General features: G+C 41.1%; 1 protein-coding gene and 1 long non-coding RNA gene across 6 annotated transcripts; one reads left to right on the top strand and one right to left on the bottom strand.

The window, feature by feature from the left end:
• Positions 1 to 31,817: 31,817 nt before the first annotated feature.
• On the bottom strand, positions 31,818 to 48,918 carry LOC124225839 (uncharacterized). 5 transcript variants are annotated; one of them, XR_006885106.1, is made up of 6 exons: positions 48,860 to 48,918; positions 48,529 to 48,599; positions 44,782 to 47,191; positions 33,376 to 33,470; positions 32,742 to 32,879; positions 31,818 to 32,606 (listed from the first exon to the last, which is right to left on the bottom strand). It is a non-coding gene; the product is annotated as an uncharacterized LOC124225839 (long non-coding RNA). The 5 variants fall into 5 exon arrangements; XR_006885107.1 differs by lacking the exon at positions 32,742 to 32,879 and having other exon boundaries at positions 31,819 to 32,606; XR_006885105.1 differs by lacking the exons at positions 31,818 to 32,606; positions 32,742 to 32,879; positions 33,376 to 33,470 and adding an exon at positions 43,363 to 43,586 and having other exon boundaries at positions 44,782 to 45,014; positions 45,299 to 47,191.
• On the top strand, positions 48,638 to 50,738 carry FIBIN (fin bud initiation factor homolog). The gene is made up of 2 exons (XM_046638560.1): positions 48,638 to 49,752; positions 49,883 to 50,738. The coding sequence occupies exons 1-2, from the start codon at positions 49,121 to 49,123 to the stop codon at positions 49,899 to 49,901; spliced, it is 651 nt and encodes a 216-aa protein (XP_046494516.1). The 5' UTR covers positions 48,638 to 49,120; the 3' UTR covers positions 49,902 to 50,738.
• Positions 50,739 to 72,089: the final 21,351 nt, after the last annotated feature.

Raw genomic sequence — 72,089 nt, 5'->3', positions numbered from 1 at the left:
AAGCTCCCCTTCTCCCCACAGTCCTGGGAGCTAGCTTTGATTGCCAGAAAATGTCCCGGTAGAAATATTTATATGAAAACATCACAAAGGCCGTGTTAAGAGCACTGCTGACCTCTTACAGTTTGACCTCATCTCTCCGCAGCACCGTGAATTTGGAAAATCTCCCTCTGTCTATGAATGATGCAAGACTCTTGGTTACACTAGGTGGTTTGAGCACTTCCTCCTGGCTTTGAGCCTTTGCAGACTGAGAGGAGCATGTGGGAAGCACCAGTGGATTATAGGAATCCTTCTATGGAAGAGGCTGTTCCTGCTGAGGAAGGCTGTGGCAAGTTACTGCAAGATTCAGGCTCCAGTCTGCTATCTGAGAAAGGAACCTGGCAGAATTCAGCTTTTCAAGCAACCAATCAGCAAACATTGATTGAGCACATAGAATGTGCAAGGTGATGTGCTAAATACAGGGGATAGTATGTTGATAGGAACTGACAAGAGTCCCTGCCCTTGTAGACCTCACCATCTAGGCAGGGTAAAAGACAGGAAATTAAGGAATCTTGGGCTGCCCATTCTTTTATGAGATGAATCTTAGACTCTGCAGCTTTGGTCCTACCTGTAACTATTTTCTGCATTCCCTTCTTCCAATATCTACTCAGCCTCTAGCCCACTAGCTCCTATTCTATGCCCTTTTCTTCCTATTGATCAAAGTTCTATTTCTCAAATTGGTGCTGCCACTATGAAAAATAGTATGGAGGTTTCTCAAAAACATATTCCACTCCTGGGTATTGATCTGAAGAAAATGAAAACACTAATTCAAAAAGATATATGCACCCCCATATTCTTTGCAGCAATATTTACAATAACCAAGACATGGAAACAACCTATGTCCATCAATGGGTGAAAACATGGTGTATATGCACAATGGAATATTATTTAGCCATTAAAAAGAAGAAACTTTGCCGTTTGTAACAATCATTGGGATGGACCTTGAGGACATTATGGTAAGTGAAATAAGCCAGACAGAGGGGCTGGCCCAGTGGCACTGCAGTTAAGTTTGCACGTTCCGCTTCAGCAGCCTGGGGTTCACCAGTTCACATCCCGGGGGGACCTATGCACCACTTGTAAAGCCATGCTGTGGCAGATGTCCCACATATAAAGTAGAGGAAGATGGGCATGGATGTTAGCTCAGGGCCACTCTTCCTCAGCAAAAAAAAAGGCGGATTTGTGGCAGATGTTAGCTCAAAGCTAATCTTCCTCAAGAAATAACACAAAAAGAAAGAAAGAAGCCAGACAGAAAAAGACAAACACACAATAGGATCTCACGCCTATGTAGAATCTAAAGAAAAAAAACACAGGAGCAGATTGTGGTAGTGACACAAACTATTAATATCAAATATCAGAGTAAGGGTGAGGAAGAGCACTAACAAAACTTCAGTGCCAAAATACGACATGAACAACATTCCTGAGGAGTTTAAAGTCTACATAAAAAACTAATTTGCATTGTTAAATTTAATTGACCGAGAACCAGAAGAAGTATGGACTGAAACCAGAAGTATTATTAAGGAAGAATTCTGAAGTAAAAGGAATAAAGAATAAAAGAGTAAAAAGACAATGACTGAATAAAAAAGAAAAGAAAAATTGAGATGGGTGACAGAAGAAACACTAAAAATTGTTAAGGATAGGCGAGGAGCAAAAGCAAAAGGTGCCAAGAGCTGGGTTAGAATCCTGAACACAGTTTTCAGCAAACGTCAAATAAAGATAAAGAAAACCACTATAATGGCCAATGCAAAGAGACGCAAGAGAACAATGCAAAATGCCAGAGGATTCAAGAAATAAAAAGGAAATTTAAACCTAGATTAGGAATGCTGAACAACCCACAAAGAAACACATTATCTGGTCAGGAGAAAATAAAGAGAAAGTGGAAACAGTGCACTGAAGATCTACACAGAAGGGACAAAAGGACGACAGATGCCTTTGAAGAAGAGTCTCGTGAGGAACAACGCATAATTCTAGAAAGTGAAGTGAAAGCTGCCCTGAAAGTACTTGGAAGAAATAAGTCACCAGGGGTAGATAGGAATTCAATAGAATTATTTCAAGCCACAGAGACTGAACCTGTCAAAATCCGACCGAGAATATGCCAACAAATGTGGAAAACAAAACAATGGCCTATAGACTGGAAACACTCAGTATATATCCGAGCCCCCAAGAAAAGAGATGCCAAGGAGCACAGTAACTACAGGACCATTGCTCTAATTTTCCATGTAAGTAAAGTGATGCTCACGGTGCTGCAGCAAAGGCTTTGACCTTATATGGAGCAAGAAATGCCAGATGTCCAAACTGGATTTCAAAAAGGGAGACGCACACGAGATCTAATTGCGATTATCTGTTGGAATGCTCCAAAGAAGTTCGGAAGGTTAGTCTATGTTTTATAGACTACAGTAAGGCCTTTGACTGTGCAGATCGTGAAAAGCTACAGGCTGCTCTGAAAAAAGTGAGCATGCTTCAGCACATGATTGTCCTGATGAGTAACCTATATTGTGGACAAGAAGCTGTGATCAGGACAGAACATGAAGAGAAACAATAATTTCCTATAGGCAAAGGTGTCAGACAAGGGTGCATTTTATCTTCCTATTTGTTTAATCTGCATGCAGATGTATCATACAAAAAGTTGGGTTAGACTCACATGAAGGAGGAGCAAAAATTGATGGGAGAAATATCAACAGTCTAAGATATGAGATACACAGATGATACCATCTTACTTGCAGAAAGCAGCAATGACTTGAAATAACTTCTGGAGGCTGGTGTCAAGGTGGTGGTGTAGGCAGACTCTAATCTCATCTCATCCCATGGACACAACAAATTTACAACTACTCTTGGACCAATTACCTCTGAGAGAGAACTGAAAACTGGATAAAAAGAACCCCTGCAACAAGGGACCATGCTGACCAAGGTGGAAGAGGCAGAAATTCCTTTCTTGGGAGGAAAAAAGCCACCTTTACAAGCTGCAGTGTTTCATGGCCAGACGGGAACAATCCTAAGGTATCCAGTGTTCCCTGGAGGAGTGGGGGGCCTGAGCTTGGGAGTGTTACTGCTATAAGCAACTTTTGGACTCAGCACAACTGAGATGAGTACCATAATATCTGGCTTTGCTGGCTATTAACTATAATAGGGAATACCCCCAGAAAAGCTATTGGGCATAAGGGAAAAAAGGCTGGCTCTTAAAGGGCCCATGCACAAATTCACCTGTTTTGGAAAGCAAACTAAAGCCACCAGAAAGAAAGGTGCAACGTCCTTTGGTGAGAAGAGACTCACCTGATACCCTCTGGGTGCATCTTGGTGAGAGGTGAGACCTCTCCAGGGACTGGGACATTGGCTGCAGCCATTATTGTGACCTAGTACTGGCATGCTGACACAGACACTGGCAGACACCATTGGAGTTCTTTCCCTGGCTTGTTAGCCCAGGGGTCTACCCTGCCCACTAGTGCACTGATCTAATCCAGCTCAGCCAAGGCAGGTAGTCTGCCCTAGGGACTGGCCCCACCCAACAGCAAGCCCTCAGGCAACTTGTGGGCTGGATAGGCTGGGTGCCTGGATCCTCTGCAGCCTGGTGAGTGGGTCTACCTCTGATGGAGAGGGCATGTGCAAGGAGTGGGTGGAGTGTGTGGGGCATTGGTGGAGTGTGTGGGGCCTCTGCAGTGGGGCGGCTGGGTCTGCTTCAGTGGATCTAGGCACATGCACAGCACAGGACTCTGTTGACAGTGTGTGTGGACCTGTGGGCCATGGGGCTTGTCAGCTGCAGAAGACTAGTGCTTCTCATACAGCAACATAGGGGATTGGCTCCACCTTCCAATGCCTGAATCAATTGGGTGCTCCCATGTCTGGGGCTAACCCCACTCAGCTGCAATCCTGAGAGAGCTGACAACAGTCTTGCAGGCTAGAGGCCTATAGCAATTCTGAGCCCCTGAGCCTAGCAACCATCCATGCTGGGGACCTATTCACTTAACAGAAAAACTGCAGCAGGAATGTGCTATTAGACCTTGCAGCCATGTGCTGGGGCTCCCCACACCCAAGAAAGTGACTGAAGTGTCCATAGCAGCCAAACGCCACTGAGAATTACAACCAGCCTGCCAGGGAGACAGCATAGCCTCCCTGGGCACCTGCAGCAAGAGGAACCCTGCCACAACAAAAGGGCACACATAACCCACACAGGGAACACTCCTGGAACATGTGGAACTGGTGATGAGAGGGAAGCACACTGGTTTACCTCATAAGGAATCTCTTACATAAGGCCAGTTGTCCAAGATCAGAAGATATAGCTGACCTACCTAATACATAGATATAAGTACAGAGAATGAGGCAAAATGAGGAGGCAATGGAACAGATTCCAAGTAAAGGAAAAGGACAAAACCCCAGAAAAAGAACTAAATGAAATAGAAATAAACAATCCATCTGACAGAGAATTCAAACAAAAAATCATACAGATGCTCACTGATTGTGGGAGAAGAATGGATGAACTCACTAAGAACTTCAACAAAGAATCGGAAAATATAAAAGAGAACCAATCAGAAATGAAGAATATAATATTGGAATTGAAAAATTTACTAGAGGGACTCAATAACAGAGTAGATGATATGGAAGAACAGATCAGTGAGCTGGATGAAAGACTAGAGGAAATCACCCAAGCTGAACAGATAAACTAAAAAACAATTAAAAATAATGAGAACACTCCAAGAGACCTCTGGGACAACATCAAGCATGCTCACATTTGTATTAAAGGTGTACCAAAATAAGAATAGAGACAAAGGGGCAGAGAATCTGTTGGAAGAAAGAATAGCTGAAAACTTCCCTAACCTAAAGAAAAAAACAGATATCCAGGTACAGGAAGCACAGAGAGCACCAAATAAGATAAACCCAAAGAAGCCCACACTAAGACACATAATTAAAATGTCCAGAATTAAAGATAAAGAGAGAATCCTAAAAACTGCAAAAGAAAGGTGACAAATTACCTACAAAGGAAACCCCATAAGGCTATCAGCTGACTTCTCAACAGAAACACTACAGGCTAGAAAGCAGTGGCACAATATATTTAAGGAGCTGAAAGGAAAAAACCAGAAGCCAAGAATACTCTACCCAGCAAGGTTATCTTTCAGAATGGAAGGAGAGATAAAGAGTTTCCCAGACATGCGAAAATTAAAGGAGTTTATCACCAAGAAACCAATCTTACAAGAAATGCTAAAGAGACTTATTTAAGTGGGAAAGAGAAGACCACAAAGAGGAATAAGAAAATTATCCCAAAAAACACAATAAAATCACTAGGAAAGGTAAAAATGTAGTAAAGTTTGCAGATCAACTACCTATGAAGATAATATGAAGGTCAAAAGATAAAGGTACTAATATTACCTATTTCTATGATAAGAGGGTAACGGATACATACACACACAAAAAGAAGTTAGATATGATATCAAAAAATAAAATGTAGGAGGAGGGGAGAAAAAGAGCAGAGGTTTTAGAAAGAGGTTAAACTAAACAGACCATCAACTTAATATAGATTGCTATAAACATAGGTTATTATATATGAACCTCACGGTAATCACAAACCAGAAACCTATAATAAATACACAAAAAAATTAAGAGAAAAAATCTAAACAATATTAAAGAAAGCCATCAAACCATAAGGGAAAAAGAAAGAAACAGAGAAGAATTACTAAAACACCCAGAAAAAAAGTAATAAAATGGCAATAAGTACATACTTATCAAGAGCTACTTTAAATGTCAATGGACTAAATACTCCAATCAAAATGCATAGGGTAGCTGATTGGATAAAGAAAAAGACCCATATATATGCTGCATACAAGAGACACACTTCAGACCTAAAGACACTCACAAACTGAAAGGGAAGGGATGGAAAAGATACTCCATGCCAAAGGCAAAGAAAAGAAAGCTAGGGCAGCAATACTTATATGAGACAAAATAGACATTAAAACAAAAACTGTAACAATAGATAAAGAAGGGCACTACATAATGATAAAGGGAACAATTCAACAAGAAGATAGGACTCTTGTAAATATCTATGCACTCAACAAAGGAGCTCCTAAATATACAAAGCAGTTATTAATAGACATAAAAGGAGAAATAGACAGTAACACAATAATAGTAGGGGACTTTAACACTCCACTTACACCAATGGATAGATCATACAAACAGAGGATCAATAAGGAAACATTGGCTTTAAATGATACATTAGACCAGGTGGACTTGGTAAATATATACAGAACATTCCATCCAAAAATCGCAGAATGCACATTCTTTTCAATTGCACATGGAACATTCTCCAGAACTGATCACATATTAGGCCACAAAACAAACCTCAATAAATTTATGAAGATTGAAATAACACCAAGCGGTATGAAACTAGAAATCAACTATAGGAAGAAATTCAGAAAGTCCACAAATATGTGGAGATTAAACAAAATGCTACTGAACAACAATTGGGTCAATGAAGAAATCAAAGGAGAAATCAAAAAATACCTGAAGAGAAATGAAAATGAAAATACCACATACCAAAATTTATGGGATACAGCAAAAGCAGTTCTAAGAGCGATGTTTATAGCAATGCAGGCCTACCTCAGCACAGAAGAAAATTCTCAGACAATCTAACAGTGCACCTAAAGAACTGGAAAAAGAACAAAGTGCCAAATCAGTAGAAGGAAGGATATAATAAAAATCAGAGCAGAAATAAATGAAATAGAGACTGAAAAAAATTAGAAAAAAAAAATCAGTGAAACCAAGAGCTGGTTCTTTGAAAAGACAAACAAAATTGACAAACCTTAACTAGACTCACCAAGAAAAAAAGAGAGAGGGTTCAAATAAGTAAAATCAGAAATGAAAGAGGAGAAATTACAAAGGACACCTCAGAAATGCAAAAGACTATAAGAAAATACTACAAAATGCTATATGCCAACAAATTGGATAATCTAGAAGAAATAGATAAATTCTTAGAATCATACAACCTTACAAAATTGAATCAAGAAGAAATAGAGAATTTGAACAGACCAATTGCCAGTAAGGAGATAGAAACAGTAATTAAAAACTTCCCCCAAAACAAAAGTCCAGGACCAGGCAGCTTCCCTGGTGAATTCTAACAAACATTCAAAGAAGACTGAATACCTATCCTTCTCAAACTTTTCCAAATAATTGAAGGAGAGGAGAAGCTTCCTAACTCGTTCTATGAAGCCAACATTACCCTGATACCAAAACCAGAAAATGGCAATACAAAAAAAAGAAAATTACAGGCCAATATCACTGATGAACATCAAGGCAAAAAGTCTCAACAAAATACTAGCAAATTAAATACAACAATACATTAAAAAGATCATACACTATGATCAAGTGGGATTTATTCCAGGCATACAGAGGTGGTTCAACATCCACAAATCAATCAACGTGATATACCACATTAACAAAATAAAGAATAAAAATCACATAATCATCTCAATAGATGCAGAGAAAGCATTTGACAAGATACAGCATCCATTTATGATAAAAACTCTGAATAAAATGAGTATAGAAGGAAAGTATATCAACATAATAAAGGCCATATATGACAAACCCACAGCTAATATCATTCTCAATGAAGAAAAACTAAAAGCTATCCTTCTAAGAACAGGAACCAGACAAGGATGCCCACTTTCACCACTCTTATTTGACATAGTATTGGAAGTCTTTGCCAGGAAAATCAGACAAGAAAAAGAAATAAAAGTGACCCAAATTGGAAAGGAAGAAATGAGACTGTCCCTATTTGCAGAAGATGTTATTTTCTATATAGAAAATCCTGAATAATCCACCAAAAAACTTTTAGAAATAATAAATGAATACAGCAAAGTTGCAGGATACAAAATCAACATGGAAAAATCAGTTGCATTTCTATACACTAACAACGAAGTAGCAGAAAGAGAAATTAAGAATACAATCCCACTTACAATTGCAGGAAAATGAATAAAATACCTAGGAATAAACTTAACCAAAGAGGTCAAAGATCTGTACACTGAAAACTATAAAACATTGTTGAAAGAAATTGAAGAAGACAGAAAGAAATGAAAAGATATTCTGTGCTCTTGGATTGGAAGAATTAACATAGTTAAAATGTCCAGACTTCCTAAAGCAATCTACAGATTCAATGAAATCCCTATCAAAGTTCCAACAACACTTTTTCACAGAAATAGAACAAAGAATCCTAAAATTCATATGGAAGAACAAAAGACCCTGAATAGCCAACGAATCCTGAGGGAAAAAAAATAAACCTGGAGATATCACACTCTCTGGTTTCAAAATATACTACAAAACTACAGTAACCAAAACAGTGTGGTACTGGCATAAAAACAGACACACAGATCAATGGCACAGAATCGAGAGCCCAGAAATAAGCCCATGTATCTACGGACAGCTAATTTTCAACAAGAGAGCCAAGAACATACAACAGAGAAAGAAAAGTCTCTTCAATAAATGGTGTTGGGAAAACTGGACAGCCACATGCAAAAGAATGAAAGTAGACCATTATCTTACACTCTACACAAAAATTAATTCAAAATGGACTAAAGATTTGAATGTCAGACCTGAAACCATGAAACTTCTAGAAGAAAACATAGGCAATACACTCTTCAACATTAGTCTTAGCAGCATATTCTCAAGCACCATGTCTGACAGGACAAGGGAAACAATAGAAAAAATAAACAAATGAGACTGTCTCAAACTGAAAAGCTTCTGCACAGCCATGGAAACCATCAACAAAACAAAAAGACAATCTAACAATAGGGAGAAGATATTTGTAAACCATATATCACATAAGGGATTAATATCCAAAATATATAAAGAATTCATGCATCTCAACAACAAAAATCTAACAACCCAATTAAAAAATGGGCAAAAGACTGAACAGACATTTCTCTACAAAAGATATACAGATGGCCAACAGGCACACGAAAAGATGTTCAACATAATTAACTATCAGGAAAATGCAAATCCAAACTACAATAAGATATCACCTCACTCCCCTCAGAATGGCTATAATTAACAAGATAGGAAACAAGTGTTGGAGAGGATGTGGTAAGAAGGGTACTCTCATACACTGCTGGTGGGAAGGCAAACTGGTGCAGCCACTATGGAAATTATGGACAATGGAGATACTTCAAAAAATTAAGAATAGAACTACCATATGATCCAGCTATTCCACATCTCAGTATTTATCCAAAGAACATGAAAGCACAAAAGCATAAAGATACACGCACCTCTATGTTCATCGCAGCATTATTCACAATAGCCAAGACTTGGAAGCAGCCTAGGTGCCCATCAAGGGACAAATAAAGAAGATGTGGTATATACACACAGTGGAATACTACTCAGCCATAGAAAGATTGATGAAATCCGGCCATTTGTGACAACATGGATGGACCTTGAGGGTATTATGCTGAGTGAAATAAGTCTGAGGGAGAAAGTCACATACCATATGATCTCACTCATAAGTAGAAGATAAAAACAAGGACAAACAAACACATAGCAACAGAGATTGGATTGGTGGTTACCATAGGGGAAGGGGGTGGGGGGAGGGCAAAAGGGGGGATTAGGCTCACATGTGTGGTGATGGACTATAATTAGTTTTTGGGTGGTGAACATGATGTAATCCACACAGAAATCGAAATATAAGGATTTACATCTGAAATGTATATGTTATAAACCAATGTTACTGCAATTTAAAAAAAAAGACAGAAAGAAACGACTTCTGACGAAAGTGAGAGAAGAAAATGCCAAAGCAGAACTTCATTTGAACATCAAGGAAACAAAAATCATGACTACAGAAGAACTGCACAACTTTAACATAGACAATGAAGACATCGAAACTGTTAGAGATTGTGTTTACCTTGGTTCAGTCATCCATGTAAATGGAGACTGCAGACAAGAAACCAGAGAAGGCTGAGACTTGGAAGAACAGCAATGAAAGAATTAGGAAAGATCACCAAGTGCAAGGTAGTGTCATTAGAGACCAAGGCCAAGGTTACCCACACCCTCGTATTCCCAATTACTATGTACGGGTGAGAAAGTTGCACAGTGAAGAAGGCTGACAGGAAACAAATAGACTCATTTGAGATATGGTGCTGGAGGAGAGCTCTGCGGACACCCTGGGCTGCCAGAAAGGTGAACAAATGAGTCCTGGAGGAAATTAAGCCTGAACTATCACTGGAGGCAAAAATGATACAACTGAGGCTGTCCTACTTTGAGCACATCATGAGAAGACCAGGTTCTCTGGAAAAGACAATGATACCGGGAAAAGTAGAAGGCAGCAGGAAAAGAGGAAGACCAAATATGAGATGGATTGGTTCCATAAAGGCAGCCATAGGCTCTGCAGGAGCTGAGTGGGGCTGCTGAGGACAAGACATTGCAGACATCACTCATTCATAACATCTCCAGGAGTCAGAGCCAACTTTATGGCACATAACAACAAAACAAATGAGCTCATGGATACAGAAAACAAATTGCTGGTTGCCAGAGGTGGAGAGGAGAGTGGGCAAAATGGGTGAAGGGGATCAACAGGTATAAATTTCCAGTTATAAAATGAGTAAGTCATGGGGAAGTAATGTATAGCATGGTGACTAGAGTTAATACTGTATAGCATATTTGAAAGTAGCTAGGAGAGTAGATCATGAAGGGTCTCATGACAAGAAAAAAACTGATGTAACTATATATGGTGACATGATAACTGGACTATTGTAATGATCATTTTGCAATATATACAAATATTGAATCATTATGTCGTACACGTGAAAATAATATAATGTTATATGTCAATTATGCCTCAATAAAAAAAATTCTATTTATTCATCCTAAGTTCTCAGTGAGACACCCTTCCAAGAGAAGATTAGACAAAGTTGACCTCACTTAACTAATGGCCAGGTCCAGGCCAGAGCTAGACTCGGAGGAGACCTTTAAGCAGAGAGAGGGCTGAGCAAAGTGTTTGGCCAAATTATGAAGAAAGCAAGGCTGTTGATGGCCTGCACCTTCTCAGTTGGCATATTTCTACTTGTTCTAGACTTCTCAGCTTTGTTTACTCTTTTCCTCTTCTTGGACCAACACTCTTTCTTATCTCTACCTTTCAAAATCATATTTATTCTTCAAATCTCAACCTATTTGCCACCCTCTCTGCAGGGTTTTCCTGCTCCCCACTTGCATGGTGTGCACTTCCTTTAAACTCCCTTAGTACTTTGGACCTCTTTTGGGACATGAGACTGTCTTATCTTATTTTGCTGATATTTTACTTTGCTTCCAGCTGAAATGGCACCGTCTTATTCATCCTGTATGTTATGCAGCCAGAAGTGCAGAACTTTGCACACAGTAGGTACTTAATTAGAATCCTTTAATCTAGGACTTCAGGGAGCTGGTTATTGAATCTTGACACTGCTTTTTACGAAGAGATGATTCATTCATCTCTGAGTCTCAGTTTACAGATCTCATCCAAAAATAGAACAACAAGAAGAAGATTGCTAAGAACAGTAAATGTTATTGCTGGTTAGCAAATTGGCCCCCATAAACAAAGGGCAAGGAGAGACTGAAGAAAGAGGCAGCCCGTTCCAGATTGGGAAGTGGCAGTCTAACAAGCAAGTGAACTTATGAGGCTCCTCTTGGGCAGCTGCAAGATGAGTAGATCTCCATATCCACCTACCAGGATCTTAAAAGTTTATATAGCAACATTAACTGGGTTCAGTCATGTCTGCCATCCAGATGGTCCCAATAACACCTTATTCTGTTAAGGCTGTGTGACGAAAATAATCCATAACCAATCTATAAATGAAAATTTGGGTGAGTTTATTCTGAGCTGAAATCTGAGGACCACGGCCCAGGGCCTTTCTTCCCGAAGGAAGAAAGGGCATCAAAGAAGTGGGGTGCACAGAGTGGTTATATACCCCCAAACAGGATGTTTCGCATAGGATTGATATGTCCCTTTCACAATAGTCGCGAGACTGCTCTGTCGGCACAGCGATTGGATGGAAACAGCAGGTAGGTCTGCTGTCTCGGTGAACACAGGAGGATGGCAGGTCTGTTGTCTCCAGCTGAGTGGTAACAGGTAAGCACCGCAATCAGTTCCTAACCTAAGGAAAGATGCTTAATCTTTAAGGAAATGCCAACGTTGGGAGTGGGAGGAAAGTTGCACCTTTATCTCAAGGGCCTTTGTCCTTGCCATAGGAAATGTATATACAATGCATGCTCAACGCCCATAGTCAGGCCCTTTCAGAAAAAACAAAGTCAGGCCAAATTAGGTTTATACCAAATGGCTTCCTCATATACTCCAATATATCCTATTGCTTGCCATTTCAATTTGTCAGCTGTGTCCTTGAAAATAGTTCCTACTGTGAGAACAGTGGGTAGAATGCATATTTCAGGAAGAGGGGAAGGGGTAAAGAAGCTCCAATTGCCTAGGTCCAGCTTGTGGGTCGACTGGCAGTCACATCCTCTCAATGACCTCCTCCAACAGTTACATCATATAGAAATCCCTTGCCTAGATCCTGGCTCATTGGAGGCTTTCAGTAAGAGTTTTTCTCTTTCTTTCTCTCAATATGTTTTCACTGAATTAAAATGAGTTGAAATTAAAAACTGAAATTGAGATATATTGAATATCCCACAATTTCCCCAAATTCTGCTTTACTTGTTTTCTTATAATTCCATTGTTTACAGCAAAGGTCTGCAACTACAGCCCATGGGCCAAATCTGGCCCCAAACCTGTTTTTGTAAATAAAGTTTTACTGGAACACAGCTATGCCCCTCATTTACATATTTGCTATGGCATCCTTCTCATTACACCTATAGAGTTTAATAGTTGCAATAGAGACCATATGGCCATGGCTGGCAAAGCCTAAAATACTGACCCTCTGACCCTTTACAGAAAAAGCTTGCTGTCTCCTGGTTTCTGGTGAAGGCTGTGTTTCTTCAGAAAATTCCTCTGAAAACTCAAACACACTACCTCCAGTAAGTGATGTATCAAGCCACTTGCTCTGTTACCATATTATCTTAGATCAAATCGCCACATGAGGTTTCAAGGCAGAGAGTGAGAACTGTGGGAAGAGCTCTCTGGCAGGAGTGAAAAGAGACATGAAAATCTGGGCAAAAATGTTGACTCATAAAGCAAAGAAGAAAGCTTCATTTTGTGAGTAGGAGAGTGGAGAGCTGATAATCAGCCGATAATCACATTAAATCTGAAGAAGAGCAGGAGGAGCAATAAAATAATAATGTTACCCCTTTGCCACGGTTCTCAAGAACACAGCGCCCGAGACAAAAGTTTACACGCTAACTCTCAAAAAAGCACTGAGATCACATTCCCAGAAGACGGGGTGAAAGGAAGAAAGAAACAGGGCAGGGAAGGATGGAGAACAATTTCAAGAGCGTGTTTGTTCCAAGCAGTACTGAGCGCTCAGTCTCCTGGGGCATCTTGAGAGAGCTGCCAGAAAGTACTGCGCTCCAAAACCCTCTGTCCAGGAGTGAAAAGGAAGGAAAGCTCCAAGCTCCGATTAGTTAAAGAGTGCCCATGGGACACTGACTCCACCACATCTCAGGATTGTCCCTTCTGGCCAGAGGGAGCAGTAGTGACATCTACGGTGTCAGCCATGGCACACGGGGCCGGCCTGTCAATGTCTGTGACCCTCATCTGCAGCCTGTATCCAGCATCTTCGATGGCCTCTCCCAGGGCCTCACAGCACTCCTGTGGGTACCAAGTGAGTCCCCAGGTCTACTGAGCCCCAGGGGCACAGGGAGCCCTGGAGCAGAGGTAAGAAGTGAGGCAAGGCACCACCAGGGCACGACTGCCAGTGACGTGCGGGACCAAGAAAAGTCAGCACGGTGGGCCTGGCTGACCCTGTGAGAGAGTGCCAAGAAGACTGGGCCACCACGATGGGGGTAAGGCTGGCGTGTAGCCCACCAAAGACCCAAGCCTCCTGCTCAGTGGCCTGCAGGAGAGCAGGCGATGCCAAGCCGTCTTCCTTGAGAGTCATGAGTCACCTAGACCAGAAACTCAGGGGACCTGGGGAGGCACTTAAGCTGGGTTGGCCCATGACTGCTTATTGAGCACCTACTATATACTAAGCTCTATTCAAACACATAGATTTTTAATCCTCAGGAGAGCCCCATGAGGGTGAAACAATAATCCCCATTTTACATATGAGTAAACCGAGACCCAGAGTATTAAGTAACTTCCGCATGTGTTTTCATACATTCAGGGACCTGTCATATGGAAAAGGGACTAGACCCACCCAAACAGACCAATGGGTAGAAATTACTGGAAAGCAGTACTTAGAACAGGGACCTTCTAAGAGTCTGAGTCAGTTTTCCAACAATGCAATGAGCTCTCCTGCGAGAGTGAGGCGTCCGTCCACGGCAGGAATGAGCCCTTCCTGTGCCTCTGGGAGAATCGAGCAGGGTTCCCCATCTGGTAAGAGGCAGGACTAGATGAAGGCTGAAGGCTTCCGGGGTTCCTTTCAATGAAGAAAGAGGCAATACCAACACACAGATATTTCTACTGTTGTCATTTTAAAGTCAATGCAGGAGCAAAGACACCTATAAAGTAGTAATGGTCTACTAATGATAATATCTACTGGTGTTTGGCTCTTCATATGTACCAAGCACCTTGCAAACAGCTTTACACATATCACTTCATCTTCACAAGAACTATGAGGTAATTATTACCATTATCCCCAATTTACAGATGAGAAAACTGAGGCGGGCAGAGGTCCTCCAACTGGTAGCCATCAGGAGTGGAGGCCGCCCCTCGGCTTGCTGGGCTGGGCTGCCCCCATTCTTCTGCATTTGCCTCACCTCAGCACCTTGGGAGCCTGAGTTTCTGGGAAAGAAGAGTTCTGTGTGAAGACACCAGAACGGTCACTTTGGCAGACAAAGCTGCATTTTCAACAGCTTGAACATTTTTTCTATGAAAACTCCCTTAAAATCCTTTCCTCATGAATCCCTTATTTTTCCACTGCATTTAAACACCTCTCCGACTGTTTGCTGCCATTTAAAATGTTTTGAAAAGCATTTTTGCAGGTTTCTTCCAAAGAAAAATCAACAAAATCATCAAGAGACAGGCTTATTTTTCACCTCGAGATGAAAATAACTTTGGAGAAGAATGAGGCAATTGAAATAAGGAAAAAACAGCCTCCTGCGGAGCAAGGTCTTAGCACAACAAAGGGCACCCGACTGGGGAGAACCAGAGGCGATTCAGAGATGGAGGGGTCTGCAAGAAACGAATACACAAATGAAGATCTTCATATGCCCAAGGCTCTGGCACCAGGAGGTTAGGGACAAGATAACCCAAGACTGCAGCCCTGCGGACAGTCACAGCTGCAGGAAACCACAGAGCGATGGCTAAGAGCTCCCAGCGCTGCTCCCAACGCTCCACGCCACGCACATTTCTCCATCGTCGGGAATGCCTCATAGCAAAAATCTTTAAATACTTAAACCACATTTAATTTTGAAAGAACACATCTTGCTACAATTTGCTTCTCTGATTTTTCCACCAGAGCTGAAATGTTTTGTCTTGAGTTAGAGTCTCCCACTTTCCTCAGTTTGGGAATGAAAGAGCAAGCTCTGGAACAGCCTGCTGAAGGTTTCAGTGATGGCTCAGTCACCTCCCGAGAGACGTGAACCCTGGACAAGTGGCTGAGCCTCGCTGAGTCTCAGTGTTTTCATGGATAAAATGGGAATGAAGAGAGCTCGTTCCTCACACAGTTGTTACTGGGGTTAAATGAAATAATGTGTGCTGGGTGCCTGGAACAGTTCCCGCACACAGCAGACTCTCAAAAAACACAAGCAATTACTATGAGTTTTTATCCGTTTCTATCCACGTGAAAGAAAGAGAAGGTCATTTTCCTAAGGAAGTAAAAATCTGAGGATAGACCACTTATCAAACTTGAGGTCTAACTTTTTAAATGAACTTTCAGACAAAGCTAATTACCCACCTGGCCCCCCTGTGCCCCCGATCCCTTCCAACTAGTCCTTTTGAGACCCTTAGTTTCCTTAGGTTGCTTCAGATTCAAGTCGAAGTAAAGTATCTTCTGGATGGGACATTCCTTAGCTGCTCTCCCCAGGGTGTACTCAATTCCTACCCCTTGCTCTGTCTTCCACAACGGAGCACCTTTGCTGGGTCTGTGACTTTTTTCTTTCCTTTCTCCAGAAAGTTCTCATTCTCAAGATAATACTTAGCTTATAGGATTGTTAGAGGATTAAGTGAGGTGATACACGTCAAGTTCTTAGACTATTTCCTGGCACGTAGTAAGACTAAGTGTTAGATATTAATGCTTAAATATTAATATTCCTCCTTTCCTCTTGACAAAAAAATTGTCCTACCTGTGTGACCTCATGGCACTTTGCTCTGTTATATCAGTAGGGCACCTTGTTGTCTTAGTCAGTTTGGGCTGCTATAACAGAATACTGTATAGACTTGGTGGCTTAAATTATAAATATTTATTTCTTACAATTCTGTATTCTAAGAAGTCTAAGATCAAGAAGCTAGAAAATTCAGTCTGGTGAGGGCACTCTTTCTGGTTCATAGATGGCTATCTTCTTGCTGTGTCCTCATATGGCTGAAAGAGAGCTAGAGAGCTCTGTGGGTCTCTTTTATGAGGCACTAATCCTATCCTGAAGGCTCCACCCTCATGACCTAACCATCTCTCACAGGCCCCATCTCCCAGAACCATCACATTGGAGGGTGGGGTTTCAGCATATGAATTTGGGGGCACAGAAGCATTCAGTTCATAATGCCTGTCCACGCAGTACACTTCATTTTAAGCATCACTAATTCCTGGGTCATAGAAAAATGAATAACTAATGGTGAGCACCTGGAATCTGACTGCCATCTTCTCCCCCTGAAAAGAGCCAGTGACCCTTTCCCAGTCTGTTAGATCTCTTGTCTTTGTACGTCCCCCATCATCTCTCTTCATACATTGAACTGCTTTTGCAAGTTACATGCCTATCTCTCCCACTATATTGTGTGCTCCTTGAGAGCAAAACACTCATCTTATTTATCTATATTTTTTCCAGAACCTCATGCAGAGCCGGGCACAGAGTAGATACTCAGCTGTTTGTTAGATAATACACTGGTTTACATTTTTAGATAGAGGAATCCTTGGGTCCTAGTTCAAGTCATAGCACAAATACAGCTATGTCCTGAGGCTCTATGGGGCCAAGTCACACCCCTCCCCTGGGACAACTTTAGGGGCACCACACGTGTGTGCAAAATTTAAGCAATGGGTCTTCTTTACTTTAAAACTCTGAACTCAGAAGCTTCATGACACCCTTCTAGCTAATGTAACTGGGTCTATTTAACAGAAAATCCAAAAAGATCACAGTGGAAGAAGCCTGTGGCTGCCTGTGGTATGTCCTATCTATCCTTGCCCTGGGGGGCTTCCATCGTTGTGCCCTGTGGTCCAGGATCCACAGGCAGCCCTCAAGCCTGGTTGCTCAGTTTATTAAGCAATATACTAATGTTTATATATGACATTGCTTATACTTTTGTTTCTGGCATCATATCTCTTGCTTTTCGATTTTTAATAGAAACCAGACATCACGTCATTGATGTGTCATCAAAAGCAGTGCCAGACTTCCTGTTCTCCCTGGAAGGATTCAATGGCTGGTGGGAATACGTGGAAGAGGTCACCCTGGGGATTCACTTCAAGCGTATGCAGACCAGAAAAGCACCAGATCCAGGGGACCAAGATGTAAAAATCAGCTTTGCACAGAAGGGACAGGCTAGCTTCCTGACTGAACTGCTAGCAAGCCTCAGATTTCCAGCATTGACTCATTCTCAGAACAGATAGAGATTTGCCAACTATATGCCAATGTTCACGCTATGTGCTAGAATCACAGAGATAAAATATGTGTGTATCTACACACACGTATAGATATGGTACATTTGAGGAACAAATATGAGTGATTCGATCTTTCAAAATAAAATTACATAATAGTAGAAGTAACATGAATTATGGCATACAGTTTGTGTAGATAACAAGTAGAAAACTGTAGGTGTATTAGAGTCACAGAAAAATGTAACCCTATGAAATTCTTCTGGTACAAACCATGTGTATGATTTTTTCTTTTTGTGATATCAGACAATGTTGATATCATTGATCATTGTTGCTCAACAAGTTGTACCAAAGTGAGCTACACATTTTCATGTAGGCTATCTGCGTATTTGCACTGAGAAAAAAGACCTCACATTTACAAGCTGTGTTACCCTGTTGCTAGCCTTGCTTGCACACCTATTGAATGTATATGGAAAGAGGCTTGTTTCTTTGTTAAAGTCTAAATGTCCATTGTGAGCTAGCCTTGAGAGGCCACAAAACCTCATCCTCTCCAAAGGTTAATGAAGAAGCAGGTGCTGGAGAGAAGGCCAGAAGCCTGTAGAATCCCCAGCATAAAGTCCAGAAATTTCTCTGTGATCGTTTACCCCAAGTGCATACTTACTCTGGGGCAACAGGCACTTGGTGAGAGTAGCATCTCCCACCTTCCAAAGGATAAAAGCAGTAAGAGTGAAGCTGGGTATCTGAGGGGGTACTGTAGATATTAAATCAATTTGCTGTTTTCCTGTTTAACTTGAGGGGTGACTCAGAGGTCTCGAGGAGTTGTGAGCTTGCTTTCTAGAAGATTTGCGAGCTCGTTTTGCAGAAGAAAGAGAATACCTTTAGGGAGGTCATGCTCCCAGATGGCTGGCGCTGGCAGCCATTGACACCCAGAAGTCAGATTGCCCAAGGGCTTGTCAGCTTATCGGGAGTGACCCTTTTGTTTCTGGAAGCTCCTCCTGCCAAGCCCCTTAGCTCTATAACCACCCCCACTCCCACTTTCTGTTCTTGAGGAGGTAGATTTGAGTGAACCCAAGCTCCCGCCTTCTCATTTTGGCCAATTTGAATAAACCTGTCTCCATCTCCAGGCACTGCTGTCTCAGGGTTTGGCTTGCTGGGCATCGGGCACACGAACTTGAGAGTAAGGGGTTCAGTAACAAGTGCAGTATCTAATAAAAGAAGCCACCCAGGTTTGGGGCAGCTTTAGCAAAAGAGGGTGGATGAAGAGAATTTCAAGAGAAAGAAAAAACGCATTTGAAAAGGCAGAGTGGAATAATAATCATGATAATAATGTGCACTTCCTCTGTGATTGTGCTAAGGACCACGCTTAAGTTGTATACATTATCTCAAGACATCTCAAACAATCCTTGAATTCGAAATTCTCATCAACATTTTGCAAATGAGGCCAAAGTTCTCACACTCACAGAGGCCAGAGCCAACATTCAAGATTAGTTATTTGTAATTCCAGAACAAAATCTCCTAAATGTGAATCCATGCCAACTCTCAGTGGAACAGTGCGGAAGTTTGAGGAGCTGCAAGTTAGTTCTGGAGAACAAGTGCACCTGAGGAAGTCATGAGAGCAGACTTACGTGATTAACTACATTCAAGTCTAATGTTAAAATACAATTAGCAGTCAACAGTTACGGGGTGAAAAAGCATCTAAACCTTGCCCCCTCCTCCATTTATTACTAAGACGTCTTTCAAGACGAGGTTATTCTGTTGACTGCATGGCTACTCATCAGCTCTCCTTTGTTCATTTTATTTTCTGGACCTTGATCCAGGTTACAGTCCCTCGAAATTAAAGTGTAGGTTGGAAAGATATGAAATGTCTATTTTTTACCATCTTGATATATAAAATTCTGGAATTTTGAAAATTAAAGTTTGGCGTGGGACCCATTTAGAAAACCTCTACTACCAAAGGGCAAAGGTCAAAGCAACAACCTCTCTCTCCTGATTGTTTAAATGCATGTGGTTAGAGTATTGTGTTAAACAAGGGGTAGAATTGATGGACGAGAACTTGGAAAGTTATTACAAAAACCACTTTGTGAAAGTATCACTTGAAGCGAAAGCTTAAGAGATTAAGGGCATTTTTGACTCATTTTAATGGTGTAGGCCATAGGTCAATAAAAGTCTCAAAGACACAGCCAAATGGTTTCTGTCTTAGGATATTACCTCCAGGTCCTAGTGGCTACAGCTATGAGAAAGATGGATTTGGTTAACTCTAATAGTGATCCAGATTGGCAAGTCAAAGAGAGCTCAGTGTGCAATGCTAAGAGACTTGGGTGTTATCTTGTAGCTGATGAGGAGACGTTTACAAAATTGAAGTGATGAATGAGTGTGTCCCAGAGAGCAATCCTGGTTAAGCCTGGACCAATTAGGAGGCACTTACACCAATAATTTGGAGAGAAATGACAAGGAGTTAGTTGCCTAAGAAAGTAGCAAGAGGGATGGGGAAGAGGTGATTAAGTCAAGAGATAGTAAACAAGTAAAATGGATATGAGTGAAAGCAGAAGAGAGAGGAGTTGGGGATGGCCTCCAGGTTCTGACGTTTAATCACACCTTTGGATAAGCACATGACTCCAGAAGGCTCTTGATAAATTGAGAAGTGGGATGTTACACAGGATGGGAAGGGTGAGAGGTGACAGACGTGGAGAAGATATGGACCATGAGTTCACAGAAAGGTGCTAGAAATAAACTTTGCTTAATTTATATCTTCACCTAGAACAGGCTTAATCTGAACAGTCATTCCAAAGATAGTTAGCCAAGAGCAAAAGATTTTGAATAATATTTTCATCACAAGAGGAGATCGATCATTTCCGTATCACTACAGTAAGATCGATGCTTGTCTTCCTTTATGATATGAAGGCAAATAACCCCTACAATAGATTTCTATCCTTTTTCAACTTTATTGAGATATAATTGACGAATAGATATTTTAAATTATACATCTTGATGTCTTGATTATATAAACATTGTGAAATAATCACCACAAGTAAGTTAATTAACATATCCATCACCTCACATGGTTACGATTTTCTTTCTTTTTCTGTGTGTTGAGACCACTTAAAATCTATTCTCTTAGCAAATTTCACATATACAATACAGCATTGTTAACTACAGTCACTATGCTGTACGCTAGATCTCCAGAACTTATTCACCTTGTATAACTGAAACTTTGTCCTTTGACCAGCATGTCCCCGTTTCCCACTCCCCCCAGTCCCTAGTAACCATCATTCTATTCTCTGTTTCTGTGAGTCTGGCTATTTTAGATTCCACATGTAAATGAGATCATGCAGTAATTGTCTTTCTGTGTCTGGCTGATTTTATTTAGCACAGTACTCCTGGTTCATCCATGTTGTCACAAAGGCAGGATTTTCTTCCCTTTTTGATATTTTAATGTGATTCTTTCTTTCTTTTTTGAGGAAGATTAGCCCTGAGCTAACATCCACCACCAATACTCCTCTTTTTGCTGAGGAAGATTGGCCCTGAGCTAACATCTGTGCCCATCGTCCTCTATTTTATATGTGGGATGTCTGCTACAACATGGCTTGATAAGCAGTACATAGGTCCACACCCAGGATTGGAACCAGCAAACCCCAGGCCACTGAAGCAGAGCATGTGAACTTAACTGCTACACCATCAGGCTCGCCCTCTTCCTTTTTAAGGTTGAATAATATTCATGTATGTGTGTGTGTATGTATATACATTTTTTTTACCCATTCATCCATCAATAGACATTTTGGTTGTTTCCATAAATATCTATCCTTTATCAGAACTTTTTTTTGAAACTCAGGTGCACTGGATTAGATTAAACTTGTCCTTGCTTTACAGTACCCTCTCATCATCAGTCTATGTGTGGCCCACTTATTTTTTTGTTTGTTTATGTGATTAGTTAGGTGTTTTAAATAATCCAAACTCAAAAAGCTAAAACTGTTATATAACCTATATCTAACCATTTATTTCCACTCCAAGCCATTCCCTGTCGCCCCCAAATAAAGTAGCCATCACCCTAAATCCTATGTTCACCATTCCATTATTTTCCTTTACCTTAAACTTGTATTGTAAATATGTGTTTTCAGTAAAAGTACATTTTTGGATGCATCTCTACTTATGATGTAGAAAGTTGCAAGAGAATGTTGCCCCCGCGCTAACAATGAAGAAAAAGCTAGATAATCCTCAAAGTTCTAGATCATTCTTAGTCCATCAGATAACTGAAAGTGCAGGGCAACCAAGTGAACTGAATCCCAAAGAGTGGCGAGTCCTTCTAAGAAGAGACGCATGAACTGTTTCACAGTCAACAGAACATAGGAGGGAGAGAGAACCACAAGAAACAAAGGACAAAAAGAAAACAGGTAAAATTTTAATACACTCTGAAGAGTCAAGGACTAGCATGACAATTTAGGATGACTGGGATCCCAGACACAAGGGTGTGTACACTAATCCAAAAGCTCTTTTCCATGGACCCCTGTTAGTAAGTCACGAGAAATATTTGGAGCAGGGCAGTAAGTTGAAGAGAACCCCCTTAGTGGCACACGCACGCAGATGGTGATAGAATGACGCTGGGCACAGGCAAGAAACCTCACTTCCTTCCCTGGACCATTTTCTCATATGAAGCAGATGCCTTAAGCTGAAAAGTCTTCTGACCTCAGAGCTCAGGCAAAATTCACTACTTTGAAAGAGTAATAAAAGAAGAATCACATGAAGGAAGAATAGGAAATCGCTTGAGGTAGAAGTAATAATCCTCTGTGCTTGGAGAGGCCTCTGCACTAATACAAAGTAGAGATCAGCTACCAATGAAAGACAATCGGGAAAATTTCCTCTCCCTTGAGTGGTCCCCTACAGAAACAAGGCAGACTTTGGACTCCATGAGGTGAGGGGCAAAAATACTGAGAAAGTCACACCCCTGAGACCCAAGCTCAAAGATCCCGCCTAGGACTGAGGCTGGACTCATAGAACTGGGGAGATTCCCTTCCACCAAAACAAGTCCAGAACCAAGTAAAAAGCAACAGAAGTATACTGCTGGGGGATGGTTAAGGCCATGGAAGGAGATTCCCAATGTAACACAGCATGCAGGGACTGCTGAAAGCTGAAAGTGGAACAGTAAATTGAGAAAAATCCAGCACTCCAAGACACAAAATAGCAAGAGCGCACTGCTGGAGTAAACTGAAGTATCTTGTGCACTGAAGGTGACTTTAGCAACAACAAAATCCAACGGAGGTCAACTTTTGACCAAACTGACTCAATCCCTCATTCACAGCCTGACAGAAGAAGAGGTATGTCCATTTTCAGGTATAAATATATTACCTTAGGCTGTACTGTTTTTCTATACATGATGTCCAACACTTAATCAAAATAATAACACATAAAACCAGTTGGGTAAGAAAGATAACCCATTGTCAAGAGACACAAGAATTAACATAAACAGACAGAGCTGACCACTGTCGTGGACTGAATTGGGTCCCCCTAAAAGTGATATGTTGAAGCTTAACCCGCAAAGTGACTAAATTTGGAGATAGGGCCACTAAAGAAATAATTAAGGTTAGATATGGTCACAAAGGTGGGGCCCTAATCTAACAGAACTAGTGTCTATAAGAAGAGGAAGAGGCACCAGGAAAGTATGTACAAACAGAAAAGTCCAGGTGAGGACACAGAGAGAAGATGGCCATCGGGAAGACAAGGGCAGAGGACTCAGGAGACATCAAACCTGCCAACACCTTGATCTTGGACTTCCAGCCCTCAGAACTGCGAGAAAATAAATTTCTGTTATTTAATCCAAGCCACCCATTCTATGGTATTTTGTTACGGCAGCCCCAGCAAACTAACACAACTGTGGTATGGAAACTATCAAACAGGAATACTGAAATAACTGTAAACAGTATTTTTAAAGACGTAGTGCAGAAGGTATATAAAATGCACAAACAGGTGGATAATTTCAGAGGAGATAGAGAAACTATAAAAGAGAATCAAATAAAAATGACAATAATATATATCAAAAATTCCTTTGACAGGTATATCATAAAACAGGACATAGCTGAGGAAAGAATCAGTGAATTTGAAATTCATTATAAATTATTGAAGTTGAAACACAGAGAGGAGAGAGAAGAAGCAGAAGAGGAAGAAGGAAGAGGCGGGAGAGACAGGGAGAAGGAAGGAAGGGAATGAAGGAAAAGAGAATAGATGAGAAGAGAGAGAAACAGAACAGAGCATCCAAACTGTAGGATTATATCAGTCTAGTACAAGTGTCATTGGAGTCCCAGAAGAAAGGAAGACACAAGAAATATATAAGGAGATTTATGACTGAGAATTTCCAAAAATTAATGAAAGTCAACAATCCACAGATCCAAGAAGTTCATAGAACTATAAGTACGATAGTTAAACACAGACAGGTGCACACACACACAGGCCTCTAGATACATCAGAGTTAAACTACTGAAAAAGAAATACAGAGAAAATATTGATGGCAGTTAGAAAAAAGAAGAAATATTACATATAGGCAAAAAGAATTATAGCAGACATGCATGCCAGAAGAAAATGAATAACATCTTTCAAGTATTTTCAAAAAGTCGGTCAAACCAGAATTTTATATCAAGCAAAAATGTAGTTCAGACAAACAAAAGCTGAGAGTATTTACTGCCAGCACACCTGCACTATAAGAAATGTTAAAGAAAATTCTTCAGAAAGAGGAATTAAGATACTAGATGAATATTGGATTTGCATACACAAAAAGTGGAGAGTGCCAGAAATGTCAAAAAGAGAGCAAATATTAAAACATACTTTTTTCTTAATTTTAATTGCTGCAGCATATAGTCAATGGCCAAACGAAAAATAATAGCAGTGAATTTGGGGGTAGATAACATATGTATAAGTATAACGCATGTCCACAATAATGCAAACCATAAGAAGAAAGAATTGAAAATATATGTGTTAAGGTTCTTACTCTAAATATGTAGTGATCTAATAGTACTTGAAGGTGGATGATTGCAAGTTAAAGACATATATACTTAAAATTCTAGGGCAAACTCTCAAAACAGAGATATAACAAGAAAAAGTTATGGAAATAAAATAAAATCATAAAATGCTTGCCCAGCTCTGTGGCCTAGTGGTTAAGTTCAGCGCACTCCACTTCAGCTGCCCAGGTTCTCTTCCCAGGTGTGGGCCTCTGCCACTCATAGGCGGCCATACTGTGGCAGCAACCCACATACAAAACATAGAGGAATATTGGCACAGATGTTAGCTCAGGGCAAATCTTCCTCAAGCAAAAAGAGGAGGATTGGCAACGGAAGTTAGTTCAGACTGAATCTTCCTCAGCAAGAAAAAAAAGTCATAAAATGCTCAATTTTTTAAAAAGAGAAGAAAAGAAACAAAAGCAAATAGAATAGAGAACAAATAGCAGGATGGTAGATTTATGTCCAGCTACATCAATGATTTCATAAAATGTCAACCATGTTAATCATTGCAATTAAAAGGCAAAGATTGTCAGATCTAAAAGAAAAAATATACTATTTTCAAGAAATATGCTTTAAATGTAAAATATAAACAGATTAAAGGTAAATGACAAAATTTAGTCAATATTTGTATGTTAAAAAAAAGGAGAAATTAAAGGTTGAAATAAATTTTTGCCTCGAGCAAAACTCTAGTAGTCGTGATGTTTACGAGTAGTGATACTATTCACAGAGGCAGAGAGGACAGGAGAATAACAAAGGTTTGGGAAGCACAAACAATAATTCAGTTACGGACACTATCAGTCAAGACCAGAAGTCTATTCAACGATGGACTTTGGCCAAACCCAGCTGGCCTCTTGTTTTTGTATGGCCTGTGAGCTAAGAGTGGTTTCTACATTTATAAATGGCTAAAAATAATAAAAAGGAGAATGTGAAACATGAAAATTATGTAAAATTCAAATTTCAGTGTTAATACGGCTTATTGGTACACAGCTGCAGTCATTCATTCACACGTTGTCTGTGGTTGCTTTTGCACTACAATGACAGCATTGAGCATTTGTGACAGAAACCATATGTGGTACTAATCTCTTCACATTGCCCTTTGGTGAACTCTAAAGCACAGTGGCATAGTGACTACTCAACGGCTTTTCAAGTGTGACACATACTGTCATGAAGTGATATTTTATGTCATTTTTATTACCAGTGCATACCCATCATGTCCATAAAAGAAAAGAAAACAGTAGACTTTAGATGTCATGCTTTTAAGGGACAGCGGACAGTAGGTTACTTTGTTACCAAATTAGAGCACAAAGCACTGTATTCATTATGCTATAGCTATAGAATACAGTATGTGATGACATTACCAGATTAAGCATTTATCACATATTCCCAGTTCACAGGAAAGCAACAGTCAAAAAAAATAAGAAAGTTTACAGCTGAATATCTCATCACAGCAGAATTTCTTCACACAAATATAAATAAAAGTAAGACTACAACCAAAGTGAATTTCCAAGTGGCTCTTTTTGCTAGCCAGCCAGACAAGAAAAGTTACTGATTGTTAATTAATTAAATTATGCTTGATTGCAGCAGCCAAAGAAATGTGTCCTGAGAGAACCTGCTTAAGACTATTAGCCTCTCAGTTAAAACCATTGTTCAAAGAGTTGAGAACATTGGGAACAACATCGATTGTCAATTAAAAACAAAACATTATTTTAAGCTTTTCACATGGCTCTTAATGAGTCCACGGATGTTACCAACAGCGCTAAGCTGCTATTTATTCAAGGAGTTAATACTGAGTTGAAAGTGACTGAAGAATTAATGATCTGTGTGATCTCTATAATAACTACAGGCAGGAATAGTTTCAAAGTTGAGAAAACATAATTCAATATAACATGAAGTGGAATCTGCTAAGATGTGTTGCAACTAATGGTAAAAATATGAGTGGAGCAGAAAAAGACACAGCTGAACAAATTTACAAAGCTCATAAGAAGTACAGTTTTTATAGCCTATGATTATGCATTGTATTATTCATCAGCAGATCTTTTGCAGAAAATTTTTAGTTGTCATGTAATATTATACCAGTAGAATTAATGACGAGCTTCGTTTGCTCCCGTGGACTCAATCCTTGTCAGTTCTGAACTCTTGAATTGAAGCTGTGAATTGCAGCTGAATGTCCTGACTTTGCCTCCCAAATAGCACTTCAACCACTTAGCACTGGCAAAATTTTGTTGCTATTTTTTGGAGCCCACAGCCAAGATTGGAATTTTTCTGAACAAAATGAACTATCTCCAAACACTACTATCAAACACTAAACAACTTTGAAAATTACCTTTTGCTGTAAACCAGATGTTTATTCATGAGTTCAATGTAAAATTATAAAACAATGCTTATTTGAGATACTTACCTTGCAGCAGCTATTTCAAGGACAACTAATGTTTGAATCATAATGTCAACCTGCTTTACATCCTTCCTGTGCTGTCAAAAGACAAACCAAAAAGAGAGATCTCCATTCCCACACAGATTTGCAACAGATATATTTTCTGAGTTCAAAGGAGAGTTCTAGCAGCTTTTATCAGACTTCAGTGCAAGTGCAAAAGAGATGTTGGAATTTCAAAATCCATTTAACTGTGCTATCAGAGAGAGTCCATCTAACCGTCAATTTAAAGTGATTAATCTACAATGTAATGATGTGCTAGAAACCAACTATAAAGAGAGAAATCTAATAGAATTCTATAAATCCTTCCCAAGCAATGAATATGCTCGCCTTAATCATATACACACGAATTGATATCAGTATTTGGTAGTGTCAATATTTGTGAGAAGATATTTTCAAAGTGAAATATTTTTACGTATAATATTGCAGATCAACATTAACAGAAGAAAATTTGCAATTGATTTTGTTAATAGGGAAGACCACCTTTGAACTTCAATTAGGCAAAATATCATAGTGGTTAAGTTCGCACACTGCTTCGGCAGCCCAGTAGCAGACCTACACACCGCTCATCAAGCCATGCTGTGGCAGCATCCCACATATAAAATAAAAGAAGATTGGCACAGATGTTAGCCCAGAACCAATCTTCCCCACAAAAATAAATAAATAAATAAATAAATAAAAGAGCAAGGAAGTCTATAAAAGAAAAAAGAAAAAATAGAGTAAGAGGAGAAAAATTACAAATTACTCAAAGAACATACCCTAAGGCACCTCAATGTGTAGAGGCTCCATCAACAAGAAGAAAATGAATATGAGAAGGCCATTGAGAGTGACAGCTAAAACAGGAGGAAAACCAGGAGACTTTGATGTCACAAAAGCCAAGCAAAGTATCAAAATGAAGACAGCGTGTTGTGTATGGTCTGTAACATCAGTTACCACCTGTGACTAAGGCAAGTGACAACTTCCCTGAACCAAAGTTCTGACACCTGTATATTAGTATATTGATAACATCTACCTGAAGAGATCCACTATGAAGATGCAATGCAATAGTGTATATGAGAGTACTGTGAGCCCTACGCAAGTTATGACAATAATTGCTGCCATTGTAGGCATGTGCAACAGCTCTTCCATTTTGTGCCAAATCTTCTTGAAGAGTTAGAATTCTCCCATAACCTACCTCAACCATTGCCTCAAACTTACCACACCTAGTTTTACCAAACTGGTTTGGGTGTGGATAACCACGATCTGATTGGAATTCAGTGATTCCTAATCTGAAGCATTTCAAAAGCAAGACCTACCCAGGGATATGAATCTCTCTTTCAGTAAAATGAGACTGGTGTGTTGAATCCTTATGATCTTTCTGGAACAAATATCAGACTCAAGCTGGGAGCTCTTGAGCTACCACAAGGCCATAGGCAGACACAGTAAGCTATAGTCTGAAATTCTGGTAAATGGTGCCCCAAACTTCGGGGAAATCATAAAAGCAGCTGAATGAAAGCTGTGTCTCAAGCTTTCTGGCTGTTAAGCATGATCAACAGTGAAGGTAAAAATAAACAAATATAAATGTAACTTTACTTAACTCTAGACCTTTCACTTCATAGATTTTTATTAAAACACATTTGCAAAAGTACAAAGGTTAGTTTGTGTTTTCTTTTTCCTTCATTTTTTTCACAATGATATATTGGAATTGTTCAATTGAAACCATATGTTGGCTCAATAATTCTCAATTGCAAAATGTGTATCATTTTAAGACTCAATAAAAAAGGGGGAGACTAATGTAGCAGGATAAATACTCTTGGACAGATGGAGACACACTGTTTCCAATCCGTTGGAAGGAGGAAAAGCCACCCCTTTGATTAATTACCCGCAGAGCAGAAATGTAATGCAATTGAGGTAATGACACATTGGTGTATTGGGGAAAAAACCTACAATTTGCAGAGAAAAAAAAAACAGGTTTAAATCCAGCTTTACCACCTGTTGGCTCCAAGTCCTTTAAAGCATTTCTAATCTTACTGAGACTCAGTTTCATTTCCTGTAATATGAAGACAGTAATGTCTACCTTGAGTGATTATGTGAACTAAATAGACCTAAGAAGATAAAGCATACACATGCGTGCACATGGTTGGAGCTTGACACTGAATGAAATGGACAACAACTTAAAGTCCATTCCAGACTCTCCTACTCTTCTTTGTTTTTCTGGAAATTATAGAAAGCTGAAAAGTTGAATGGTATAGCAAATTTGATAATATTCCAAACCTGAAGCATGAATAGGAGTGAAAGGAATCTGATCATTCACAAGCACTTACCGTGAGCTCTTCCACCCAGGTCGAGCTTCTCCAAAGCTAACGTGCATCCCAGTTACCTGGGGAACTTGAGGAAATGCAGATTCTGATTCAGCGAGTCTAGAGAGGGTCCTGAAATTCTGTATCTGTAACAATTCCCGAGTGATGCCAATGCTTAATCATTAGTGAGCAACAATTTTGTTCAAGGGATAATTTATGGAAAATAAAAATGCTTATGAGCCACTTTTTTCCTTCAAATTTCTAGTAGTTCTACTGAATTTCATAGGGGAAAAAATGCTTATTAGAATTTAGACTAATAATAATAGCCAACATTATTGACAGCTTAGCAGGAGTAAATTGCAATACTCAATGCTTCGCATGTATTTTCTTATTTCATCCTTTAGTGGGTCCATATGTACCTACCACTGTATTTGTATCTCCACAATAAGGAACCAGAGGATAAAAAAAGTTAAATAACCTGGCCACAGTCATGTAAATATCAGAGCCAGGTTTTAAAACAAATCTGTTAGATTTCTGAGCCTGTGCAACTTTCTACCTCTGGTTTACTGAAAACTGGGTTCTGAAGTGTGTCTCTTGTATGCAGCATATATATGAGCCTTGATTTTTTTGTCTGATCAGCCACCCTATGCCTTTTGATTGTATCAATGAACCATCAGGCACCATACTTTACAAAAACAATACTACCAACAAAGCAAATTTTAAATTGAGGAATGTGGAAACCACTTTCTAATCTTTATCCCTCTTTGAATAGAGCTTTAGAGCTCACAAAGAGTATTTACATGCATTGTCTTATTTCATCCTTGAAACTCAAATTAGGTATTATTATAATTTCCTGTTTCTATCCAATGCCTGGAACAGTGCCTAGCACATGACAGGTGTTCAACAAATTCTTGCTGAAGTAACAAACTGCAGATGAATGAATGAATTTATCAGCAGCGATTGCCTAGAGCCCTTGTTGAGGAAGATATAAGGATAAGACAGAAAGCATGTTGTGATGGACTTCTGATGTATGCCATGGCAGGCACAGCCTATGTCATATAATTGCCATCTTTGTACTAGGACATAAGTCTTGGAGGAACTTATGATTGATTTAGCCTTAAAGCCCTGGCTTAGTAGTGTAGACAAGATATGGGAGAAAATGAGGTAAAAAATGGAGAAATTAGTGCAAATAGATTGGCCTCTGAGAGTCCAATTTTAAAATAAAGACATCATGGGAGATTGGAGATTGGGATATGCAAGGATTGGCTCACATACAAGTTAGATGTGGCAGTAACTTTACTCATGGTCTCAACCTGAATGTGTCAGTCCGGACAGAGGTAGAGGACGGAGAGTAGGGTCACAAGAATATGGAAAAGAGGAGAGTCAGAGTGGCAGGTCCTGACACTGCCGGCCAAGAACAGCTCAGTGAAGACTGTGCCATGGTTAAGGGTGTGGCCCCTCCAGTCCTCTTGTGGCAAGTAAATCCTTATTCGGAGATGGCTGCCTCAGCTTAGTTTAGCCTCGCAAAGTTAAATGTTCAAAATGTTTATAGCTAACCCATCTTGCGTCTGGAGCATGCTAACTAGAGTACCTGAGTACGTTTCCCAGGATAGACACACTAATAATTTGACATTCTCATATGCAGCACTGGGTATAGAAAAAGACTAAGGCAGAAATTGTCACCTCTCTGTATCCTTCAGGACAGAGCAGGTTATGATGCGGTAAAAAACAAGTACCAGATCTCAGTAGCAAGCAGATCAGAAGTTTATTTCTCATTTATGAGGAGTGTCCGAATGGCTTGGCAGTGGGCGTCTGCTCATTGCAGTCACTCAAAGAAACAGGATGTTGAGGCTCCATCCTAATACCCGCTTCCACGGTCACTTCAGCAAGTAGAAGGGATGGACTTCAAAGGAGAAGTTCCAGGGCCAAAGAGTTCGCCAGGAATTCTCTCCCAGAGACCAAAATATTGCTTCTTAAGGTAACATTCTGTGGGGTTCAGCCACTTGGCCACGGTGAAGCAAGACCTGGGGATGACCCTACTGACAATTCTACTCCAACATTTGTTGCGGCAAATGGACCGCATAAAGGATGTTCTCTATATTCTGCATTATTTGGTGTCCATTAAACCAAGAAATGTATTCTATTTACCTGACTCAAGAAGGGTTCTTTCACCATATATTATATTTTGCTAATACTCAAAGTAGAGTTATACTGAAAGATTTAATGAAAATAAAACAATAGAAAGCAATATTAATTCTACCTGACAAGCCTCTCTTCTCTATGGCAACCAATTCTAGTTTTTGCTCACAATGATTCAAGATACAGTCAGTCTTTCCATTTGGGCTTTGTTTTCTCTATAGTAGGTCCCACTGGCATTCAGAATCTAAATTCTGGGGGAGCCACAGTGAAATGTTTTATGATCACTGAGTCTCAGTGTTCCTTGGTTCAAATTCTCAAGGGGGAATAATTCTTGAGTCAGCTGTTTGCTCCTGACTCATTCACGTGTTGCCAGAGGGTCAACGGGCCGGGCAGTTTAAACTAAAAGGAAAAGTCAAGCGACCTGCCCAGTATGAGTATGTCATAGCCAGCAGACATGATATAATAGAGGGTCGCAGCAGGTAGACAGTACCAGGATGTAAAGCTCAGCTCAGCAATAAACAGTTTCCAATAACGGAATAAACTGCTCTTTTTCTCCATCCCTGGAGAAGTTCTGACAGACATCAGTGGCTACTTGCCAGTAATATGATTGAGAATATTCCTCTCCTGCACTGGGAGTTAGATTAAAAGCTGTCTAAGAAATCTCCTAGGCATAAGATTCTATGTTATGTGACTTCAAAGAAGAACATAAGAAAAATCAAGTTGATTAGTATTATACAACACGTAGGACACAAGTAATTTACTATGTCTTTCACTGTGAAGCAAGTCACTCCAAGCTTCACAGTGTATCCCCAACCCAATCTGTGCTGTGCATACCCCTGTCTACTTGAGCCCTCAGAAAAAGCTGAGAAATGATGGAAGGGGCCTTGGTATCACTATAAGATGTTTATTCGTTTGCAGTTGCATTCCCGGGTTCTATCGATGGTTAATGATTTGGCTGGAAGAAAACAAAGGAGTATTATCATATGTGATTCTCAATGCAAACATTTATTTTGGAAAGCAGTTGACATTTGTTTATTATTGACTCTAAGAAGAAAAAGAAGAAGCACAACGCTTAGTCTTAAGCAAATACCTGTTTCTTGCACCACGTCTGGACCTGGCCTCCCAGAAACAGGAGGTTGGACGGAGGTGACTCTGGCTTCCCTTTCACACAGCCCTTCTCCTTTGCCTAGCTCACTCTGTTTGGAGCATGGGATTCTGTACTCATTGCCTTTGGTATAACAACCAAGCAGAAAAAAAATATTCAAGATAAGAATGAGCACAAAAGCAGTCTATTATTTGTTGACTTTCAAGTGATGGCTTTTAAGTGCTATTTCGTGCATTTTAATATAGCAGTAATGGATAACACTGTTGGACTTGGGGGGTATTGGAACTATCTGGACCTTTGCATGCTACCATATGAAAGTAAATTCCCATTACAAGTCTTCTCCCAAAAAGTCATGTTTTCCTTTAGCATAATTTTGGCATATTTTGGACATTCCATACTCAAAACACATTAAAACAGCTCTTATTCATTCTACAGATGTAAAGTGAACATCTATTCTAAACCATACGATGAAGTGTACTTGGACAGCAAGCAGATAATTTAGAACAAAGATCAAGTCAAAGCGGTTTTGGAGAGCCGCACTGATTTCGAGGCAGCCTTGGACCCCTTCATGCCAGCCCCACAGGAAGGTCGCACAGCGGTAAGGAGCTTGGGTGCTTACCTCAGGCAGATTTGAGCTAAAATCCCAGTTCCACGATTCACTAGTTATCTGACCTTGGGCAAGTTATTTATCTCTGTAAGACTCAATTTCCTCATCTGCAAAATAGAGATGAAAAATGATAATCCTGATTTCCTATGAATGTTGTAAAGATTAAATAAAGTATGCAAAGCAATAGCCAGCGAGAATCGCTCAATGTCATACTTCTTTGGTTCTCAAATACACTTTTTTGTAGAATTTTAACATCTCTGAAATTAGAAAGTATCTTGTAATAGATATGTAGTGTAACTGCCTGACAGGTAGCTTTGTTTTATTATAACATAAGCATCTGACATTAAGCTTTTGATTGCTGAGGCACCAATTTCAAAGATATTCATCTCCAATAAACACATTGCCAGCTGCATGACTAGATGAAGGGCCACACCGGTCCCCCAGGAAGTCCCCTGTAGGAAGCCATGGGCAACCTAGAGGTGGGATTGTTGGAGAGCCTGCGTTCCCTCCCTGCACTTTATTCCTACTCTTTGTGTTTTAAATTCACCAATAAAGAGTGAACTCTGGAAACCATAGTCCCCCTAGCCTCGACCCCAATAAAGGCAGAACCTCAGGTCCGCTCTCTCTTTCTCCCTACTCACGACCTTGCTGTGTGGCCTGGGCATGCCATATACCCTCCAGGACCTGTGAGGAATAACCCTTGTTTTTTCAAAGTTCCCTGATGGTTGTTGCCAAGGTGTGTCTTGTAATCACAAGAACCACAAGGGCTGGTCCACCCACAACACTGGCTACAGTGGGAGAATTATCTGTGACGGCTCTCACAGCAGGATGGCCCAGGGGAGGGGCCGGGGCATTTCTAGCCAACGGCATCGTTATCTATACAGGCCGAGACCAACCCCAAACAAGATGACAATTTATCATCGCTGTTGACCAGGTGGCAATCTTGAGGTAAATGTCATTCTCTGTGCTTGTGTGATTTCAACTAAGGATACTCACATTATTGTCACTTCAATTGATGTATGTGCATGGTATGTCTTTAAATAGATTACACTATGATTCCACATTGAAATAAAAGTTACTATGTATACATGAGGTCACAAAAAAAAAACAGTATTGGGAGATTTGGTATTAGGGACACAAATATGATTATCAAAAATTACCAGAACTTCATATTTTCTGGCAAAGCAACAATCAAGTGTTTAAGAGGACCTAAGAAAGAAAAATATACACAAGTAAATGAAGCTGTTAACATTCTGTTACCTAGATATCTATAAAAAGATTATCTATCACAACACCAAGCAACTGAACTGAAGGCAGGAGAAACTAGTATCTAGAAGAGATAAAAGGAATCTGAAAGAAATGAGAGGTTGATATGACCAATTCATATTTTACAGAGGACAAGTGATAAGGTGTTAAACAAGAATTTGTGAAAAATTTCCTTCTAACTTTGAACTTAAATTCCAGAGATACATGATCAATGAAAACAAAAGAAAAAGAGAGGAAGGAAAGAAGGAAGGGAGGGAGGCAGGGAAGAAGCAAGAAAAAAGTGAATTTCTCTTACATTTTCCTTTTAAAGTGTGCCCAAAAGTAATAAATAACAAAAGCCTATGTTTAAATAAATCTAAAAGGGCTCTTTCAATAAAAATAAAATAAATATTTTGAGTAAGATAGCATTCTGTAACAGTTGAATTGGTAGTATTTTTCTCTTGTGTTTTGATACACAAAATAATGGTGCATCTTAAAGTTGACATCTTAGGATGGATGAAATATAGTAAGGGTTAGCTACAGCAATATAGCTGTATCTCCATAATCTTAGCAAGATTTCTCTCAAAAATGCTTATCAATAGAAAACAGAGACACTTTGCACTTTCAGAGTTGCACTATAGCTGTCAGGGTCCAATTTGCAATATGTGTAGCAATGACCCGACAATCAGAGAAAAATTTAAAATTTAGCCATTTAGCTACTTCCTGCATCTCAAGCACAGTTTGTTAATTTCCTGCAACTTTTCTCCCAGGGAGCTTCTGGTAACCCTTCTGCAGGGCTCAGACACGTGCACTTATCACTTAGGCTAACCATTTTAACTGATTTGTCCATTTAGTCCAAAAATGACTCAATAGATTTTTCCCCAGTGAACTTCTTGCCAGGGCTGTAAGCCCCCAAACTGAATAATCGTCTATAGACCAAGGAAGGCACTTGAGAGGATTCTGAAGGTCATAACCAGGAATAGCCCTTGAGCAATGTTGCCTATCATCAAAATTTGTCTTGGGTCCTTCCCCTTCAGTAACGCATTGGAGGCACGCGCGCGCACACACACACACACACACACACACACACACACACACACTACTTTTCAGACTCTCAGCTGGCTATTAAATAATAGAACAAAGTGAAAAACAAGAGATATCCCAGGAGAAAATATTTACAATTCTAATGAGATGATAACCTGAGTACATATGGTATTTTTTGTCCCCTACAATCTATTTGTTAAAAGATACAATGAGAGAAGTTCAAATAAAAATAAAAGAACATAATTTGTGGCTTTTAAGCTCCCAGCAGTCCAAGCATAAACAACAGATTTGCAGGAATACTTAGCTAGCCAGAGTTTCCTACTACAGAGAGAATACATAGAGCTTCTATGGGCTGGAGGGGACAGGAAGAAAGTTTTCAAAGGAAGTTGAAGAGTTAGAGTATAGTAAGCCTACACTTTTTCCACTCCAGGAATAGAGCCCTGGGGTGAGAGGAGGGGAAAACAATAGAGACCCTAATAGAGACTCAAATCCAAAAGCAGAAAACTCCTGGGCCTTTTTTCTTGGGTAAAATCCAGGGAAAGGATAAGCACTTTCAAGAAATAGCCCACACTTGCAAAGTACAGCAGTAGTAAACACGGTAGTGGGGCCCATCGCATCTGGACATGTTGGAGGACAGCAAGGCCCTCAGAATTTTTCATGCTACCATAGCATATGACAGGAGAGTCAAGATGCCTACATAGATGATCAATCCTATGCTAACTCTAGCTTCTAGTGTCCTTACCGTGTCTTCCCTGTCCCCCTAGCAACACCTTACTGCTGGATCTACCATATGATACATTTGCGAGTCAGGTGACTTACACCATCGTGGCTAGAGTAATCTGACCGAGCGAGTGTTACCACCACCTCACTTGCAGGCCGCCTCTTCCACGGCCTCAGTTTTGAAAGGTATTTGTGCTGGATACAGAATTCCTGGTTGACAGCTTTGGGAGTTTTTTCAGTACTTTAAATTCATTGCCCTACTGTCTTCTGGCTCACGTTGTTCACCATGAGAGAAATCTGTTGCCATCCTCTTCTTTGCTCCTCTGTTCACAATTTGTCCCTTTCTCTCACTGATTTTTAGATTTTTCTCTTTCTCAATAGTTTTATTCATGATTTATTCAGTAGTTTGATTCATGATTCTTTTATTGGATTTCTTGAGCTTTTTGGATCTGTGGGCTTATAGTTTTAATCTAATTTGGAAAAATATTGGCATTATATCTTCAAATATTTTTTTCTTTTTATCCCCCCTCTTGTCCTTCAGGAGCTGCAGTTACAGAAACATAAAGCACTTGAAGTTGTCCCACAGCTCATTGATGCTGCCTTCATATTTTTTCAATCTTTTCTATTTCTGTATTACATTTTACACATATTTTTATATCTTCAAGTTCACTGATATTTTTTCTGCCATGAGTTATCTACCTTTTATATCTCAGACATTCTAGCTTTCATCTCTATGGTTGATTTTGTTCTTTTTTATACTTTCCATGTCTATACTTAACATCATCACTCTTTCCTCTAGCTTCTTGAGTAAATGGAAAGCAGTTACATAACTGTTTTCATGTCCTTTTCTACTAACTCAGTCATCTGTGTCACCTCTGGGTCACTTGTGATTGATTGATTTTTCTCCTCATCATGGATTCTATTTACCTAGATGAGGAATGCCTGGTAAACTTGTATGCCTGGTAATTTTAGTTAAATGTTAGACATTATTAATTTTACCTTGTTGAGTTTTAGATATTTTTATATTCTTAAAGTTTCTTCTGGGATGTGGGTACATTACCTGGAAACAGTTTGATCTTGACAGGTTTTGTTTATAAGCATTTTTGGCCTGGATCAGAGCAGCGTTTAGAATATGGTTAATATTTCCCCACTACTGAGGCAAAATTCTTTTGAGTAACCTGCCCATCATTCAATGAATTGTGAAGTTTTCTACTCTGCCTGGTTGGAACTGGACCTATTTCCAGCCCTGCGTGATCTCTGGAGATTGTTTCCTCTAATCTTTTTGGGTGCTTCTTTTTCCACTTCTGGTAGTTTCCTTACATGCATGTGCTGATCAACACTTGCTGAAAACTCAGAGGAGACCCTCTTCAGATTTCTGGAGGTCCTTCTCTGTGCAGTTCTGCCCTCTTGAGTGAACTCTACTCAACGCAGCCTCCCTGGATTCCAGGCCCATTTTCTCAACTCAAGGAGGCCAGTGAGCTTCACCTGGGCTCCCCATCTCCACACTGTGCCTGCTTTCCCATCTCTCAGAGGTCACTGTCCTCCATTGTCCGATGCCCAGTGTCTTAAAAATTCTTTTTTTTAATTTTTTTAAAGATTGGTACCTGAGCTAACAACTGTTGCCAATGTTCTTTCTTTTTTTTTTTAATTCTTCTCCCCAAAGCCCTCCAGTACATAGTTGTATATTCTAGTTGTGAGTGCCTATGTTGTGCCATGTGGGACGCCACCTCCACATGGCCTGATGAGCAGTGCCATGTCTGCGCCCAGGATCCGAACCGGCGAAACCCTGGGTCGCTGAAGCAGAGCATGCAAACATAACCACTCAGCCACGGAGCCAGCCCCCTAAAAATTCTTGTTTAATATATTGTGTCTGTGTTTTAGTTATTTTCAGGTTGGAGGGTATATTCAATCTCTGTTACTCCACCTTAGCCAGAAGCACAAATCAATGTGATATTTTTTTAGTGTTTTAAGTTTACCTGTAATATTTGAGGTCATATGTTTTGATGATATTCTGTTTTTGGTTATTTGGGATGGCATTTTTCAATTAACAGTCTTTCTCCCTCATATTAAAATACCTACAAACCTCTCCATGTTTAGGATCTTAAGGCCAGGATCTCAATATATGAAAATAACTAGAATAAGAGCAAAACATGAAACATTCGGCCTACAGATTGCCAAGTATCTAAATTCTAGATGCATCCAAATAGCCTCACGTTTGGTTTCATATAGACGTCACATTTGAATGTTTACTTTTCTCTTTCCCGTCAGCTGCTGGAGCTCAGTATCCAAGAGTGCAAACCACAGTGAGTTCGCCAATCCAAAGCTTGTCCCTCTCTCCTCTTTGGAGCGCAGCCATACCTGAGCCAAGGAAGGCCCAGGGGGTTGGAAAGAAGAAATGTCTCCCTCTAATTGGAGATTGTGAAAATCATTCTACAAGTGGAAAGCAAATTTTTAATGATAAATCACTTTTAGTTATTTTTAAACTTGTTTGTTATTCCTGACAGGAATATTTTTCTTCTCTGGGGATCATTTTGACCTTTTCTATTTGGCTCCTGCTTTTGAGATAAAGCCATTATCAATAAACCATTTGGGAGGAGAAAAAAGGAAGATGGCTTATCCCAGGCAGAAAGCTTCTTCTCATCTTATCCAAACATACGCGAACCCCAGCGACATGCCCCACAGTGGAGCTGCTCAGAATCCCTCATACTAATTAAAATCTCTGAGAAAAGACCCAGAGCATTTGTAGTTTGTGTCCTGTCTGTATTAAAAATCTTTAATACTTTTATATTACTGTACTGTCACAGCAGTGTTGTAAGTCATAAGTATTTCCACTATTCATAAACTCTAATTTGCTTTCAGTTTGTACCAAACACTGGTCTACTTTGAGGGGGGAAAAAAAGGATTTTCTATCTTTTTATACTATTAAGAGTCTTTCTAAACATCATTAGTCACTTGGTTCCTTGACAGACCTCCCTGGTGGTACAGGCTCTATTTTTAAACCTTCTTAAAATCCAAAGTTAATTTTCATTTTTTCACAGCTTTGAAAAAAGTATTTCAAAGGATATTTTTCATGATTAGCATTAGGACAAAAGCAAATTTTGTTGTTAAATTTTATTAAAACCTGCCCTCTTTATTTTTCGTCTTTGAAAAGGGGAAATTATACCTTTTGCCCCATTTTTTTTACAGTAACCACATTTTCTGGACAACCACATATGTTTAAACTTGGTTTAAACATCCCTAAAGGAAACCTTCATTTATATTAAAAGAAATGGAAGAGAAAAAAATATAGTAAGTATCTAACGATGTGGATTTTTAAATTTTCTCATGTATGCTGCAGGTTACAAATTAAGCTGTGAAGCTGCCTAGTAGAAATCCCTTCCACTGAGATGATGGTGTGAGGCGAAATCCAGCAAGCAGCAGTCTTAATAAATATACAAGGGACGTGGAAGTGAGAAAGAAAAAAAATGAAAGTCCGGTTGCCTTAGGTTGTTTAGATTGACTATAATGCCTGGATTTTAGGATTTCTCACTGGAAGCTCTCCACCTAGCCTCGTACAGAGAGGCTTTATCACAAAATAACACACTGACACATGGGGATGGCACCTCCCCTCACTTTGCCCTCCAGCCCAACCCCTAATACTGGCAATGAAAATTCCAATCCATGAAAATCTAGGAATTTAACCTCAAAGTGTACAGTAAGGGAACATGCTGATTTTGTTTTGACAGTGGAATGAATCTACCAGAGGCTCCTGATTCCAAAGGGCTTGGATGTCTGTCTCCAGAGCCAAGTGGTTTAGGAGACTAATGCAAATGGGAGTCTGCAGTCTGCAAACCAGGATCAGGATGTCAGAGAAGCATGCCGCCTAAAGAATGTGCAGTCCGGAGCTCCCGGAGGCCAGTGCTTTCAGAACGTGGCCCGAGTTCTTCTCTCTCTCTCTGTACTATTTCTCTTTCTCTGTTTCTTTTTCCCTTCCTAAAATTCATACTATATCCCACTGTGGAAAACGTGAGGAATGCAGACCAAATTAAAGAAGAACATAGCTACTACCTATAATCCCTCCATAGAAGTAGATATGCTCTATTTTGCCATCCTAACTTCTTGGCTTTATATTGTTTTTTTCTTTATTAAACATTTTTCGTATAGGATTACATCATAATCATTATCCATTTTATTAAAAATTTCTTTAAATTTAATATTTTTCTTGGTGAGGAAGATTGTCCCTGAGCTAACATCTGTGCCAATCTTCCTCCACTTCATACGTGGGTTATCACCACAGCATGGCTTGATAAGTGGTGTGTAGGTCCACACCCGGAATCCGAACCCATGAACCCCAGGCTGCCAAAGTGGAATGCACGACCTTAACCACTATGCCACCAGGCCAGCCTCTGAATTAAATTTTTGAAAGATGTAACGTATTTCCAACATAAGGATACACTGTGATATAGCTTCTTTTTCTGTTTGGAGCATCTTGTTTCTAGCTTTCTATTATTATAAACAATTCAGCAATGAACATCTTTGCTCATAGATCTTTATATGCATTTCTGTTTATATCTCTGGTAAATATTCTAGGAACAAAATTACTAGGTCAAAGGATATGAAAAATGTTAACTCTCCTGATACAAATAACCATATTGCTTGGCAGAATGGCCAAACCCATTCATATCCCTACTTTCAATATATAAGAATGCTTGCTTTTCTGTGCCATTATAGCGTTCAGAAGTATAACCATTTCTTTATACTAACACAACAGGAAAAATATCTCGTCATTTTCAGTTTTGAAATGAAATGAGCATAAACTTACTCATTTGTCTTTTGGGGGTTCTAGTGTTTTTCTTATTGAGCTCTATGAATACATTAAGAATAGCAACCATTTCTTCTCAAAATTTGTTGCAAATGTTGTCCCAATGCATTTAATTGTGACTGTAACGTTTGCACATGCTTTTTTACAAACCCAAATCTCCCTACTGCCGTCTTACAGCTCTTTACATCATTTTATCTGCTGTCGGTTCTTTGCAAAGCCGCAATAGCATGCTACAGCTAAGACAGACTCACTCCCAACATATCAAGAGCTGTTGGTCCTGAACAAAAGCTTTGTAGGAAAAGTTCATTAGTAATGAGTGTGTTGCCCCTGTCTAAATAATCCTTAGCTACGTGATCGGCAAACACTGTTGAAGAGTCTTGACCACACTAATGAATTGTGTCTCAATTCTATACCATTAAGTGCTCTCATGTCCATGGTTCAAAACGTATGGTCAGTGTTAAATCGGCAACCTCACTCACCTCATAATCACTTGCTTAATGCTTCTATCAACAAATATCTGCTGACCACCTACTCTGAACTCAGTGGCATTAAAGAGCATCCCAGCTGTAAACAAGAGCATACCCTAAGTTAAGATTCAACACCTAAAGAGCATATATAAGTGAACTGTTATATGGCTAGTGTCCACATGAGCTGGCTCTTCTCCCTCCATCTGTTTGACCTTTGGGCTCATCAGCAATAAGGGCCAAGTAAGGAGTAGGTAAAGGGAGTGAGAAGTCAAGCGTGGGTGTTCATTAGGCAGCATAAACAAAGCTGCAAAATAAGAAGTGGAGGAAATTGTGTCCAGTCTGGAACTAGGATCTGGAAATCAGCTTTCTGAAGTGTATTGAGACTTTTTCTCCCAAAGGCAATACTGTCAAGTCCGTTTTGACTCATCTTCAAAATAGCTCCTATCATCCTCTTCCAACCACATTTCTTTAGGATTAAAAATTGGATTTGGATTTGGATTCAAAACATAATCAAGGACTTGTTCACTGCAGGACAATTTTCAAATATCCAGGATCTTAAAAAAAGACAGCCAAGAACCAAGAAACACAAGCATGGAAAACGTTCCTATTTCTGACAAAGAAGAAAGAGAGATGCTGTTACTAATCCTGCTGCATCTCTCCACTCCCCACCCCAACTGATTTCGGAGGGGCATCTGTTTGGCTGTTTCATGGATTCCTTTTTAAGTTTTATTAAGACCAGAAACAGCAAATGCCTTGAATAAAGGGACTGACTCAGCCCCATTGTTTCTCAGTAACCTCAGTCAGTGGCTCTTGGCCTAAAACTGCATGATACACGTCCTGTTCCCAATCAGATGAGGGCTTCCATGCCCTCAAATCATCACAGTGTTCGTAGGTCGCTCTCCTGTGATGCTCACTGTATACTTCCACTTGCAGACTCTTTGCACCCTATTTCCCCCACAACCCCAACAGATTGAGTAGCTGCATCTGCTCCTCCAGTTTTCCCATTGCGGTTGCTGAATAGTGTTTGCAGACTGAGGTGAAACCAGTAAATTCTCTCTCCCATACTCTGCCTCTCTGCCTTTTCCCATCCCCACTAATTCTATTGGACCTGAGAAGTAAAATGATGAAGAAAAATAAAACACTGCTCAAAGAGGGGAAATCCACAAGGTCAGATTCTTCTACAAACTGCCTGGATCATACCCCAGGACGTGCACTTCCGATTACCAATTACAGAAAAATGAACATCTTTACCAGGCGAATAGCAAGATACTCTGCAGGGTGGCCTGGTGCTTCTGAAGTTTACAGACCAGAACATTCTAGGACCATATGTACAGACTGCACATAGTTTACTTAGGACGGGTCAAAAGTCACCCTTCTGAGTGACGCTCCCGTCTGAATGTTCCGAATATTGGAATTCACAGGGCTCTTTCCCTTCTCTCCTGCCAGGATCATCCAGATTAAGTGTGAGACATCACTGTCCGACTGTTGGCCAGATAAAACATGTGCTTAAGTAGATAGATTATCTGACCATCCTTAAATAATAGAATTCCTTAAATTCTACAGTTTCGCTATCACAACAACTAGCAAATATTTGGCCCTTGCCACATGCTTGGCTCTGTGTTAATCACAGAGAATATAAAGGTAAACAAAACACATCCCTACCCTTGGGAGCTCACAGTAAAGCTTGGGAGACAGACCAGGTTAGCACATAGCCCAGCACAATGCAATACATAGTCCAAAAGAACAAAGAAAAAGTACCATTGAAACACGAACTACAAGAACATCTTGTTGAAACACTAAATAGGAGCGACCAACTTAAGCTAGGATGACCAAAAATATTTATTCAGCACCTTCTATGATCCAGACACTGCTCCAGGCCCCCAGGGACATAGAAGGGAACGCAGCTCCTATCTTCATGTAATGTAAGTCAAGCTGGACAGACAAGCCTAGAATCAATAATTACATAAATTAAAGTACAAATATAAATAGTGGAAAGTGCCACGAGGAAAAGAACAGGATGATATAGAAGGGAATGACAGGGAGAGCTAATTAAAATCAAGAAATCAAGCAGGGCTTTTAGAAGAAATGACATTACAGTTAAGACATGAGAGATGAGTTACTGTGTCACCCTGACTTGCAGCAGACTTGAATTTGGTGTTAGAATTTGAATGGTGTTTGTTACCACAGCGTATTGTAGCCTGTTCTGACTAATAGAGGAAGATTGGGAGAACCGATCAGACTCTCTTCTCGCATTACGCTTCCTTCCATGCAAGCATTCTCAGTATGTTTTCATAGGTGTTTTATCAACTATATTTGGTGGGAACTTTGTTTTGGTAATAATAACCACTTCACTGAGTTAATGCAACAATCAGATCAGATAATCAAAATGTATTCCATTTTCTTCCGTCCTTTCTTCCGTCTTTCCTTCCTTCCCAACTTCTCTCTTTTCTATCTTTCTCATCCATTTCTCTTCCTCTCTCCTTCCCACCTCTGAAAACAATGGTTGCTAAATAAATGCTACTGATTATCCATTAGTCAATAAAATAATCTGAAAGTGCTAAATACTATGTCCTTCTCCTGATCTTTCCCCCTTTCCTTCCTCTCCTCTCTTCTCAGCCCAGACTCCCCCTCTGGTCCACGCAACTCCCTTTGCTCATTTTTCTTTTTTGACGTGGTCCAGGGACTTAGCCTGACAATTTGGGGAGGATGTAAGGAGTGAGGGCTTCCACTTCCCAAGGCTCCTTTTGGGTTTCTAGACTGTAGAGTGGGACCCAGTCTCCTCAGCCCTCTTTACACTTATGCATACGAGCCTCTTTTCTATAAAAGTGCTACTATTACCATAATCAGAAACAGCCAGGGGATCATAAAACCCTTTGGCAAGGGGAAACCCCAGAGCTTAAGAAATCTTACAGGTCTGTAGGCTCATGATGCCAGCCTGAATTCCTGCTTCTCTCTCTAAAGTGGTAACTGGACCAAAGGAACAAGACTTTCAAGTGCACTGAAAAGGATAAAGGGTAAGCAAGTTTTAAGCTAGCCAACCCCGCTGGCACTGCATGGCAAGGATTGCACATAAGCAGCTGGGAGTGGGCAGCAGTGCTCATGACTCTGGCCACTGCTCCTGTGGGCCTCCTTTATTCTTACATTTCTCCAGCTTCTGTCCCTCCACTTTGTCTCTAGTCTTCAGCCCTGGACTTGACTGTTGTCCCTATGCGCAGACGGTGCCTCTTGATTTCACTCTTCAAAGTCCTCTGTCTGGTGAGTCTTTGTTTGGACATTTCCTCTGGCTCCATTTCTTTTAGGCCATTCCTCAGAAGCCCACCTTAACTCTGACTCTCGTAGACAGCCGAAGATGGAATCAGGCACATGCGAAGAACCTACAAATAAATACCTTTTAAAAGTGAACATGATGAAGTGTTCAGTGCAAAAAGCCTGGGCATGCTGGGGCTGGCTGGGGCTGGCCCATGAGAGCCAACTGTGAGGTTTCCAGGAATTTTGCAAGTCAGTTGTTAAACATAGCCATTATTAAATTATTTAAACTTATAACTAAATAAATGATATTGAAATAAAGGGAATGCATATGTAAAACTCATCACTTCTTAATCACATTACTATATGTTACGATTTTCTCTCCTCTTGGGGTTATCTGCATCTAGCGTACCTGGATGATGGGCATGCCATAGACTGGTGTGCCATTACACTTCTTCCTGATTCTGCATTCAGTCAGCCGTGGTGAGAGCATTTACACCATGCAACTGAGAAAATGCTACAAAGGGAGCTTTTTTCTCCTATAGAACCAGCTGTTAAATACTTAGCAGCACACAACTACAAAAGAGTGCCAGTGTTTTGCAGAAGCAGTTAATGAAGACAAAGCATGGGGTAAGGGGGATATTTGTAGTTACTTCCCCAGAATCTAGTCTCATACTGTCCCCTTCTCAAATAGGACCTTAAATTTCCCAGCCACATTGTCTGCATGGGGCCTTGCCTCCAGCTGCAGAACTTACTGTCATGAGCCCATTGGCTTATCCCAAACCTCTCACTACAGTCACCCTGGTTCAAGGATGGATTAGTGATCCAGATCAGACCAACTGTGGCCCCTGGGGCTAATTTGAAGGACCTGCATTTTAGCGACCTGGAGATCTAAGCTGTCGTTCCTGGTAGACATACACAGGGAAGCTTGCAGCTCTGGAAGACACTGGTAGCCATCTTGGACCCACAAATGAAAGAGCCTGCCCAGGAACGCATATAAGTTGAGGAAGTAGAACCAAAAAACAGTGAGAGAAAAATGAGATTCTGGACCAGGCACAGACTGAAAATTCACGTGATTGAGTTAGACTCTTAGTTACTTGCACCAAAAGGATTTCTTCCTGATACATGACATGGAGTTCATACCTTTAGATGAGGTAATTGCAGGAAAAAGCACACACTCTTGATCATTCTAATTAGGCTGTGTATGAATATTTACCTGACTTTCCAACCAGACAGAAAATGCTTTGTAAGCTGAAGCTTTTTATTGCGCATCTTTGTCTCTGCAGAGAACTTAACACTGTGCCCTGCACACAGTAGGGGGCACGCACAGTCACCTGTCGCTTCAGGATGGGGAGATGTTCTGAAAGATGCGTCTTTAGGCAATTTGGTGGTTGTGCAACCATCATAGAGTGTACTGAAGGGGAACAAAATTTGCCACCCCAAAGTGTGTCTCTTTAACGTGAGGATTATTTTAGGCTGATTATTTCTAAAAAACAAAAGACTCAGAAGGTTTTTCTTGTTACTGCCCCACCCCCTCCGAACAGCCTAAAAGAATCCAGATTAAAAAACCGGTTTCAGGAAGCAAGCTATCACCTTGGCATCACATGAACTAGGGGGTAGACAGGGAGGAACCTGTTTGTAGGGGCCCCCTCTGTGTTCTTCTGTTTCTGTGTGGCCAAACACTTGTTTTTCAAATGTTTGCTCCTTTTCACCTACCTGTGAGTTGTCTTCCTTCCCTTGAAGTCTCTGACTCTCCCACTCCCAACATGCCCTTTTGTCTTTAGCTGAGGACGGTATTTAAGGGGAGGGCTCTGGCCATTTTGGCGAGTTACTTAGTTTTCCCAGGTTTCTCCCATGTATACATTTAATTAAACTTTTGATTTTCTCCTGTTAATCTGTCTGACGTCCATTTAATTCTTAGACCAGCCAGAAGAACCTAGAGGGTAGAGGAAAATTTCTTCCTCCCCTGTAGTACTTACACAAACCTAGATGGTATAGCCTCCTACACACCGAGGCTACATGGTACTAATCTTAGGCAATTTATTGTTGACCGAAATGTTCTTATGCAGGGAGTGACGGCAGTAGTAAGTGCTTAATTTAGGCTTAATTGAATTGGTTAGTAAGTCAGAGAGGGATTGTGCAAGAAGCATAGTGAATCAGAGTAAATTCCTCTTCTCTTCTTTGGCCAAGCAGCCAATTTGGATCCATCTGTTGTCATTTGTGAATGTCCCAGGAAAAAGGAATGAAGCAATAAGGTTCTTCAGTCCAGCAGTGAAGTCTCTCGATGGGAGAAGGCCGCCGTTTTCTGCTGGAACACAGTGAAAATAAGCCATGGTCTTTTAGTCAGCGTACATGCTAAGAAAACTCTTTCAGTCTACGCTTTCATGATGCCAAATATCTGGATAAGAATTAAAATGTGCAGTCAACATGGCTCAAAAGATCTGCGCATGTGACACCGCATCAATAAAATATCCTGTTACTTAACCAGACTCCTCATTGTCCATCCAGGGTTCTGGGCTGTTTACGTCAGTGAAAGTGTGACAGTCCCAGAACTGTATGGCACTGTGGCTCTGAATAACACCAGCCACTTATGAATTGGAGAGGGAGATAAGTATAAACACAGGCAAATCACAGAGTGTTTCAGTTACATTTAAAGGTGGAAAGAGGAAATAATCATAGAAATAGGGCCTCTGCCTTCCCTTCCCTCTCCCTTCCTGTCTTTTCTTCACAACCCTATCGCTGTCCAACATACAATATAGCTTATTTATTTATATTAATCTAATTCTCTCTTCACTTCCCAGAGTTTGAGATTCTATTTGCAGTCCCTAAAACAGACTCTGGCCTATAGTAAATGCTCAATAAACAATTGTTGAGATAGCCTGAAGAATGGAGATTTGCTAATCAATTCCTGTATCAGAAATTAAAACAGCCTGGTGAAAAAAAAGTACTTGTTTTTCTAAATTAAACTAAAAGACGCTGTGACTTAATGAGTGCCAGCTCAATCACAATCTAACTTTGTGACTATAAACAATTTGCTTCACATTAGGCCCCTCAGTTGTTCCATCCGGAAAATGGGGATAACAGAACCAGCCCTAGACACTTCAAAAACTCTTAGGTGTCCCCAAAAAAGGCATAGCTGTAACGGTGTTAGATTAAACATGCAATGCAGGAGCTTAGCTGTATTGGACAATTTTTCATAAAATTAAACAGTTACCTCAGTTGTGCATTTACTTACTAACCTGGCAAAATTCCATTTTTCACCTTTTCTTCTTATATCTCCTTGCAACCATGTATTAACCAGTTTTCTATATTCCTATTGCTTCCAAGTATTGGTTATCGTAAATTTTAATTAACTAGCCCTTTCTAAACAAAACTGCCAATTCCTACACTGCAGACTTGCCTTCAAAGTCTCAAACTTTTCAATGATGAAAATAGGCATACTCAACAAATCCAATCCAACTGATACTTACTTAAAAAAGTGAAATGGCATTTCTCCAGGGTACCCACCCATCTCTGCAGTATGTTAATAGCAAACCAGTCTTTCTGTTGTGAGAATTCTATCATCCTTTTCCCATCTTCTCCTTCAAGCTAAATCCTATTTTGCAAGGTCTTCCTTCCAATCTTTAAAAACAGACCCTGTACCTTTAACAACAGAGACCTGGTGAGAGGTTTCTTTCCAAACTTGTTCCCTGGCTTCCAAGTGACGAAACCAGCTGTAATTTGAGAGCAGAGAGATCCTCAGGATATCATTAGCCAAGGGAAAAGCTCGGCATTCCCACCCAGTCCAGGAGTGCAAATAGTATCACAGGGCGAGAGCCTTCTCTCCAGCTGCAGGCTCCATCTCCCAGGACCAAGGGGGACTCTGAGAGTAAGAGCAGGGCAACAGAGCCAGCGGCCTGCCGGAACCCTGGAGGAGGGGATCCCCCTCCGCCCCGCCATCCCGCTGGGAAAAAGCCGGCTGAGTTCCACCTACAGAGCCGCAGCCCGAGCCCGCCCGCAGGAGCGCAGAGCCAGGGTGCATCCTGCGCTGGCTGCCGCCCGGCCGGCTGCGCTACCCCGGCGCCGGTGCCACAGCCACATGAAGCCTGCTGGGGAGGCGGGGCCAGGGTGCAGCAAGCCGGCTGGGGCTGAGGCTGACGCCGTCTCAGGGAGGCACTGACTCCCCAGGGAACCCCCTTCCTCGGGCGTGGGCGAAGTCTTCTCCAAGGGTCCCTGGTCATCCTCAATACCCAGGATGGTGTTCCTGAAGTTCCTCTGGATGGGTTTCTTCTGCTACCTGTGTCAGGGCTATTTCGATGGCCCTCTCTACCCGGAGATGTCCAATGGGACTCTGCACCACTACTTCGTCCCCGACGGGGACTATGAAGAGAATGATGACCCCGAAAAGTGCCAGCTGCTCTTCAGGGTGAGTGACCACCGGCGCTGCTCCCAGGGGGAGGGCAGCCAGGCCAGCAGTCTGCTGAGCCTCACCCTGCGGGAGGAGTTCACCGTGCTGGGCCGCCAGGTGGAGGACGCTGGGCGCGTCCTGGAGGGCATCAGTAAGAGCATCTCCTACGACCTAGACGGGGAAGAGAGCTATGGCAAGTACCTGCGGCGGGAGTCCCACCAGATCGGGGACGCCTACTCCAACTCGGACAAGTCCCTCACTGAGCTGGAAAGCAAGTTCAAGCAGGGCCAGGAACAGGACAGCCGGCAGGAGAGCAGGCTCAACGAGGACTTCTTGGGGATGCTGGTCCACACCAGGTCCCTGCTGAAGGAAACGCTCGACATCTCTGCAGGGCTCAGGGACAAATACGAGCTGCTGGCCCTCACCATCAGGAGCCACGGGACCCGGTTAGGTCGGCTGAAAAACGATTATCTTAAAGTGTAGGTGGAAGGGGGCCCTTCCTGGAGAGGGCGTCACACCAGCCCCGTTGGTGGGGTCGGGGGGAGGCGGGACGGAGAGGGAAAGGAGGGGTTGACATTTCCCTTATACTTATTATTTTTTTATATCCAGATTTGCACTTGGAGAGTGATCTGACATCATCTTTTAAAAGAAATAAGTGAGAGTTGAGTGGGTTTGTTTTTGTACATTATTTATGTGATTGCTATTGACTTGTCACCTGGAAGGAACACTTGAAGGCCATGGCTCCCACCTTTCCTGGAGGGCTTTCTAACTTTGCAGAGACACCTGTTTCAGCCACATCTAAAAGGACACGGTCTATGCAGTAGAGACTGACGAAACTTCCCCATCCTGGAGATTACGTGGAAATACCCAGAAAGCATGGTGCACGGCTCCTCGCCGCCTGCCGGCTTCTCTCCAGGCTCTGAAAGCTGTCACAGTTGCCTGTTTTCAGATGGGGTTCAAGGTGCTGCTCTGCATGTCCGCCCGTGGATGGAAGTTGCCTGTTTCTTCTTCTCCTTTTCTCTCTTATTTATTAACCATGGTCTCCTGGGTTTTGTTTTCAGTTTGGGCGCTTCAGGGTTCTGTTCTGGTAAAGGTATTGGCTAGAAATTATGTGCAAATTTTCCTCTGCAGGAAGATGTCTGAGGTGTCTCTGTGGTGTGTGTAAGTTAAAGCAGCCACGCTGAAGAAGTCTAAGCTTTGTGGTGGTGACGTATTCCTGTTGACATGCTGTCTCTCATTGTATGTGTGTGTCAGCAGGGCTACGGTCCGTCACAGAGCGATAGATGGACTGTCTGAACTCACCCCCAAATGCCTATGACTTAGGTTACCAATGTATTCTTTCTCGTTGCGGGGTTTTGCTTCTGTTTGCTTATTGGAAACCTGTGCTTCAAGTAGGGGGAATTCTAATTCTAATAGCTCCTTAACTAAGTTTTATTATTCAGCCAATAAATATGTTCTCGTACAATACTGGCTTATTTTCTACTTTCTACTCATAACTTTCAAATTGCAAAGAGGAGCCGATGCAAAAGGACAGAGAAGGTGGCGATTTAAGCTCGTTTACTTAGAGTGTATGTTCAACAAGGCAGAGGGACAGCTACGTGCTTGGCAATCCTCCGTTCCCTGCCACCCTTACCATCCTCGAAAGAAAAAAACTCTAGGCCCTGTCAGAACTTAATCTCTGCTCGTCTGCCTAAAAACCTCAGTTTTCTCCAGTTTTTCCCAAAGAACCAACTGGAAAAGTTTATGACAAGGCTTATACCCTATGTGCCATCATAAGGCAGAGGAAGGGTTCCATTCTAAGTTATAGGAACTACAGTGACGTTTAATAATTTTGAAGCCAGGTCTGTGTTATTTAATTAATGATTTAAAATGCTGGAAATGCACTTTATTTCATGTCTTTCTCTGGCCAAACCTCACCCTCACCTTAAATATACTTTCCTTTCACACATGCACACAGACACACACACACACAGGTGAGAAAATAAATAAATGTTCACAATCTACTCTTCGACAGTGAGCCATTTTTCTCTCCCATGCATGAGGAACCCAGTTTTCTATTCCTGTGAAGTGTCCAAAATCCTCCTATTACAGTAGGGGAAACCGAGTTCCGGGGAATGACTGATCCCCGGCTAGTTGTAGCAGCGCCCGGTCTCTTAGATTTAGGTAGAGTAGTGCTGTCTTATCCTCGGTTTCGCTTTCTGTGGTTTCAGTTACCCACAGTGAAACTCCGACTGAAAATATTAAATGGAAAATTCCGGAAAAAAAACAATTCAAAAGTTTTAAATTGTGCACGTTTCAGAGTAGTGTGATGAAATCTCTCCCTGTCCCACTCCATCCCACCCAGAATGGGACTCATCTCTTTGTTCAGTGGATCCCTGCCGTGTCTGCCACCTGCCCATTAGTCACCTAGTAGCTGTCTGGGCTTCCAGATCGATTGTCATGGTATCGCAGGGCTTATGTTCAGGTAACCCTTATTTTCCTTAATAATGGCCCCAAAGCCTACTTTACTATTAGCTTCTGTTGTTAATCTCTTATTGTGCCTAATTTATAAATTAAACTTTATCATGTGTATGACGTATGGGAGAAAACACAGTATATATACAGTTGGGTACTAAACACAATTTCAGGCATCCACAGGGGATCTTGGAACATGCCCCCCCCCAAGATAAAAGGGAAGTACTGTACAGGGCTGCTCTCTTCAAGGATGCTGAGAAATGAGAGGCAGTGGCCTGAAGCCTGAATCTTTGCATAACTATCTCATTGTTTAAAATAAAAAAGAAGAACTTATGGAATAATACTTAGAATAATCATTTGTAAATTCTTCTTGTCATCCAGGGGCCTTGTCATTTCAGCTGCCTCTAGACTGGTGTGTGGGAAGAAGGTAAATGATCGCTTAAAAGGGTTTCTGGGGCCAGCCCGGTAGCATAGTGGTTAAGTGTACGCGCTCCATTTTGGTGGCCCAGCAGGCCGGGATCCTGGGCACAGACTCAGCACTGCTCGTCAAGCCACGCTGTGGCAGCGTTCCACATAAAATAGAGGAAGATTGGCACAGATGTTAGCTCAGGGTCAATCTTCCTCACAAAAAGAAAAAAGGGTTTCCTTCTTTATTCTATGAAAGATGAGGAAAAATAACGGCAGAGGCAAAGGAGATGATATTTGGTTCTTAGACTTTCCCCACTGCAGGACAAGGATATGGACACATGACACAATGGAAATCTGGTTTCCACTGCATGCCAATTTCAGTCAATTGGTAGTAGTTGTGTGCGGTATTATGCTAAGAAGGATTTTAAAGGCACAGATGTAAAGATGTAAACTGCCCCCAATTAGAGATGTCTTCCATGGGCTCAGGAAGAGAATCAGTGACACATCTGCGACAAATTTGAAAATCCTGAAATAGATTCTGCATGAGGTTCTTTCCAGTGCTAACATTCTATGATTCCTCAAAACCAAAACTAAATTGTCTGACGCTGAATCATCCATTCAAGGCTAGATGTGCAGCCAGTAATCCCAAAGTCTTATGTAAATGGCCCCAGAGGGCAACAGGAACTTCCAGGCGGGGAGACGGAGCATCCCGGACTGCCAAACCGGAGGCCAGTGTCACAAGGCTCTTCCCGATGCCCCTATGGCGGAGAGCCAGCCCCACTCGGATCTTCCCCCACACTTCCTCATTATTCTTAGGGTTTCATTACCCACACGGTGACAAATTCTCTTTTAGAATTGTGGTTCTTTATTTCTTAGACCATGAAATACGTTGATAATCTGAAGAAAACTACATACTGTCTTCCCTGAGAAATCTACTTACAAAATCATCCATACAAGTCAGGATATGTGTTATTTTTATGAATATTTGTCAATCAGTTAGTCTACGTCAGGCTCTGAGTTAGGTTGTAGGCAATTCTGGGACATTACAAAGCCTTGTGACTTCCTCTAGCCAAAAGTTTTAAAAGCCTCTTAGAGTTTAATTTGGAGTAGAAGGCTCTTAGTAGTAGCAGCAGTTATAATAACAACAAAATAGCTAACTTTTTTGAGAACTCAGTATTATTGGCAGGGCCTCTGCTAAGAACTGTTGCCTGTTATTTCCCTTAATTCTAACAACAAACTGTGCTAGGAAACTGTTATCTAAAAGGAATTAATACATGCCAAGTGCTTAGAATAGTACCTGACATTGAGTGGATGCTCAGTGAAGGTTAGTCGTTGTCCTGTTGTTGCTAGTGCCCTGGAGTGGATTCTGACTCCCAGCGACCCTGTGCACAGCAGAGCGGGACCCTGCCCGTCTTTCTGCTCCACGCTGTCACCATCCAGCGCTGGATCAGACAGTGACCAACTGCTGTTCACCAGGTTTTCAAGGCCGAGTTTTCAGAAGTGGGTGGCCAGGTCCTTCTTCCTAAGTTGTTGTTATTATTATAACTATTATAATTATTATAACTCTTATAATTATTATTATAATATTTCTATAACTGAGGCCCAGAAAGTCTAGATGATTTTCGCAAGGCTAAAACTCTGTGGTGTCTTATATACCTCACTGTGCTGTCACTTGTTAAACTAATGATTATCTAGTGGGATATATGATTAAACAAAAGAAGAATGTAGAGGGTAGGGGTCCACTGGGGCCACCTGCTGTCCACTCCAAATGTCGTCCCCTAGAGGCCGGTCAGCCTCCATCCTACAGCAGCACAGATGTCGCACTGCCGTCAGTCTGAAGCTGAGTGGCTCCTGGGTCCCGGAAGTCCTCAGGGAATCCCTCGCTGTGTGCTGCATTGTGCAGCGCCACAAACCCCCACCTTCCCATCCTCCTGCTTCAAAGCATTCCAGAGGCAGCTATCTAGAGTCTGCTGATAAAGGGCACCAGGCCCAGCTAGCCTCTGCAACAACCACAGCCCGGCTGGTAGAAGTTGGCAGAGGCAGGTGTGTTAGAGACGGCGGCCCCAAGGTTGGCCCTACCTTTGTTCATACTTTCCATTGCCTCTTAAACTCTGCTAAGGAAATAGGCTCAAAACTTTCTGAGCGAAGCCTTGAAACTTAGATTACAAACTATTTTAACAAGCAACAAAAACGTGCATGAAAACCGCTAAGATATGAAATCACCCTAAAGGGTCACATGGTCAAATTTCCTTGGGACATTTTTCAAAGGATGATTATTTAAATCTTCTTGATAAAGAATAATACTTGAGTGTGAAATATAAACGCTAAATGTGATCTAAATGTTTTAATACTAAAAGAAAAACAACTGGAGACATAAGGAATCTTGTTTAGAAATAGAATACAGAAACAAGTAACAGTAATTCACCGGTAGAGAGAATGAGCGCCTGCGAGTCCTCTTAGCAATTTTGGAGTTGGGATGTTCCTTAGGAACACTATTTCCAGAGTCAGGATCCTGATGGCTATGTCATTTATCAAACATTTTTAAAGTGCCACCATACAAGGTACCCAGGACAGAACTAGTACACAGACACGTGCGGGAGCTGACACCTAAACAAAGAATGAGCGTGCTCAGCACGGGGCACTGGCACGCGTACTAGATTCCAGCTCAGCAAAGAGTTTAAGCTAGAACTGTCTGGAAAATGCAGCACATCGTAAATAAAATAAGGATTTCGTATAATTGCACATTCCAAAGATATATGGGTCTCATTGTTGCTGTTATTGTTATAATTTTGCCTTTTTAAAAACATTTTTTTCTGATTAAATAGCCATACCTGCTGAATCCTAATAACATGGCGAACAGTAAAACACGCAAAAAAAGAAATTGTTCCTGTTCTCGAATTCCACCCGCCATACGCCCACTGTGTGCATTCTGTTGTACCTTCTCTCAGTACTTTTCATAACATCTAGGTATATATTTTTTCTTTAGAAAAAAATGATATTATAATAATACATGATTTTGTAGCCACTGTCTATTTTAGATGTTAAATATGCTTACTTGCATAAATGTTTTTAAAATACTTAAATCTACCTACAGTGCTTCAGGAGGCAGAAGTTCTGGGTTCTAGATCTTACCCCAACATGGATCAGCTGTGCAACTTTGCAACTTTGAAAAAGTCCCTTAAATGTTCTCAAATTCAGTCATTTTGTTGCAAAATGAAGATAATAATAGCCAATATTTATTGAACAGGCACCGATCAAAGTGTTTTCCATACATTATCTTAACATAATCCTCCCAGGATTACAATTCAGGTAGATGTTATACTTTTTGAACCTTTCAGATAAGAAACTGAGGCACAAAGAGGGTAAGTGTCTTCCCCAAGGTCCCACAGCCAGGCAGGAATGGGCTCAAGATTCAGACACAGGCAGTCTGACTCCCGTCTGTAACCAGTAATGGTGCTTTCCCTTCGGAGGGCAGGAACCTGGACACAGGACTTTTTAACTCCCTCCTATTCTGGATCTGTGATGAATGGCCTGTGAAATGAACATTTCCTTCATATGATTTCCATAACTGAAAAAAAGTCAAACCCAATTTCTCTCAAAGAACTTTTTTCTGTACTTGATTTTGTGTTAGGTGAAGTATAAATTCCTTACACCTGGATCTGTCACGCTGATTCTTTGTCTAAGAGCAGTTGGCTTCTCGCTCAATGTTACCTTTTCCAAGCACTTTCACGTGTGTGATCACATTTCATCAAAACACATGTTTACAGATGCTGACCTGGTCAGGACGGTTCACAATATTCACCACTTAGAGATAGAAGCCCGATGTTCACAGCTGGAAAAAGTATTCAGTCGCACTCCCTGGATCCAGATGCAAAGATTCCTTGCCAGGTACCACTTACCTGCAGGTCTACCTTTCACTCATATGTTCATTCATTCAAAACACACTCAGCGAATGCTATGCATCAGGCACTGCTCCAGGATACAGCAGTCAGACAAAATCCGTGCCCTCTTTGCCCTTACATTGAAATGTGAAAATTTCATGCAATCATTAGGACTCGTCTAGTAGAGGAAGACATAACATATGAACTAAAATATATGTGATAGAATATGAGGCCCTGATATGTACTATTGCAGAAAAGCTGGTTAAGCAAGACCTCTCTAAGTAAGTAGGAGATATCTGAACCGAGCCTTAAATCTTGAGTAGAAGGCCAAGAACGTACATATTAGAGGAAAGAGTGTTCCTGGTGAAAGAATAGCAAGTACAAAGTCCTTCAGGCAGAGAGAATTTTATACGTTTGAGAAGAGACAACAAACAAACAAGCCAGTGGGACTATAGCAGAATAATTTGGAGAAAGAATTAAAGAGCCTGAAGTCAGAGAGAAGTGGGGCCAGGTAATGGGGGAACTAGATGGCCATCATAAGAAATCAGATGTTATTCTAATTTCAATGCACTGGAGGTCTAAGGAGAGGATATATTTGGACATTAATTATGTAATTAATATAGAGTACTAATGCATAATATTTGTATATTATTCAAATTTCGATTATCTAATGTCCATTTGGCTATCATTCGAGTTTCAGTGCACTGGAGGCCTAAGGAGAGGAGTGATATGATCTGACTTACACAAGAAGATCACGCTGGGAGGTGATCATCTCCAGGGGGAGGAGTGGAAGGAGGGAGGCCACTGGGTTAGGTGGCTACTAGGCCATGCCGAGGAGAGGGCAGAGGCTTGATCTAAGGTGGCAGTGGTAAAAACGGCAGGAACTGGCCTTGATCCTCTACCAGGACGTCGCATGATTGCTTTTGTTCCAGAAGAGTGTGTGTCCTCTTTCCCAAACTTCTTCCGCTTTGATCCAATCCCCAACTCTTGGCTGCATTTCTTCTCTTCCTCCCTTGTTTGGGTCTGACCTTAGCATTTCCTCCCTCAGATGCTTGACCACCTCCCCCTCTCCCCCAAGGTGGCTGGATATGGAGAATGGGATTCAGCAGCTCTCCTGATTACATCGGACAATACAGGGACTTCAGCTGACCCCTTGGACTTGAAGCCCAACACTGGCCCACCAGCCCAAGCTCTGACCTCCTTACCTGATGGGCTAGAACAAACAGACCTGTGCAGATGAAGGTTTCCACTCAACCACATGAATGCCTCACACGATCAACTATTACACACACAAACTGTGGACCCCTTCCCTTTATCAGTGATCCAGCATCAGCATTGCATCTCTATTCTGCATTTTTCTTCACAGAAGCTGTAGGTAGATAAGCTACATCTGAATTAATACTTTTCTCTTGAGGTTTCCAATGACTTCAGAATTTCACATTGCCTTGTATTCAGTAAGGGCACAGAGCGTCCTATTTTGACTCTAACAAGCATTTACTCGGATGGCTTGGACATTTCACTGTCTCCCTTTTTTGCTCTCCACGAGAAACAGAAGATACCTTGTGTGTCAACAGCTTGCTGTTTACAGAGAGGAGCCTGACAGCTGTGATCAACGAGGTAAAGCTCCATGCTCCGGGGTTGGCAGGAACGGCTTGCATTTTCCAGTTGTGAGAAGTTTCCTCCTGCAGGCAGTTAAAGAAATCTGTTTCCTGAACGTCTTCTCTTGCTTTCATCTTTGCCCAGCTCTCATTCCAAGACCAAGCAAATGCGGGCGCTCCACTCAACTTTCAAAATGTATGCTTTGCTGGCAGTCCACTGAGTCAACCACTAACATTTTCCACATGATCCGACTACGGATTAAATTATAAAGAGCAGAAAACCTAGTGGGTTCGCTTTGCTCTGAGGTATATTTTTGCCTACCCTCCCAGTGTCAGTTTCTTCCTGCCCCAGATTCCCCTCCCCCGCCTCAGGCTAGCTCTCTCCCGTTGCCTCCTTTGCTCTCCCTGTCCTCCCACTGTTGGGAGCACCAAGTAGAGACAGAACTCTGATTCACATTGTGCGTCTTCAATTTATTAGCTGTCGAACGTAAGCAAACTGTGTAACCCCTCAGAGCCTCACTTTCCTCCAGTGCACGGTGGGGATTATGACACATACTTTGCACGGGTTTGTGAGGATTTGATAAATCACCGATGCACAGAGAGGACTCAGTCTAATGCTGAGCAAAAGGAAGGGCCACCATTCCCAGCCTGTCTGGCCATGTGCAGCTCATCGAAGACTCTTTTCAGAAGGGACACCTGGTGTGTTCTTAGGTTGAAATGAAAAGATGCATATGAAATAAGACTTAGATGCTCTCTGTCTGTCCCATGAACCAGGACTGACCTCCCCACTTAGGAAGGCTCCTCAGAAGCCAAAGAGGGAAGCTCCACTGCCTGTGTTTACACCACAAACATTCCTCCCTATTCGGGCCAAGAGAATGAACACTGCAGTAGGAAATAACAGCTAGAAAACTTGCTTACCCTTCACTTTCAAACGTTAACAGTGCCTTCGCTTTGTGCCTCAACTGGAGGAGGGGTGAGGATGCACATGAAAGACTCAGGGATTTCAGGACACAGGCAGCCACTGTGAGAGAACTCGAAACCTGGCAACGGGGCTGCCGAGAGAGAAAGCATAGGAATATTAATTCCTTTTATTTATTGAGCACTAATTGCATATTTGGTCCTGAGGACCCTAGCAAAGTCCAGTTTTTGGGCCTCTAAGACTAAAGGTCAGAGCCCAGCTGTGGTCTCACTGAGGAAAGCCTTAGGGTGACAGTATGAGCCTCTTCAGGTAACCCCAGACGCTCTCTGTGTGATTTGTGGTCCCTAACTGCCTGGTTGTCCTCTAGCGTCTCCAGGTCAGGAGCTGGGCAGGGTGGTCGATTGACTGATTCAGCCCTATGTCGGCCTGGGACGGAAGATCCCCTGGGGACAGTTGTGTGCAGCTTTGCAGCCTTCCCGAAGTGAGAAAGCAGCCTGGTCATTCCCCAGCTTACCTGCTTCTCCCCGTGCAAACTCTACCTGGGCTCAAGGAAAGGGGCCTTGGCTCGCGTGAACAAGGGCTCAGGACAGTGACCCCTGCACACAGGTCAAGAAAAGGATTGAATCTGCACCCTCCTCAGAACAGAAGCAGACAGCCTGGCCCAGTGAACACTGATGTGTGGATATATTTAGCAATAAACATAAGGAATAAATAAGCAATATTTCTTTTCTAATTAGAAACATTTTAGTCACTTGGAAAACTTAAGAAATAGAACAATTTTTAACTGTTTGGCTCAAACAAAAACCCATTCAGGCTTAGAAGTTGGCAAAGGCCATACTAATGATAAATATTTATCCTATAATCACATTTTCCATAGACCCTCTAATTTCCAAGAGTTTCGCCATAAAAAGAATCACAGCGAAAGATCTGGACTGACAGTTTACCAAAATGACATAATATTAACAGGATGTAGGGTTTACAGGGCTTTCCCATTTCCTCTGTAAAAATCTTACCATTACCAAGACATGCAGCCACCACTTTGCCTTTCATTCATTGTTAAGAAACTATTTTTAAAGGGGCTATTCATTCATGTTTCTGTTCATTCAACAAACACTTATTGAGTACCTACTATTTGCAGTCACTGAACTGGATTCAGAGGATAATGATTGTAATAATAATGATAATAATAATAATAATAAAATAATAGACAATATTCTCATACTAGTTGTGTGTCCAGCAGGCTATTCTGAGCACATAATATATATTTAACACAGGTCATCCTTGCAAAACCCCTCACAAGGATTGCTTGTAAACTGCTCAGTGACCTTTCTAGAACATACCTGATGCCTATGCCAACCCTTCTTGTTGCCTCTTCTCTGATCTCCAGCCTCTCCATGTTCCCTTCTCTGTGACCAGCCTCTCCTGACTGGCCCATTCTGTCCTCTAATGGAAGCCTATTTCTAGAAGGATCAGGAAGACTTCAAATCAAGAGTTCAGGAGTATTTGGAGAAAGTTCTTCCTCACTGACCCAGGGAGCTAAATAAAACAAACTTTGGATTTCACTGAGAAAGAAATGAGCAAGAGACGACCTTGACCCCAGGCTCAAGTTTTCAGGATTGAGCCGGCCAACCTGAGAGTGAAACCCAAGATTTCAACATTATGTTAACCTCTGTCAGGCTAAAATGATAAGAAAACTGTACTTGCAATTACATCCCTAGATACATTTTGGGCCCTGAGGGCTACACGGTCTGAGAACATAAGAGCTAGAAATAACCTTGATGAATGGAGAATCTGAGGTCTGGACAGGTGAAGACACTTATTCCAGGCCATATACACTCCTGGCATTAAGACCAGGACATCACAGAATCACAGCCCAGGGAGCCAAGCTCATCCTTTTCACCTGGTCGTCAGCTGCCTGAATCTTCTCTATAGTTTTATAGCCCTCCCAAGTGATTAGACAGCCCATACTTGCACTCCTCAAATTATGGGGCACTCCCTTCTCTCTGGAGGAGTGCATCCATTTGTGGGAGCATCCCAACTCTTAGAAAGTCCTTTCATATTTTGAACTGAAATCTCTCTGTGGCCTCCACCGTCCAGGGACCCACAGCCCCCACTTATCCCTCCTCCACGTCAAGTTAATCAAAGACCTGGCAGCTCCTTTGGCCAGGCTCAATATCCCCAGACCCCTTAACCCTTTCTTCTGTAACATAAACACTAACCAAGGTCTCCCAGCTCTACTTTAGTACGAGGAAACAGTGACTTACAGTGATTAAAAGCATGGGTTTTGCAAACAGACAAACCTCGGGATTGAATCTCAGCTCTACACTCACAACATTAACGTTCAAGGGCAGTCTACTTATTCAGACCTTGAGTTCATATAAATTGGTGATGAAGATACCCACCTTATAGGGTTGTTGGGTGAATACATGAAACAATATTCATAAAATTCCAAGCACTATGTCTAGCACCTTGTAGGAATTCAACAAACATGTTTGAATGAATGAACCCCTGGTTGGATGCTTTGTATAAACTTAGCACTAATAAGAGAGTTTATAGAATAAATAGCCGGCCTGTAGAAGAACCTGTGGGGAGAGGGTCAAAGGAAGAACGAAGGGGAAAGGCCCAGTGAGAACCAAAGCTGCTGTGGCTGACGAGCTTCCCGAGCAGGGCGGCCTCTGCCCATCCTGTCACAGGTTCACCAGTCATTGGTGAGCATTGTGCTTCATGCTCATGGCTCTGCTCTGTAAGGGGAGATGAAGAGTCTCAAATTCACGTCTTTTTCAACTAATTCTGGACTTTCTCATAAAGGTCTGACCACATGCTAATTGGAAAGTCCAAACACTAAGTTATTTTGGGGATGAGAAAAAAAGTACCTTATATCTTTCTCCCCCCTCTACAAATACAGCTGAACAGACTTTCCTAATTCTTTCCCAAAAGTTTCATGTTTGGGCTGAGCTCAGCCCTGGAAGGTCTTACTCTCAAGAGAAAGGCCTGAGAAAGTCATTAAAGGCAAATGAAAGCGCTGGAATGGAAACACACAGGGAAGATGGGAATTCAATTGGCTCTTTCTCCCAGGTGATCCATCTTTCAATAACAGGAAGATGAAACCAATGCAAGCTGTCTCAGGGATGACACCTCCTAAACCATCATAAACTTTAACATACTATTAAGTTGGGACTCCTGGACACAGCTTGCCTTGCATTGAATCATGGCCCCTCCCCCTTCGTTGTCTGGGCTATCTGTGGCAAACGACTGAAACTCCGTGGGCCTCAGTTTTCTTCTCTGTAAAATGGATATAATGGTCCTTATCTCACAGGATTTTGAAGAGGACCAAATGAGAGAATCCATCTGGGTCTCGCCTATTTTGTTAGGTGTAAAGTGACATATAGCAAGCAGTCTTTATCCTATTAATATGATGGGATCAAAATGATTGACACCCGCGTCCACACTCTTTCTCCTGTCCCTTGTCAATTCGGCCTCTCCTCCTTCTCCTATCTCTGTCCTGGCTCTTGGTAGAAAGGAAAAACTGGACTTACACCTTATCCACCCCATTTCCCAATGAAAAGCTTATCAAGGAGAAAGAAGCATGTGCATTAGGGGATAGAACATGGCATGAAAGGAAAGGGGTGGAAGCAGGGATGTGAATAAGCATCCCACAATGCATAGGACAACTCCCAGGACAAAGAATTAGCCGAGCCACAGGCTCAGTGGTGCCAAAGTGGAGAAAGCCTGGTCTACAACACGTAAAACACAAGCGAGTAGTGGGACAGGAGGGAGGTGGTAGATAGATTGAGGATCTTGACTATCAGGCTAAAATTCTTCCCAAATGTAATGGGTGTATTATAGAATTCAAGGCATGAAGAAAGTAGAATTTTAGGATGATTTGTATTACAAAGGTTTGTCTAATGTATTAGAACAAAGAGACACTAGAGAGTTCCAGGCAACCTAATGCAAAGTCACATATTTTATATAGTATTATGGTTATGATGCCCCAACATCTGACTGAAAAGTGAAAGCATCTATCAACAGGCTAATTTTATCTCCTTGGCTTCAACAGACAAAAAGCCTGGATTTCTGGTCTTTTCATTGATTAGGGCTTCCTCTACACTTTGGCAAGACAATTAAAGGGGATGAGGGGTGTTGAATTCGTCTAATTAATAGTTTGGCATCATGCAGACAAAACATCTGGTTGACTGGTGCTTTCATTTTCCTCTTGGTGGTTTTGACATGGAGGAAGCATAATCATTGTTGGATGCCTGCTAGTCATCATGAAAACCCAGCTGGTCACAGGGTAAAATCAACTGGTCCTAAAATAGAGGATTGTAAGTATGAGTCTTCAACCTGAGAGACCATTGCTTATAAGGAAAAGGAGCTCTAGAGTTGAAATGAAGAACTCAAGCATAACCTTCATTTATGTCTCCCTGTGATTACTCATATCCAAATACCCTCTCAAAGTCATCGTATACTCCTGGGAAGTTTGTGCAATCCGTCAAAGCATTGGGTCAAGCCACTTCCCTGGACCAGGAGTGTATTTGCCTGGAGTGTGTATGCCTGGAGACAGGGGCTCCTTTTACTTCACACGCAAATTACTGTCTGTTCACAAACCCAAGGTGATACACGCACCAGGAAGGGGAGCGTTGCCTTTTTGTTTTTTGTTTTGTTGTTGTTTTTTTTTTTAAGATTAGCACCTGAGCTAACATCTGTTGCCCATCTTCTCTCTTTTTTGCATCTCTTCTTCTCCCCAAAGCTCCCCAGTACATAGTTGTATATTCTAGTTGTTGATCTTTCTAGTTCTGCTATGTGGGACACCGCCTCAGCATGGCCTGGTGAACAGTGCTAGATCTGCGCCCAGGATCCAAACCGACGAAACCCTGGGCCGCGGAAGCGGAGTGCATGAACTTAACCACTCTGCCACGGGGCCGGCCCCTGTTTATTGTTTGTTGTTTATTCATCTGCCAAGAGGGAACACATTATTCTAATTCCTCTAAGGAAACAAGATAGGCCAGTGAAGGCCTTAGTCCCTTTTTCCTGCCTTTCCAAATGTTACATATCTTTCCAAGCTCAGCTCATTCTACATTCCTAAAGCCTTCTCTGGGGCTCCTGCTGATGGTGATATAATGCATAGCGACTTTGGCTGGTGAACACTACCTGGATCACTGTGTCAAGCAGGATACTGAAGTCTTATCAAAGTTCAAGAAGAGAGAACCCTATGACCCATTAGCAATGCCTTTCATGATTACAAGATGGGGAGGAGGTAACATGTGAACCAAGTATTTGCTCTCCTCATCATTCTCCGACATTTATTGGCATTATCTTTCATTTTTGCTAGCAATGCTAGACACTAGTGTAACAATAGTGAGCAACAATATTATTTCTGCTTCCTTACAGCTTTACGTCTAGTGAAAAGAGTCAGTAAGCAAATCATCATGTACTGTCTGATGAATTAGAGGCAGCCCCAAGTCTTTGCTACTTTGTTCATCAGACGGTGGCATTTACTTCCCTCCCCTTGAATCTGGTTGGCCTTGTGGCTTGCTTTGACCAGCAGACTGCAGTGGAAGTGACACTATACCAGTTCTGGACCCAAATTTTAAAACTTAGCAGCTTCCACCCTTGCTCCTTGGAAGCTAGCCGCCAAGGTATGAAGAACATTAGGCCAGTCTACAGAATGAAGGGCCTATGAGGAGAGAGACCCAGGAAGGTGAGGGGCAATGTTGGACATGCCAGGGTCTCCTGACTGCCTATCGGAATGCAGCCACCTGAGTCACCTCTTGTCACAACCTGGAACAGGAAAACCACTCAGTCGAACCCAGTCAACCCAAAGAATTATGAGAAATTTAAATTGTTATTGTCTAAGCCACAAAGTATGGAGGTCATTTGCTATACAGCAATAGACAGCTAAAATACATCATATATAAGGTAGACCTCTACCACATTCTTTTGCTGTCACATTACCCTGTTTTACTTTCTTTCTAGCTTTTATCACTACCTAAAGTTATTGTGTTTACTTTTCTGTTGTCTATCTCCCCAACAGGAGAAAACCTGTGAGAGCAGAGACCTTGTCTGTCCTGTTTCCTGCTGTACCCTCGTGCCTAGAACAATGCCTGACACAGAGCAGAAAGCTCACTAAATACTTGCAGGTTAAGTGGATAGATGGATAGTTACAACTAGGATCACTGAGATAACTGAGAAGCAGATGTGGCTAGAACAGTTTGTAATAAGGGGATTGGACCTGGGGAGGGAAGTCAGGGAGGAGAAGGCCTTACTTTGGTAAAATCTTCATGTCGTGTCCAGGAGGAGGGTAGCGGAGGAACTAACTTCTTTCTAGCTACTCTTCAATCAACCGTTCTTTTACAAGTGACGTTATCACTTTAAACTTTCTGTGATGGCAGAGCACAGAACTTTTTTCAGAATATTTTTAGAGCAGCCTTATGAGGATCCAGATACTAATTGATTAAGTAGATAAGGAATCCTCTGAATTACAAGAGAATTAATTTTACAAAAATTGCTCAAGAAAAGAAAGCATGGAGTCTGCTCTATTCCTCTGCTAGAAATCAACATTAAAGGGAAAATTCTTCTTTCTCAATTTGAAGAAATACCTCTTTCTAAATGTAAGGAAAATTTTTATGTGTTGTGTTTCCTTAGCACGGACTCCCTTTGTGAATTTCTTCACATAGAGAAAGAAAGAGAAGGAGTTCTTCAAGGAGGGAGTCTGAGAGAGAAACACGGAAAGATCTTTGTTCTTCTTCCTGCAAAATATTTCCGGGCCGGGAAAGAGGAAAGCAGAAGGGCCATGCAGTTCAGCGACCCCGAAGCTGAGCGCTGAGAGCATAGTGTTCCAGACCATGAGCGAGGCAGTGAGGACGCAGCCAAGACCTTTCCCTTAAAGCCAAAAAGTGAAGATAAGAAAAGGAAGATCAGAAAGAGAAAAGAAGAAAAATGGAAAGTTCAGAAATAATGAAGCTGGTATCAGTTTTGATGTGTGTGTAAAATACTTACGGGGGAGAATTAAATAATTCTATTTTCTTCCTTATATTTTTATGTATTTTATAAATGGTTTTATACACACACACATACAATAAATATGTATAAACATACATGCATATGTACACATACACATCTATGCACAAATATTTATATAGATAAATATAAACATATACATATGTAAGTAGATATACATATATAAAGATATGTATGCATACATATCTATAAATATATATATATTTGCATCTGGGGTTTCTGTTTTTAAATTTTTCTTTAAATCATTGTTGTGATCTTTGTTTAAAGCTTCGCTTTGGCTGTTTTAACAGAATGATGGGGAAACTGTTAACATGAAAGGAATGGGAATTCATAGGTATGAAACTCTGAGATGTATTTGAACAGAAGATTACTATCCCTTGGTATAGAGAGAGACAACAGGATACAGATCAACAAGTAAACGCAGACTCTGGGTTCATTTGGACCTTTGTTTGAATCTGATCCACTAATTACAATCTCTAGAATTTAGGAACATTATTAACCATTTATCTCTAAAGGACAAGTTCTTTTAGTTTGATTCAAAAAATATCATGGTGCACCTTCTGTGCTAGGTTCTGAGACTATAGCAGTTGGCAAGACAGCAAGCTGCTGCCTTCATGAGTTTAAAGTTTATCTAGGGAAAGTAAATTATGAGTGAGCTGAGAGTCCCCTCAAAAGATCTTGATTTAGGGACTGGCCCGGTGGTGTAGTGGTTAAGTTCACAGGCTCCACTTCAGTGGCCTGGAGTTCATGGGTTCAGATCTCAGGCACGGACCTACACACCACTCATCAAGCCATGCTGTGGCGGCATCCCAGATACAAAATAGAGGAAGATTGGCATAGACGTTAGCTCAGGGCCAATCTTTCTCACCAAAAAAAAAAAAAAGAAAGAAAGAAAAGAAAGATTTTGATTTAGCAAAGTTCCCTTGTAAAGTGGTTGAGAGGATTTTGTGAAATAATGCATATAAAGTCCCTGGGACTGTGCACCATCATAGCCATTCAATAATTTGGAGTTCCAAGCCCCCGGCCCTTGAATCAAACAGAAAGCAGACACCCAATACCTTCCAGATGTTAAAGGTAGCTGAGGGCAGAGATCATGTTCACCTATTCTCCATTAGAGTTCTGGTGCTTCTACTGAATTAGCGAATGACTGAATTGTTCCCTCTTAAAGCTTAAATACAAAATGAACTGTGTAAATGTGTAGCTTTGTAGCCCTGTCTGCTCTCTGAAGGGCAGAACAGTGTCTCCCTCACCTTTTGCAATCCCATGGTGATCAGCACAATGCTTAAGAAATTATGGATAGTGGAGACCAATGGGAAACCCTGGAACAGTAGAAGAAACCGTTCTCTCTGCCACTTCTCACCTGTAAATCATATAACCTCTAAATGCCAGCATCCCCACTTTCAAGCAGGTTTTGAAATCCTTACTTCCCTCACAAAATAGTGGAATGAGAATTATTACATTAGTAAGTGAAAGTGCTCTGTAAACTCTAAGACTCTACCCAAGTTTAAAGGGGTGTCATTATGAAGACACTTTCCTGCTTCAGCCCCCTGCAGTCTGGCTTCTTCCCACCATCTCTTCATTGAGATTCATTTCTCAAAAATTACCCATAAACTTGGCCTTAGCAGTTTTTCAGAGTTGATTGTATTTGGGATGGTGCCTTGTGCTGATTTGGATATATAAACCAGGGGATGTGTTAGAAAACAGAATTGGACCTATTGGACAATCTCTTTCCATTGCACATTCTCTGTCTGTAGGGAAGCCACATGGAAGCCGATTTATCAGAAGCTACCTTGGTGGCCGAGGAACTGGATCTCTTGCAGTCCACTCTGGTGACTGGAATGTTTAATGACACCAGTGTGTCTGCTTCCAGGATAAGGATGCATCTGCCTGTGAGAAATGGATGTTTAGACCATCTAATCAGGACACTCTGTTCTCTGGCTTGTGTCTCTCTGCACCTCCTTTGCTGGCCAGCATCCCTTCTGAATGACACATTCTCTCCTTAGATAAACTAATGCCTTCGGTCACGTTCCAGTCCTGTCTTACTGGCCTGGAGGGCACTTCGTCTCTTTTATGTAGCTTTGCCTCTCTCTGACCTATCAAACCTAGAGTTCATTTTATAGTTTAACTCTCCTGCAGCCATCTTATTTCACTTTCTGCATGTTCTTAGAGGGCACTTCACTGTTACCCCATTTACCACCCACAATAATGGCCTTCTAATTCATCTCTGAATTCAGTGGCCCCTTCTGGGTCCTCCTTCATTTCTATGCAGCGTGACAATGTCCATCTTGCCTGCAGTAAGCAGGTCCCAGTGCCATCCCTCTTCTCAACAGTCCCCCAATTTCTTTGGAGGTAATTACCTTCCCCCCATTGTATTTGAAATTAGTAGAAAGGTAATTCCTGGCTTGCAGATACCCGCCTCCAACTACAGATCAGACTCTGGTTCAGCCAGCGTAGTTCTATGACCAGATGGCCACCAATCAGATGCTTCTGGGCTTTGCAGGCCAGTCATTTGTATCACAGGGAAGGACAGAGTGGCAGTCACTACAGTATGATCAACACACAGGATGCTGGTTCCTGCTGGAGCTATTTGCCAAACGGTCCACGCTTCCTGCATTCTGGGCCTCTGGATTGATATATGTATTTTATATACATACGTATACATAATAAGTATAAAGTATATAATATATAATGCATTATATAATATACTATATATATTATATGATAATTTATACACTTTATTGTATAAAATTTATTATAATAAATTATATAGTGTATGTTATGTTATGTTATATATTGGTTTCTATCATTGCTAAGTCTTGTCTCCCTACTATCTTCTTTTTTATGTTATAAAGCTTTTATTGCATTTGAGGAAATTTTCAATACATAGCTTGAGTTTGAAGCCTTGGCTTGGTAATCCTCTTGCACTGGAAATCAGATTTCTCTAACACAGCCCCATTGTCAGCTATGGGATTTGTCAGAATGACAAACTCCAGCTATTGACTATTTCAACACATTATTCAGTTGTTCATATCTAACCATTTCATGAGCTCTGAGATAAACCAAATGTAAAAGCTCGGTCTATAGTACAAATCAACAGATTCTTCACACAGGAAAACAATAAAAGGCTAATTTTCTATAACATGTCCCCTACTCATTAGTTCTTCAATAATATCACTTAGATTGTTTCACAGATAATAATACTTATACACCATTACCCAAGTTTTTTCCAATTTTTTATCTAGTTTCTAAAAGACATAAACAAGGATGTATATAGTCAGAACTGTTTCTGTGAACTTGATGTTTATTTTGTCATATGTCTTACAAAAATGAATGTGTGGAAATAAGGACAAATGTACAATGACAAGTGTACATTTAAATCATTAGCAGTTGAATGAAATTTGCTTGTCTGGTTATTCGCTTATATGGGCGTTATAAATGACAAGATTAAATAATTCCATGGTTCTATGACCCCCTGAAATCCTTCCACTAAATCTATTTGCTTAAAGTGGTCAGAGGGATTTTCATTGCTTGCTGCCAAGATGTTTAGTCTCTTCGTGAAAGCAGCAAAAATGGCTTTTCATCCCCACCCCCAGCACAGTGCCGTGCACGTGATGGGTGCTCAGTAAAGTTCCTATGATCCACCTCTTGTGTGTTAGATATTCAGCAAGTATAGTGGAACTGAATTGAATTGAAATGAATTGAACGGGCTCCTCTCAGACCCGTAGCAACTATGAAACTAGAATATTTCACCACCGTTCAGAAAACTGTGCTCACAAGATTACATTCTGGAATCTTGACAGATAAGATTTCAGCAACTCCTTATTTAAACACTTCTTAGACAAATTATGTGTCGCACTATGTTACTAGGAGTTCTGGCACGGATCTGCAAGCGAAATGCTGTTCCAGAGCAGCTGCCTGTGTTGTAGGTGGCGTGTCATCGTGAAGTGGCTGCCGCAGACAGCAGTGTTAGTTCAGGCTGTTGGTTTAACCACAGACTCTGACCCAACAGCAACATTGGTTTGCAGAATCCGATGGAGGAATGTATGCTGAACAGGAATTGCAGACAATAGCGTGGATTGGATTTTTTCCTTCTGAAGCTCAGAAAAACAAAATGTTTTCTCTCCGTGTTACTGGGTTTCTATCATACCTCCCTTCTGCAGTGTTAGATCAATTCTATTTGGCATTTGTGCAAAAGTCTATTAAATAAAAATGAGAGATTGAAGATGTTTCTTGAGAAGTCTTCTTCTTAAGCAACTTATTCAATAAGATACATTTTTAAATAATAAGAAAAGACTTTGATTTAAAAAAAAATGGCAAGTATTTACATAGTTCAAAAGTTTACCAAAACAAGACTATATGCCAATTTGTCAAGTAGTATTTTGGCTTGTTCCTGACAGTGAACCTCTCTCTCCCTGGGGAGAACTGTTGTTGGAAACCAGCAGTTCTTGCTAACCACAGAGATCTGGATTCCATCAACAAGGCCAAAGAACTGGCTAAACACCACCGCACACTTCTACCGGCCATGCATGTGCCATGCAGACACCGCCACCTCAGCAGCTCTTCCCTCCTGACCCAGCCTATCCTTCCCCAACTTTGCAGAACACTCAAACCTGTACTTCCTTCAAAATGACCCTTGAACGTCCTGGATGAAACCTCCACTGAGGGAGACGAGACACTCAAGGTACACAGGCTTCATCTTCAGTCACTGATTATAATCAGGAAGGGGGGTTTGGGGGGCAATAATATATGGACCGGTCCAGGAAAATCACTCTGAGAGAACTTCTTTAAGAGAAATGGCTTAGAGCAAAGCAAATTAGCTAATTTTGCCACTAAGAAAAATATAAGAAACAAAGTTCAATTGGCTTCGCTAAAAAAACAAACCAAAAAGCTAGCATTGGTGAGGAGAGAACCTCCTCGCCACCCAGTTAGATAATGATGAGGTGACTCTGAGTGTCTAAGGGAGGAAACAGTGTGGTCCAATCTGTACCATGCATGAGTTTAACCCAGGCAGAATGTCAAACTCAAATTCCAGAAATTACATATGATGTAATACAAAGACCATCACAAATTAGTTATCCATATAGGAAAAAATAAAATTGGATTTCTGCCTGCCCCACAAAAATTAATTCCAGACGGATTAAAGACCTAAATGTTGAAAGTAAATATTTTAGTGGAAAATATAGGTGAATTTCTTTCTGACCTTAAGATAGAAAAGGATTTCTTAAAACACAAAATGTGCCAATGTAAGTGAAAAAATTGATGAATTTAACTATATTAAAATTAAGACCACTTGCTAATCAGAAGACACATTAAAGAAAATGAAAATACGTGTTATGAACTGGAAGAAGGTATTTTCGAAATATTTTTAACCAATAAAAGATTAATAACGATATATAAAGAACTTTTGGAAGTCATAAGGAAAGGACAAATCACACAATAACGAAGATCGCAGGCTTGAGCAAGCACTTGGAGGTAAAGGAAACGCATGTGGCCAGCACACGTACAAGGAAAGATTCTGTTTCATCAGATTCTGGAAAATACAAATTACAATATAAGATACCATTTTAGACCCTTTTGATTGGTAAATAATAAAAATGATAATAATAGTGTTTGACAATTTCCAAATGTTGGAGAGAATTTAGATGAATAGGACTGAGAGGTAAGGACGAACTTTCCAAGACCAGTGCACGGAAGGCTGACCTCCCGGGGGAGGAGCTGACCTCTTGCAAAGCTCCATGGAAACCAGCACTGGTCAGTCACTGAAATCAGTTCCAGTTAATCTCAGGGCGCAGGCCCCAGCACCCTGATTATGCCCCATGATGGACTGGTGCTTCTGCAAACACAAATACTCATGTCATGTGGAAATTCTGGTAACCTCTACTAAGAAGCTTCAACAAGCAGGATGGGGCTGGACCAAAAACTTTGCCATGTCACTTTGCCATTTTACTCTGGACTCTGATCACATCAGGAGAGAAGCTGGAGTGTCCTTAATCATCCTGATTAAAAGCCCACAACCCGAGAACCAGGATCTTCTTCTATAGTCCGACATCTGGCCATGCTAGATAATTGTGACCTACCCCCTAATGGGGTGGATGAAGAGGACTTTCAAGCAATATTCTAGTTCTTATATTGGGTGGTGAATGTTCAAGTGTTTGTTGCATTATTGAAAATAAATAAATAATTGTGAACAAATAGAAAAACAACAAAACAGGTGTGACCACTCATGAGCTAGTGAGGATAATTTGCAATGTGGCTATTTTTGCATCCACATTTCGCACGAAATAACAGACTCAGAGAGGATAAGTAAATAGCCCAGCACTAGGTATCTATCAAAAGTTAAATATCACATTTGGACCTGAGTCTATCTGATGATGTATTAGTTTGATTAAGCTGCAGTGACACTAGCCCCCAAACTCTCCGGGGCTTAACACAATAGCAGTTTACTTCTCATTCACGTAAGGGTCCCAGGAGCATCAGCTGAGTCAGTGGAGTAGCTCTCCTCCACGTGGACACCCAGTGGCCTAAACGTCTTCCATCTT

The sequence above is a fragment of the Equus quagga genome, chromosome 14, assembly GCF_021613505.1.
Source record: "Equus quagga isolate Etosha38 chromosome 14, UCLA_HA_Equagga_1.0, whole genome shotgun sequence".
Lineage (NCBI taxonomy): Eukaryota > Metazoa > Chordata > Mammalia > Perissodactyla > Equidae > Equus > Equus quagga.
The sequence above is the reverse complement of the archived record's forward strand: the minus strand, read 5'-3'. Positions and strand labels throughout refer to the sequence as shown.

Excerpts from the sequence above, each read along its gene's own strand:
- FIBIN (XM_046638560.1), top strand. The coding sequence starts at position 49,121 with ATGGTGTTCCTGAAGTTCCTCTGGATGGGTTTCTTCTGCTACCTGTGT.